Genomic DNA, 72,089 nt, shown 5'->3' on the forward strand with positions numbered 1-72,089 from the left:
TTTTCTGAAAATAAAAATTTTAAATAAAACTTTAGAATTAACATAAAATAAAAATTCTTCCTGCATCAAAAGTCTCTCACATCAAAAAAAGGTTCAAATAGCATTTTCAGAATTATAACTGTCTAAACATTTTTGTTTCTTCAAATCGATTTAAAAACATAAAATGAAGGGCCTTTTTTATGGAAAGAGATTTTAGTCACTTATAAAAGAAATTTGCTATGAATGATTAAAATATTATAGTTCAGAATTGAGTGTTAAAATGAACATTATTCTCTATAGATTTGTGAGACTGAAAATATTATTAAAATTAATAAATATTTAATTTTTAATATCAGAGGCTCTTTTTAACAAAAGCTTCATGCATCTAGATGGAACACCACAACTATGATGCGATCTCAGAGTAATGCATTAAAGCTGCCAAAAAAGGGGAAGAAATAAGTATGTTGCTTTAGTTCTGGATCGCATATAAGTGGCGACATTGCCGGAATACATACTTACCAATCAAAAATGGTATTCTAAAGGAGCCAATATTAAAACAATTTTTTTGTGAGTGGCCATCATTGTTTGATGAAATGCAGCCTAGTAATATTCAGATACGAATAGTAATATAACAGATCCCCGAATTCCATCGAAACACTACGAAATAATAAAGAAGATACCAAATGTGTTTTATTATTTTATGGAACAGTTACATTGCAGGTGTGTCAGCCTTGTGAAGTCCCATAGTTAAAGAGGATAAACATCCTCTTTAACTTTCAGCAATTGGAGCAATTAGCAATTGGAGCAAACAGTGATTCATCATTTACCATTTGATTTCATAGAATCACTCATTAATTGATTTTCTTAATCACTGCATTACATTAATCGGAGTCATAAACCATTGCAATAATGATGATATGATACACACGTGTTACTGTAGATGGACACTGTACACGATGCCATATCGTCTTTAACCGTAGAAAGTGGTTTGATTGACGCTTTTCGTGCAGGTCTTACAAGGTCTACTATCCCGATGTTCTTCATCCCCTAAGTTCTTCAGTAAAAATGTACCACTAGATCATGCCTTCCAAGACGTGCTACAATTGCCAACATCTTTGGATTTTTGAGCCACTTCAGCCCAGTGTGATACACAAAGGCTTCTTTCATTCCAATTATTTTGAACCATTCATTTCATTCACTAAACCATTCATTTTGGATATTACCTCAACCATTTTGAATAACTGCTAACTCTTGTACCACTGATCCTCATTTCAAAGCCTGAATGCTATTTATTATTACTTTTAGCCATTCGATTACTTATTCATTAAGTATTCCATCCAGTCAATTATTTTCTCTCAAGGGGAGCTCAGTGAAAACAGAATGGAACAACAAAGAATGACAACAATGGAATATTAAGACAGTGAAAAAAAAATTTACTATTGCCACATCAAGAGTTTTTTTTTTTTCATCATTTTGGAGATTTTCAATGAGGATGTTTCATTCTGGCTTAATATGTTGGCAGTTTATCTTCCTCGGATACTTTTTCTCTTTCCTGTTTTATGTTTCAAGGGTAGTTGAATTACATTATCAATGATTGATTGTAACTTCCATGTTAGAAAGTAGGCCTAGATCAGCTTATTTTTAGCACTAAAGTCACCACACTCTGTAGATGGTATTTTTTCATTTTAAAAGTTTTAACACTAATAACATTTTGTGCAAGCGACCCATTCTGCTGTAAACATTTATCTGGTTGTAACGAAAGTTTTCCGCCAAAAAAAAACGTTCTGAATAAAGTTAGGGAAAAAACATGAAAACAGTAGCTTTACTGTAGGCGGTAATCACCCCCCAAATCTATGACTTTCTGCCAAAGTTTTGGTAGTTTTTCAAAACCTTCGGCACAGAAACTTGGTGGCCACGAGTCCAAAAGCAGATCAACCTCATTTCGGACGTTTGTTCAGAATGGAAGACAGCATCATCAAGATGTTGCTGCAAGTGTGAAAAAGGGTAGAAGTCCGAAGGAGCGATTTCGGGGCTATATGGTGCAAAAGATCCAATTCGAGTCCGGGCAAAGTCCAGCCGGTGAATGCAGACACATGTGGCCTTGCATTAACTTAAAGGAATATTATCTTTTCGCGCCGGAATTCAATTCGACGGTTTTCCTTGATTGCAGCGTCAACACGGACTAGCATTTCGCTGTATACCTAAGTGGCAAGTGCTTTACCTTTTTTCAGATACTCGTTTTGGATAATACCACGGCAATCTCACCAGATACAAAGCATGATCATTTTGTTAGTCAAATTGCGCTTTGCGATGCTGCCGATGGGCTTACCGGGCGCAGACCAACCCCCTTTTTGGCCTGTCTTGTTGAAGTAAATCTACTTCAAATCACAAGTGACGATCCGGTCCAGAATTTTGTCCTTGCGTTGATATTTGAGATGATTAGTGCAGGCCTGAACATGTTTTTTCCTTATACTAGTACTTGAGTCAGCTTATGCGGCACTCAGCGATTAAACTTGTACGTCCAGTTTATGCGATGCATAACGCGAATAACGGACATGGCACTAACGTCTAACTCCTTAGCAAGCTCTTGAGTGGTTGCATACTGAACTTTTACAAGTTCTGTCGGGCGGGCCTCATCAATATCAGTAAGCCGGTCAGAGCGCTCTGCTTCTTGAATGTCATAGTCCAAATTTTTGAACTTTCGGTACCAAACCTTCACAGTGTCATATGATACAACATTAGTACCTATAGTTGTACACGTGATTGAATGACATTCTGTAGCTGATCTTTTGCAACAGAACTGGAAGGAAATGATAGTCCTAATCTGGAAGCGCGATAGCTCCATTTCAGACACTTTGTACTTAATTAATGATAACGATATTTTTTACGAATTTTACTACAGTGTTTTAAATCAAGTCTCTTTCTTTCAAATGCCAAAAATTGTTTGACAAAATATAATTAAACACGCCAACGCGAACTGTTTGTGCAGACGATATTTGGAAGTGGCGGGAAACTTTCGTTAGCACCCGATATTAACTTCTTTCTAAGTATAAAAATATCAGACATTACCTATTGACTTCTAGCAGCTAACCTCTAGAAGAGGACATTGTAATCAATATCAGCAAATTGTATTCGAACTTCTCTTCCATAAACTAATTTTTTGAACATGAAACTATCTTTGAACACTAACTGGATTAATGAGATAGTTATAGTGCGTTGGCCTTTAATAACACTGCTCATCTAATTTCTGCATTTAGAAAACAATAAGCCAATGGGAATTAACTTTCATTGATAAATGTATTATATTTATGATAAATATTAATTTTAAACACATAATTTGGTAGATATGTTAATTTAAATAAGCAAAACTGAATAAATTATTTTTGCAATGTTAATATATGTTTATATTTATTAAAATGTATGCAATTAATTAAAATAATTTCTTAAAGTTTTAAAAAATTATTTAATAAATTAGTAGGTTTTACAAATTAATACTATGTATTTTAAACACTTTTATTTTTTTCAGTTTGTTGCCATTTTCTGTTGGTTTTAATTTATTGTAACCATATTCTACCACCAAGCTTGCTTTGCACACAAACAGGTAATGAAATTTCCTCTATTGAGTAAAATAAAAAAGGAAGGTGTTAACGGTAAGTTCATTAATTATTCAATAGCTTACCATGAATTTTTATAGACTTTTATTTACCTGAAAACACTTGACTTAGACACAAATAAATATATTGTCTCACAAAAGTGTGCGCACACTTTAAAAATTTGCAGAAAAAGTGGTGTAACCCGGAAATGAATTTGAAGCCCAATATCTTTTCATACCATCTCCATGCGGCTTTGAATAAAACCAAACTTTTTTATTTTTAACACTATTTTATTTTCTTTTTCTAAATTTGAAAATGTAAGTAGGCATATAGAAAACATGCCATAAAAGTGATCCTACACCAAAACATTTTCATATGAAATTATCTTCTACCTTTTTTTAATTATTTTTTGCATTTTGGTGACGTTTAAAAATTGTTTGGCTTTATTTTGGTTTGTTTGCTTCGTTATATTTTATTTAATATTTAAAAGCGGCTCGTAGGCATGAGGAAACAACGAACAGCATTCGAAAATTGATCATTTTTTAACATAAGAGTGGAAATTCGATTCGTGATATCGTTAAATTAAAACATTTACGGTATGTGATAAAACGCTTTAAAAAGGAAATTCGGATCTAAAAATAGAGTAAGAAGAGGTTGTCCGGCAACAAAGACTCAACTTAATCAGAGATTTATAGTTAGAAAATCTGTTTAAAATCCATGTTTGAGTATTTTAAATATTTCTACAGAATTTACTGAAAAATAGTGTACCCTCGATTTCACTTAAAACTGTTCGACGAGTGCTCAGATCAGCTGGATTGCATGGGCGCTCTGCTCGAAGAAATTTTTTGAAAGTTGCAAAAAGTAGAAACTTTCCATCTCAAAATAAATGGTAAATAAACCCGAAGCGTATTAGAATCATGTCTTATTTGCAGATGAAAGCAAATTTAACATTTATGATTCCGATGGTAGCATAATTGTATGGAGAAAACAAATGAAGAAGTTAATCCCGAGACCCCCGAGACCTTGGTTGGTACAGTAAAGCATGGCGGTGGAGGTGTTTTTGTGTGAGGGGTGTATATCAGCATCAGGATAAAAAAATTTAGTATTTATTGATGGCATAATGAACCATGCTGTTTATTTAAATATTTTAAAACTATCTGCCCAAAATTTGGATACTGGAAACAACTTAATTTTTTTAAATCAGGATAACGATCCGAAGCACACGGCCTTCAACGTTCGCCTTTCGGGTGTCAATAATTGTCCACAAGTTCTGAAAACACCACCTCAGTCACCAGATATAATCCCAACAGAACACATCTGGAGAGAATTAGAGATTAATGTACGAAGACACAACATTAAAACAAAAACCAAACTAAAAACAGTAATGATGGAAAAATGGAGGAACATTGATGCAAATATTACAAAAAACTGGTGATCTGTGTGCCCAGACTCTTGAAAGCTGTCATAAACACTGCAGTATATACTACAAAATACTAACTAACGAAAATATGACAATGTTTACTAATATGTGTAGATTTGTTTAAAGCATACCGACTTTTGGGAGGTAACTTTTATGTTATTTTTTTATTGTTGATTTTTCCCAAAAAAATCGTTTTAATATGTTTATAAAATAATTAATGTAGTTTCGATAAGAAAACTTTATAGCTATCTGAAAAAAACTTTAGTACTAAAATAGTAATTTTTATTAATGAATAAAGCAATATTTCACTGAAACTCGTAAGTGTCCGAATACTTTTGTGAGCCATTGTATAGACACAAAATAAAAAAAAAAAAAAAAAATAAAAAAAATTATTATTAGATTATGATTGACCTGTGATTTTTTATTAATCAAATTTATATATGTTATATTTTTATTAATGATTTATCTGCCAAATCCTGAGACACAGCTAAATTTTTAAATTCAGATATTTTATAAAAAATCTTCAAAAATAGAACATCAATAATAATATTCTTCACGTCTTTCATGACATCTTTGTAGATTTGTTTTTAATGTAACAATTTTCTCTAAATTTTCTGATGTTAAAACAATATACATAATTCCAGCAAACCTTCCTACTCGCTCGATTTCAGTTCGATACATTAACGGAATTGATAATTTTTTTTCCGACATCTTGATTTTACTCTAAAGAGTACATTTTGATTGACATCTTGATTTTAGAGGAAAAATTAGTTACGTACAGATGTCGTGCGAACTTCAAATATATACTTAAAAGTGTATACTAAAACCAGAACTTGAATGAATTTTACTTGAAAACAATTTGAATACAACTTAACTTCCTTAAACAGTTTTTCATTTATAACATTTATAACATAAGTACATATTTCGATATCTTCGTAAACCAGCTAACAGTAATGAAACATTAGTCTTAGACTTTCGATTTTCAATAAACCTCACTAGTTCAATACCTAATAATTATTAAACAGCTTACCTTGAATATTTATAGACTTTTAACCTGGAAACACTTGACTTTGAGACAAATAAATAATGTCAAAAAATAAATACAATTTCGACTTTCCTATGTATATAATATGGACTAGTAGAAGCTTTTGCATGTTTGCATTTTCATGAAATATTGAATTCTTGTGTCGTTTGTTTTTTACGTCTATCGCCAGAAACAAAATCAAAATTAAAAATACATACGCAGAAAAATATCTAGTGCGAGAATAGCGCCACCTATAGAGAATGATAAAACAAGACATAAAAACATTTTGAAACTTAACAGAAGGGTTGAGCCAAAAATTGAGAGATAAGTCTAAAATATTATTGAAATTTAAGGAGTAAAATCATTGGACTAAATTTGATTTGTCCACTTAAATCAAGGAGAAACTTTAAAAACTTGCTCAAAAATGAGTTTCTTGAAAAATAAGAACCACTGTCAAACAATCTTTCAAAACGCATGCAGCATTTAACTGAAATCAAATGCAGCGCTGTACATAAGGATTTTTGAAGTAGGAATCACGAAAAATCAGCAATGCTCTCGCGCCGAGATTCGAACCTGGACCTCTCGAATACGTGCCGAGTGTGCTAACTGTTACACCACGAAGGCATGCTGAAAGAAGGGAGGAAATTACTCCCGTGGCTTGTTATGACCATAATACAATAGAGCGACTGGTTTCCCCCAATTCTGGCACCTTATATATTTCCCCCTTTAAAAGGCGACTGGGAATTAGGGGACCCAGTCGCCAAATAATGGTGGTAATAATCATCATCCACCACCTTTTAGTTCGGGTGCTACTGTAGAATCTAGGATTTTTTTTTTTTTTTTTTTTTTTTTTTTTTTTTTTTTTTTTATGTGAAGCAGGAGAAGAGAAAAATGTGTAATGCTCTTGCCGGGACTCGAACCTGGACCTCTCAAATACGAGTCGAGTATGCTATCGTTACACCATAAAGTCATGCAGAAAGGTAGGAGGAAATGTCTCATATACTCCCCCTTTTAAAGGGCGACTGGAGATTAGGGGACCAAATCGCCAAATCCTGGTAGTGAAGAATCATCATCAACCACCTTTTTAATTCGGGCGCCACTGTGCAGACATTTGTATTTTTGAAGAAGGAATCACAAAAAATGAGCAACGCTTTCGCCGGGATTCGAACCTGGACCTCTCGAATACGCACTGAGTGTGCTAACCATTACACTGTGAAGGCATGCTGAAGGGAGGAAATCCCTTTTAAAGAGTGACTGGGGATTAGGGGATCAAATCGCCAAATAATGGCGGGGAAGAATCATTTTTTAGTTCGAGCGTCACTATAGAGTCTAGGATTGTTTTTTAATCAGGAGAAGAGGAAATTGTGCAATGCCCTCGCAAGGACTCGAAACTGGACTTCTCGAATACACGCCTAGTATGCTACCGTTACACCATGAATGCATGCAGAGAGGAGGAATAAAATGCCTTTTAGCGTAAGATTAAATTTTTTCTCTTACACATATATATACTCTTCATCAAGAGTATTTATATATTTTTAGAATGATTTTGATAAAAAATTGAAAAAAGGCAAATGTTTGGGCAGCAGCTTGTTTGAAATGAGAAATAGCGTCTCCTACTTTTAAATTTAATCTTCTTTCATAATTGTAACTAGTCGTAATTAGTTTTAACTATTTGTAGCATATAAACTAGTTGTGAAATGAAGGATATGTTTTTCCGCTTTCCGGCTAGAATTATTCTATAATTCAAAAACATTGTTAAATGCATAGTATCTCTAAATGAAAAATAGGCAACAGTATTAAACGGAAAGGGTCAAACCATTAAACATTCCTTTTACGTGGCAAAGAAAACTCCAAAAGCGTACCGAAAAACGTTATGTACTCTTTCTGATGTTTCTAATATTTAATCGTTGGTGACAAAAGAAAATCCGGCGTCACAGAAGTCATTTGCAGAGTCTTTAAATACATCTCTAGCAACTGTAAATTAAATGAGAAACCAAGATTTACAACTTAAATAGTCAAAACAACGTAATGTTCACCAGCTTTTGCATTGCCGAAGCATGAGGCTCAACGCAGAACAATTTGTGAAACCCTTTTGAAAATTATTTAACAGGAGAAAAATCGCGATACGTTGTCACTCTTGATGATGATTTACCTAAATGACTGCCATAAAAGAAAAGGTCTTTTTATTTATGAAAAAGAAGAAAGCAAATTATATGAACCTGGTTCCGTCAATGCAAAGGAAATTTCAGTAAGACATTTGCGATTATCACAGGATTCGATATTTTCAGATGAAATTCCATTTCTATATTTCATTAACTTTCGAAGAGTACGTAACAGCTGATAATTCCTAATGTATCTCCGCATTTCTTGAGAAACTGAAGATTGATACCGATATTGCATATTACCTTTTCAAGGTATTCCTGTTAAGTCCCTGCTGTTTCAGCTATGGCTTGTTGTTTATTTTGTCTCTTGAAAAGAGATCTTTCTAAAGGCAAACCCAGCACGATTGATGGACCCTGGGAAGTAGTGGAACTGGAATGGAAAGCAACACTCCTTGAAATTGTACGGAAAGACCGTCTATAATGGAAATAACGATGCAGATGTGTCGTCCGAAACAAAATCTATCAGAGAGAACATTTATTAAAATACTCTTTATACCTTAGGCATTAATTAAAGGGGCCCCGAAATTGTTCAAAATCGTGTAAACACTCTCTCCATTTTCTGTTAATTTTAAGTTCTATGCAATGTCATCGAGAACAGTAGATTTTAGCTGCCATTTTATTTATCTATAATTTTAATAAAGGCATATTAATAAATTATTATTACCATCATTATTGTTTGAAAATTATTGTGATTGCCTATGGCAGAGCTCTAAATCTCTTATGCTTAAATATACAGAAAATGCTCAGGCCTGATTTCTGCCATGTTGAAGGAGACCTTTGAATTCTCAGATATTATTTAATATATGTAAAAATATATAGTAATTTTAAATTCTAAGATATCTACTACTTTCTAAACAAAAAAGCGGAGTATCCGTTGCAGGTGTACTCCGCAGCTTCCAACTTTGTATATCGGACCTTGGAGGCAACTCCAACTGGAAGCATACACATAGTACAGACTTAGTACAGATTTAAGGTAAATGGAATTTTAAAAGGTCAAATGCTGCTGTAAAGAACAAAGAAACATTTAATGTCTAATTAAATGAGGAATGAACTTCAAATGCTTTCTATCATTCTTTTACTGCATAATCAAGAGAACGTTATCAAGAATTCCTTACTTTACAACATACTTAATGAGGCATTCTAAATTATGCGCAAACTGTACACAATGTCTTGGATAATTTTCTTGAAACTAATTTCAAAAAAGGGTCATTGGGTACATTACGTGCAATACATGTACTGCGTAGGAAATTGTACAACTGGTTTATTGACTTCAGATAATTTTCATCTACTTTATGATTCATTCCACCATTTGTGAATCTTTCGTCCTTGAAAGGTTTTGAATCTCATTCTAATTGCTTTCAAGGTTATCTGAGATACAAAACAAAGAAGGGGCTAAATCAGGGTTTGTTAAACTGCGTGTCGTGACCCCAAGGTGGTCGCCGGACCTGCAACAGAGGGTCGCCAAAAATTTTTGTAGCTTTGATGTTTTTTTAACTTATTATAATAATTTTACAATTACCAAATATTTTTACCCAATGTACCTGAAAATAGATAAAGATAAGATAATACAGACAAAGAAACAAAACGAAAACGTTTCGACGCATTCTTTTTATAATATAAACATTCATTTTCCTTATTTTTCACGTGACGCTGTCATTTCGTCTGTTACTTATTTAAAATTTTCACACTGTTCCATGTCTTAAAGTCTTAAAATTAGAAATTAATTAATGACCTAAAACTGCAGAAGTATATTATAGTACAAATGAAAAAATTGACAGTTTCACTTACGCATGTGTCGGATTTGCGCAATGCTTATGGTGTCAAACAAATTTTTGTAAATATTATGGGGTCCTGAGGGTCGAGAAAAAATCTCGGTGATAAAAAGGAGTCGCGACTGAAAAAGTTTAAGAAACCCTAGGCTAAATAATATACATCTCACGTATGCCGCAAATCTGTTTCGTCTGGAATTCGCTAGATTTGCTCTGTAAAATATTTGAAAGAAAAGACTACAGTAAAAATCTTTTATTATATCAAAACGCTCTACAGAGTTTTTTTTTTTTTTTTTAATTTTTGAAGCTAAAAACTAGAAAAATCAGCTATGTGCTCGTCGGGACTGGATCCACGAATCTTCCGACTACTAACTGAAGGAGCTATCGACCCTCCCATGTAAAAATACCTTTCATCTGACAACCCTTATGAGATGTCATGTTAGAAGGAATTTTTACATTGACTATCACTTCATTAAATTACTGCACTTTAAAGCAAAGGTACAAAGTTGCGTATAATTAGTGCTATGAATTGTATTTTTATTTTTCCTTTTATGACTACATAGATGGATTTTGGATGATTGGAGATTTTAAGATCTAAAGTTCACTACCAAGCAACGTATGAAGATTGTTCAATTTTATTTTGAATCAGCTTTCTGTTATTTGACGCGACGAATATACAAGGTTTTATGTAAGGAACGAACCTATTACTCCAACAATTCACCAGTCGGTTAACATTTCCAGCGAGAGTATTTCTTTTGAAGAAGGTTTTAATCAATCATAAAATTTTCTGATTTTCGAATTTTAACTTCTTATCGCGATCATCAGATTTAACGGCTTTAGATTTTTTTTCCTCTGAAAATCTATCAGGGTCTATAATGAAAAATTATTTACGAAATGGTTATTGCTTGGAAAGAATGAACAAATTTCATTTATACTGAAATGTTTTTATGCATTTTCTTTTCAGGTGTAGGCAAAACTTATTAATTTTTGCTTCGGCCACAACCCGCTAGTCATAATATAAATATTGTATATTACTAACAATTTATTTAAACGACTTTTACGTTTTATTCTTTTTAATATACTGCAGTCGGGTTCCCACGAAACACGGATCCCAGACATTTGTCTGTTGATTAATCAACATTGTAGCCCAACACATATTCTTGGAATCCTCTCTTTTTTTTTCTTTCAGTATGCCCTTTAATTTCATTTCATTGATAAGTATACTTACTAATGTTTTAAATCTCAAAGGCTTTAGTTCTTTTTCTTTATTATTATTATTCTGTACTCCTTTTAGTCCAACAGGACTCAAAAATGTTTTCAGTGTAATCTTATATTAAATATCATTTTCCTTTGCTGGAACTACCGTTTATCTATTAGCACTAGATTTAAGGGATTCGTCAATTCAAGTTTTGGCGGACTTAGGACTTCATGAGCAAAATTACAAAAACCATATTTTTATAGTTTTCTAATTTATGCTGACAATTATCGATGAAAAGATGCGAATACATACCCAAATTTATTTCTCCATCAGCCCTTTAATTTCAGAGTTCTATATAATGTAAACTCATCTGTATGGGTACTCGTAAAAATGACGGGTAAGATAGTTTTCATGATTAAATGTAATAATCCGGTTCTTTTATGAAATTACTGTTACGAATTTCGTATGCACTGCCGGAAAAATAAGAATACAAGGGCAAGTCTCTTTAATGCCGAGTAAATGGCTATCTCGCCGAATTGGAGAGACATCGCCAAGCCGACAACGGTTTCGGCAACTAATTTTTGTCGCCAAATTTGGAAATTGTTTGGTGACATTTTGGTCTGGTCCCTATATTATTTGCAGCCGTATCTGACCCTCATAGTGATTTCGAGAAGCAGAATGTACTAAAAATATCTCGGTGGCAGGGTGAAAACTATGTAAGGCCGGAGAGTGCATAGCCCCTGAGTCGTTGTTATTTGCTAGTTCAGCGTGAGTTCGGAGTACTGAGACATCTCCGGGTTAGCTTCGCCTTTAGATGCGCTTTGCATTCCGTTGTGTTTAACATTCTTAGTAGCTTGAAGTGAAAGTACTGCTCGTACTCCATGTTACTGAATTACACCTGTACTAGTATTTCTGTGGAAAGTTCCAGAACTCTGGCGTGTTTCTTTTGTATAAGTAAATTTTATCAGCATCTCATCGGACCTGTGAGCATTCAAGCTATTACGAATCCGTACACACGCAACAGTTTTTGGTGTCAGGAGTAGATTTGAATACTAGTGACAAGAGTGATAGATGAGCAATTAAGACAGCTGGTGGGAGCCTTTGCAGCATTCAAAGAAGAGATAAAAACGGATCAAGAATCCGTTAAAGAGGAGATAAAAGCTCTTCAAGGGAAAAACCGAAGCAGGTGGAAAAAAAAAAAAAATTATCAACTTATCATCGTACCTGAGAACTCGAACCCGTAAGCACCCAACATTACTTTTCTGATGACAAATATAAAAGTAATTAGAGCGTAGATACTAAACAAAAATCATAATTAAACAGAAATATCTTTCGCTAACCTCGAACCCAATGTCAACACGCCGCCGTTCGCCAGATGAAGGGATATGTCACATGTGATTTTATGTCAATCGTACGTGTCTAAAGCTTAAACGTAAAACATTAGGCTTAAGACTAAGGAATGATCTGAAGTCGTTACTCTGCTAGAGAGAATAGTTAGTATAACACTAAAACTACGTAACATTTTTTGCATCGATAAAAACAACTTCAAATTCGTCAGAGTGTTAAGATTGTAAGAGTTTTGAATTAAATTAATGTTTTTCTAAAAATGTATTAGGGTATTTTTAGCCCAAAGGGGCGGTACCCTAGAAGGGCTATTAGTCTCAAAACGGTATTTTGTGGCATCTCACTATAAATGACAAATAACTTTTCAAATTGTTGCCACCAAATATTATCGCCGTCTATTATAATTAAAGAAACTAATAATGAAGAATCATATGTATGTTTCTGACATTATGAAAAACCGAGGGAACCTAAGGCATCAAATTTTGAATAACGTAATCCTCCACCGGAACATGGACACGAATTTTGATTTTGAATTTTGTAAAACTTTAACGAATTTTTGATTAACAAACTCAACGATTTCAGAGCAATGGCAACACAATACGAAAACAAAAATTTATCCCCAGCGCGCGAAACTGTCTATCGGAAATTTTAAATATATGCTCTTTTAAAATATTTTGTGACATTGGTAGAATTGAATTTTATATGGTTAAAGAACAAAGATCATGCTACTTAATAAATAAAGGTAACAGAAAAAACGTTAAAAAAACGCCCACTTGTATGTAATGTAAAATCCAAAAGCTTTCAGTTTTTTTTTTTTTTTTTTTTTTTTTTTTTTTTTAAATTCCTGTGGATGTATGAGAATTGAAAAATATTAAATGCTCTCGCCGAGATTCTATCTCCGGACTTCTCGAACTACGCATGGAGTGTGCTACACGAAGGCATACGGAAAGGAGGGAGAAAACTTATAAAAATACGTGTTTTCCTATACCTGTCAACTTGGCGGGTTTCTATAAATATAGGTGGTATACAAATATGTCTGTAAACCGAATGTTAAATGCTTTGGAACTTGAACTAAATTGCCTAACTTTTAATGTCTGATTTAATAGAAGGAAACATGAAATTTTGCGTGACTAAAGCATTATAAATATACGCATACAATTAATATTTATAACATTTAAGTACCATTTCCTAATCACCTTTAGGAAGTTTATTTCGCAGAAACTTGCCACTAATAAAGAATTTCTCATGCTAGCTCAAGGCAGAGCGGTTAATTACACTATCCGCGGTTCTAATTTATCTTTAAGTGGAGGAAATACTTCATTATCTGTTAGGGAGTTATCTTTCAAGCGAAACATTAAAAATGGAATGCCGTATTCGCTACGGACCATTTTCTGTCGCAAAGATCACACGTCAAGATTATTCGCGGTCGTAGACCCTGAAAGACAAATTATCAGCTATTTGCTGTTCGGGAGGAGACTGTAAACGGAATTTTTTTTGCGTTAAGCACTTCTTGGTACGAAAATATGTGTTTCAGGGTCACTCTGGGTCAAGGTGAGGGATGTCATTCTGTTGAAAGGTGAGCGGAAATCCATGGTATAAAAGTAGGTGAAGCGTTGGTTGCTCTCAAAGTGAAGTTAAGATCTTTGGAATCATTAGATGTCATGAAAAAAGGGTGTTAAACGAAAGACGGTTTCTTTTTCTTCCTACACAGACGACGGGCGTTGGTGACATTAGAAATGTCTGTAATATATATAGTCTGCCTATTTTTGTACTTTACGTTATGATATTTTAGCAAATCAATCATTCACGCTGCCTCACGTATTGACAGTTCTGAGAACTATTGTCATTCCTTGGGAAAAACTACTTTTATATTTCAGTGTGATTCTGAATATTGAGTTTCAGCTTATAGCAAAGATTTTAGTGTTACAAACTAATATATTTGTCACAGTAATCGTAACCTTTTTTAGGTTAATTTTATTTTTTACATTACATTAATACACCACTTAATAATGTAGAAAACGAGCTAGGTAAAAGCAATATGTTTTTCAATAATTTAAGCAGCTATTTATGATAAAGTATTTGTAAATACTGATTATAATATATCTAATCGATAATTTTTTACATTAATACATGTACACTTAATAATGTAGAAAACAAAGCAATATGTTTTTCAATAATTTAAGCAGCTATTTATGATAAAGTATTTGTAAATACTGATTATAATATATCTAATCGATAATTTTTTACATTAATACATGTACACTTAATAATGTAGAAAACAAAGCAATATGTTTTTCAATAATTTAAGCAGCTATTTATGATAAAGTATTTGTAAATACTGATTATAATATATCTAATCGATAATTTTTTACATTAATACATGTACACTTAATAATGTAGAAAACAAAGCAATATGTTTTTCAATAATTTAAGCAGCTATTTATGATAAAGTATTTGTAAATACTGATTATAATATATCTAATCGATAATTTTTTACATTAATACATGTACACTTAATAATGTAGAAAACAAAGCAATATGTTTTTCAATAATTTAAGCAGCTATTTATGATAAAGTATTTGTAAATACTGATTATAATATATCTAATCGATAATTTTTTACATTAATACATGTACACTTAATAATGTAGAAAACAAAGCAATATGTTTTTCAATAATTTAAGCAGCTATTTATGATAAAGTATTTGTAAATACTGATTATAATATATCTAATCGATAATTTTTTACATTAATACATGTACACTTAATAATGTAGAAAACAAAGCAATATGTTTTTCAATAATTTAAGCAGCTATTTATGATAAAGTATTTGTAAATACTGATTATAATATATCTAATCGATAATTTTTTACATTAATACATGTACACTTAATAATGTAGAAAACAAAGCAATATGTTTTTCAATAATTTAAGCAGCTATTTATGATAAAGTATTTGTAAATACTGATTATAATATATCTAATCGATAATTTTTTACATTAATACATGTACACTTAATAATGTAGAAAACAAAGCAATATGTTTTTCAATAATTTAAGCAGCTATTTATGATAAAGTATTTGTAAATACTGATTATAATATATCTAATCGATAATTTTTTACATTAATACATGTACACTTAATAATGTAGAAAACAAAGCAATATGTTTTTCAATAATTTAAGCAGCTATTTATGATAAAGTATTTGTAAATACTGATTATAATATATCTAATCGATAATTTTTTACATTAATACATGTACACTTAATAATGTAGAAAACAAAGCAATATGTTTTTCAATAATTTAAGCAGCTATTTATGATAAAGTATTTGTAAATACTGATTATAATATATCTAATCGATAATTTTTGTAAATGCAGTGACAATGATTACAGACGATATTAAGGTTCTGTATAAGTAATCACCTTTGAGTGGTGATGTCAAATACCAGATATTTACTTTCATTCTTAGACCCAGTAATCAGTTTCCAGAGTACCGCATATGGAAATTTACTTATGAATGGTTTTACTCTGTAACTGATCGCTAATGATATTAAAAGGAATCGTTAATGATAGTAATAAAAGACGTCACCATTATGATTCCGTACCTTTGTTTAAGAAATAATAATTTGTTGTAATAAATTGCGCATGTGTTATATTTCCTTAAATAAATTATGCATGCTTATATTTGGAGTTTCCGATAGATATAAATCAGAATCTGATACAATGAATCATATCATGGTGATCGCCTTCCTAAGCTTATCATCTCTGAAGGCGGTCAGTATTTTCTGAGAGTATAAATAAACGGTATTGAACGTCACTTCTCTAATACCACCATTTCCACAAACGAGCAATATCCTCTCTAGCAATGGATAATAATTTTATGAAAAATTCACTGTGTATGATAAAGGGAAACAGGTAACAGGTACTTGCGTATTATTTGCCTTAAACTAGTTTTAAAATATGAGCTTGTGGAATTTGCCAGCAATGGAAAAAAGTGTGGTAAAAGTTCTCCAGAAATACAGAAGAAAATTTTCTAAACGGAAAAACTAGGAAATGCGTTTCATCGAAAGCCACTGTTGACAGGGATCGCACGAAATGGATTTCCTAAAGTATGCTTTCTTTTCAGACGTTGATAATGATTACATCTTACTATAAAATATCGATAGTTTGGGAATGTTTCTAAAAAAAGGCGGAATTTTTTTTCAGTTGCTCTCTTAGAGGCATGTTGTTTCTTTTATCCATTCTCATTTTGCTAGCTCAAAAGAAGTGTTCTTGAAAATGTTTGAAAACTATAGTGTTGCGAATTTAATCACGTTACACAATTCCTGTAGCTAATTGCTATTTTTTTAACATATATGATATTTATGTTAAATGGAAATCAAGAAGGTTGCATATTTATGTTTTCAAAAAGGAAATCTCAGTCATATTCAAACCAAAATATTTATATCGTAAAGTGCTTAAAATATTAACCAAAATTGACAATATGAGTATACGCGTTAAGAACACATGCTTTTTTAAAAGCCTTTTGATAGTTTTAGTAAACACTATTCTGGCTAGTGAAATTGGAACTTTAATTTCCGCTGTCTAAACTAATGCGTTACAATAGACTTTCACCTTACAATGACAATGGGGTTTAGTTGTGCATGGTCTTGGGTTTGCTGGGTCTTGATTTTGGGCCTTGGAATACCGGAGACTTGCAGTGCTTAATGAAGGGGGTTAATGCTGTAAATATTTGGCTCAATTTATTTCTTTTTCCCATACAGTTCGTTATTTCCGTGAAAGGGCGATATCTGTAGGAAACCAATAACTAAGTTTTCTGCCTTTAATAATTTCAGCCCTTTCGTATGATTTCACACCTTAGTTCTTTATGAACTGTATCCCGCCCTGGTAAATGTCCTTTGCTGCCGCAATTCCAATACTTTAATATACTATTAGCGCTCCTTTACATTTTGAGTATTGTCCACTGTCTCCAGTCTTTTGAACAGCTTCGTCATCGCGACTTATTGTTGACGTCCCCAATAGCATTATTTTATTATTGCTACTTAGTGAGCTAAATGAATTTAGTAACAACTCAAATTCTACATCTATGTTTTTCGAAATTCGAGTAAAGTTATTTCCATATCTCGCATGTAGCTTAAAAAGAAATAGATTTTATTGCAGTTACGGCAGCATTAAGCAGCTCTCCTAAAATAGATTACCTCTCCAGCATCGCGTTTTGTCGTAACTTAAGTAATTTATTTATACTCTTAAATCTAGTTACTTAATGCCAAAAAAACTGAAAATATTCCTTTTTATTATGTAAGCATTTATCCTGGCTGAAACTTGCCATGCATGCATATTAGCATTCTTTTTATATTTGCGACATCTAATGTTTTCCTAATGTTTAAAAAAAGCAGTAAGTAAAAATTCTCATGTTTTTAAAACCAGAACATAAAGAATAGGTTTTTATTCCTCAGTAATACAAAAATGAAATATTAGACACCATAATGTGAGTTTTATTATTCATATTTATTCACAAGTTGAGTATTATTTCATTTTGGATGTCAGCTTGGAAATTTTTGGCATCGTGCAATTTTAAATATATATATATATGAGAATATTTAAATGAAATATTTAAGGTGGTTGAATTAAGCAAAATGTTACTTACTAAAATAATTTTTAAAAATGCAACGTTTCCTAAACCATTTCAAAAAACTTATTTCCTTGAAAACAGTTAATTTTCTTTTTCAGTTGATCTTGGTTCATAGATAGATAGACCTTTATTTTTGTTCAATTTTTTTTAAATTCAGGCTATATTTTCAGGATTGCAAAGTTTCAGTTTGCAATTGCTTTTGAAATATTTCGACTTCATTGTAAATCATTTTCACTCTAAATAAAAAGTGCGTAAATGAGCTAATGATTGGATTATAATTGCAGTCGCACAATATAAAAATTAAATAATAGGAGATAAGTCAAACTAACTAAAAGACTGATGAGATAAAAATTGAGTTATGTTAAAATCTTTATTAAATATTCATCATGACGCACAAAAACATAAATAATGTATATGATTTACCAACAGAAACTTTTTCTAAATCACCAACTAAATAAATATAGGATAAAAGAGATACATAAGGTTTCTTTGTAAAATAAATCCCTTTATTTCTTATGAGAGAAGGAAAACAAAATATATATTTACATTTAAATGAAGTGAATCAAATTTTTACCTTGAACTGTCATCTTATAATGCTAATTAATTTCTTGATAATTATAATTGTTTCCAAATACATTTGGCATATCATAATGACACAGTTATTCATTAAGCATTATATTATATAGTAATAAACTCTATTAATGGAAAGAAATAGTGCATTAATCTGAAAAAAGTATGTTTAAAATATAAGAATGAACATTTGATAAGTCCAACTCAGAAATAAAGACATAAACTTATAACATGAAGAGTAAGACGAACAGTTTGCTTGATCGGTAGATTCTTGTTTCCATTCCTTTAAGTACCAGATCAAAATGACCTGAAAAAGGAGTCATTCAAACACTTACATTAGAATATACTATTTAAAACCGAGAATAAGATATAATAATATTCATCTATATCGCAAACAATTACAAAGCAAGCGCACGATTCTCAGAGCGATTAATAGTTAGTCCTGGTTTCCTTTTAAACAATAAATTAAAAAGGTGTATTTGCAGACTGTAACAATTTTAATCACGTGACATCTTTTAGCAGCCATTAATATGTTCTAATTAGAGGGTTTCTCCAAATCTTATGAAGTGCTTTTTAGAGGACTCTGCTTTATAGTAAATTATCAACTCTGAAGGATTGCCAGACTTTTAGGTCATTTCTCAAGAAAGGAAACGATGAAAATGCCAATTTCAAATGTCATAAAAACTTAATTGCATTACATTAAGAAATTTCAAAATTATTCATTTCTAGCAATGTTCGCTTACTAGGAAAGCTAACTATGCAGCCAGTCCAATGTCTTGAATTCAAATCCGGTTCGAACTTCCAATATTCAGAATATACAGTGGCCTTAACAACTCGGCTATTACTAAGGCCAGTGACCCTAGATAGGGAATATCTTTAAAACAAGCTGTATATGCATAGAATTTTAAATAATTTTAATGTAATTCATGAAATATTTCTTTAATATAATTTCTGTGCTGATACATTATCCATCATTTATATTCATACTACCTTATTCAATGAAGTTCAGACTTATAATGCTTATTTATAATTTTATATATTTGAAGTGCAGACTTTGTAATACATTATACGCAGAATATTACTTAATAAAATATAACAAATATATAATCTGCCCAAGTCAAACGAAAATGCAAACAATTAGTAATTACCTTTAAAATAAGAAATGAGTACCAAAAACTAATCTATCTTATTCCCGAAATTAGAACCAAAAATCAGTCATTCTGGACAAGTACCGATGCAATATGTTACATACGAAATCTCAATCAGAATGAGAAATCAGATATTGTGAATAAGCACTGGTGCTATAACGATTATTCGTTTTCTTAAAGCTCGAATAAAGCAGGAACCATACATCTTATTCTTTTAATTTATACTTTTTAGGCAGTTATTGCTGCTATTTACAAAAATTTCTTTATGCAAGTTGAAAATAGTTATTTTCATGAGGGGAAAAAATTCCATTTATTGTCAAGAAATGTTAATCAAATTTTATGCATCAGGATCCGAAACATCCTTTTGCATTCGTGAAATAAAACATTTACATAACGTATAAACTACAAATTTTGAATTCAATTATTAAATTTTACTGAATATAAGCATCAATTAATTTACTGAAATTACTAATATTTTAAAATTTATATGCCTGCTTCCTTAATCAGCTATTACTTTAACTTATCTCTTATTTATTATTCATTATTATTATTATATTATGTATCTATAATTGCAATTTATGTGTGACAGCAGCGCAAAGACTTTATTACATGGTACTTAATTAAATTCATACTGAAGTAAAAGTAAAATTTTTTTATTCAAAATTGTGCCTAAATGTGCTAAAAGTAATAAAAGTTATATTAAATTAAATATTATTTAATACAATAAATTTTTGGAGTAAAGAAATTCTAATCACGGTGAAATTATTTGCTTGGTATTAACTGTAAGCCTTCAGTTTCAGCTTATACAAATCTAATTTTAAGTTTATAGGTTTTATAAACACAGTTTTCCTTATGCTATCTCAAAATGTACGGAAGATCATGGACTTTATCCTGATCATATCTTTCAATAAATGTTTTTATTTAGCATCAGCATGTTCGAAATCATAATAAGATAATAAGATTTTCCACTTTAATCAGAATAAAAGAACAGAAAGGGAGAAGGGAAAAAAACGAAGAAGAACTTAATCAATCTAAAAATATTTTGTTTCATAAAAAAGTACTTATACAAATCTAATTTTAAGTTTATACAAATCTAATTTTAAGTTTATAGGTTTTATAAACACAGTTTTTCTTATGCTATCTCAAAATGTACGGAAGATCATGGACTTTATCCTGATCATATCTTTCAATAAATGTTTTTATTTAACATCAGCATGTTCGAAATCATAATAAGATAATAAGATTTTCCACTTTAATCAGAATAAAAGAACAGAAAGGGAGAAGGGAAAAAAACGAAGAAGAACTTAATCAATCTAAAAATATTTTGTTTCATAAAAAAGTACTTATACAAATCTAATTTTAAGTTTATACAAATCTAATTTTAAGTTTATAGGTTTTATAAACACAGTTTTTCTTATGCTATCTAAAAATGTACGGAAGATCCTGGACTTTATCCTGATCATATCTTTCAATAAATGTTTTTATTTAGCATCAGCATGTTCGAAATCATATATAAGATTTTCCACTTTAATCAGAATAAAAGAACAGAACGGGAGAAGGGAAAAAAACGAAGAAGAACTTAATCAATCTAAAAATATTTTGTTGCATAAAAAAAAGTACTTATACAAATCTAATTTTAAGTTTATAGGTTTTATAAACACAGTTTTCCTTATACTATCTCAAAATGTACGGAAGATCATGGACTTTATCCTGATCATATCGTTCAATAAATGTTTTTATTTAGCATCAGCATGTTCGAAATCATAATAAGATAATAAGATTTTCCACTTTAATCAGAATAAAAGAACAGAAAGGGAGAAGGGAAAAAAACGAAGAAGAACTTAATCAATCTAAAAATGTTTTGTTGCATATAAAAGTACTTTGTTTCAAAACAATAACCCTAGAAATTTTTATTCCATTTTATTTCAAAACATAAACTTAAGAAAATCAAGTATTCTAACGCAAATTACAATCTAAATTATTTTATCGAATATTTAATTCTAGCATGTCTTATTCTTTTAAAGAATTCTCTTCCTTCACTAACTGATTGATTATAATTCACCTGTAAGTTTATATTGACTGGCGTTTAATATAAATTTTAATATCTTTATTTAGTTAGATATTTTTCTTTTTATAGAAACTGTTATTGTTACCGGCAAATACAAGCGTAATTCGGTTATTAATTTTACTGGTTTGAAAGATAATTATTTCTGTGTAAATGGGACAAAATTCCTATCATATAGCGCGAATTTCGCTTTCGTTCTTAGAACATTATTGAAATTTGTGAACTGTTCCATGTAAACAGAATATTTCGTAGAAATGTTTATTATTAGATAATTTTTTATAAGAAACTAGAAACTTTTTTTCGCCATCATCAATCTTAGTTTGACGTTCATTCAATCTACTAAGTTTTTAAGCAAAATCCGCTCAAAATTATGCAGCTTATTAAACTGCGTTGCTCATTTTTCGAAGTAGGAAACACAATAGAAATGGAAACTTTTCTATTCTTCTTATGGAAATTCTTTTTATGGAAATTCCATTCTTCTTATTCTACTTCTTATTCATTCTCTCTTAAATTAACCCATTCTTCTTATGAGCTACTCGAGTTTGGTAACGTATAAGCAGCTCAGTATTGAAACTGTACCAAGAAAGAAACATACGGCAGTGCAGATTGAATGGATTGCACGTTTAGCTAAGATAAACAAATGTTCAAATTTTGAAACCCCTACCTTCAATCAATGACACGCAAGAGCACCTGAAATTGTATGAAAGCCTTATCGAATGTACGTTTTTTCCTCCCAAGTGAAACTTAAGAAACCAGATAAAGTTTTATGGTTTAATAGAACTCGTCGATGCGCCACAGAATATCTCTGTTTCAAAAGTAAGGGACAGAATCTTTGAACTAACAAATGTTCCCTTACCGGCATATTTCTATATATTTAGGCTATTTTATTAGCATTGTTTAACATTGCATATCTAAGTAATTGAGGCAGAACTAACTAAATCGAATGACAACAAACAGTGGCCAGAACCGAACTTTTGTACGGACAAATCGTCGGATTAGAAGAATGAATTGCATGATTATCTCTCTACTGTGAGTAAATTTGGATGCTACATACTGAATTTAGGTAATCAGCGCAATATCCACGAAAACTATCAGGTGGCGCTTACACGATACAAGGCCGGATAACCAGGAAAAACCTATAGGCCAGATAACCAGGAAAAAGTGTTCCATTCATCCACCGCTTTCAAAGCCTGTCATAATGTCCATCCAGTTGGTGATGTAGGCTAGAATTGAGGACTTCTTCGGCTATGGAACTTGTTACTGCCACGGAAGTAATGACGGTCAGAGATTAATCGGGTGATCACTTGGACACCGTGATCAGGTGATCAGTAAGACGGATCCTGGAACACCTTGCTAGATCTTTAAAAAGAGAAAGTCATATGGGCCATGTGTCTGGAATGATGATCTGGAGCGGCGTAATGTAATGCAAGATAACCCCTCTACTCTTACTTTCTAGTATATTCACAGCTGTACATTACGTGGCTTGATAGCGACGTCTTCTACAAAATACCCTGTGATCTATTCTTTAACTATCTCTTTGCGTCTTCTACGAGATATCCCTGAGATCTATTTTTTAACTATACTTTTAGCGTATTATCCGTTTTTTTTACTATATGTATATATATAAACACAATGAATTTGTGCATAACAGAGATGTATTTTTTCACTTGCCTGGAAATTAATTAATGCCATTTAAACTTCTTGTACACTTATAAGGATCTTAAGTTTTATAACGTTTATTTTATTTTAAAACTATACTGTCCTCTCTCATTTTCTACTTCCAGCCAGAATAAACGCATTTAGTCTGTTCATGCAAATTGTGCTTGCAAACTCATAAGTATTTAAATTGCGGCTTTTCGCCAAGAGAGTTTAGAGAGAAGAGAGAGAGGAAGAAAGTGAAATATCTCGCCACTTTACTTCACGTGCGTTTCCAAGTCAGTTGATATCCGCCTTTAAGGCCAGAGGTTTAGTCCTCTTGACATTGAAGACGTATTGTAGTTTCCCGCAGTTTGCGTACTACATACGTAAAAATCTAAAAGGCCAATCTTGGTGTTATTAGTCCATGTAAAGTATTCGAGTTTAGCTCTTATTTAAATTTAGTTAGTAGTTTTTATTTTCTTACTTTCAGACGATAAGTGGAGGTCTTTGTATCCCGAAGTGCGGGAGCATCTGTAAATTGTGGAGAATAAAGGGTAGTTAAGCCTCCCTTTTCTTGTCATCTCTTCTACTAGTTTAACATAACATAGTTTAGAAGTAAACTCACTCTTCTACTCAGGAAACTTGCATGTTTCCAAAACAAATAAGAAGAAATAGTAGTCCTAATATACTTTAAGTATTTTTTCTTTCTGTTTTGGAATTCATTAATAATAGAAAATTTCTTTTATTCTCAATTGTACGTATTATTTTTTTATTGTTGCCTATTTGCGCATATCAGACTTTTCCCATTTTTTCGTATTTTTATGTAACAGAAATATGTTAGACTTTTTGAAAATTTTTAGATAGCACTGAAATTTTTTATAGGGGTACTATAATTTTTTTTTCATTTTTATTCAGAAATTTTATACATGTAATATTTTTATTAGTCCAAAGGGGCAATTTGCCCGGAAGGACTATTAATTTCATTTCGGAATTTTGCACTGATTCTCTATAAACGTTAATTCACTTTTCAAATTGTTCTCACCAAATATTACAACCCTGTATTACATTTAAAGAAATAAAATAATAAAAAATCTCCATAAATGTATGTATGCTTCTAGCATGTGATAAAACAACGGAACCTAGAGCCATCAAATTTTGAATAACGTAATTCTCCACCCAATATGGGCATCTGGAAGCCCTAATTTGGAATTTGGAATTTGTTTTATTATCTATTTCATATTTTGTAAAACTTTAACGAATTTTTGATTAACAAACTCAACGATTTCAAAGGCGCAATGGCAGACACTGTACAGGAAAACATTTTTATCTCCAGCGCGCTAGAGTGTGTATCGGAAATTCTGAAGATACGCTCATTTTAAAATTATTTAGTGGTATTGCCGTTGAATTGAATTTTAAGGCTTAAATGCAAGAAGATGGTATTTAATAAATAAAAGTAACGCACAAAACGTTAAAAAAACGCCCCTCTGGGCGTAATGTAAAATCTGAAAGCTTTCAGATTTATAATATTTTTAATCCAAAGAGGCTTTGTCCCTGAGGGACTATTGTTTTCGTTTTGCGGTTTTGCGTCGAATTACTCTGAATGTCCGTTTTACTTTTCAAACTGTTCCCACAAAATATTATCGCCTTGTATTATATTTGAAGAAATTAAATAATGAAGAATCTGCATAAATGTATGTTTCTCGCATCTCGCAAAATTGGCTAGCTCCCTAGAGCCATTCAATTTTGAATAACGTTATCCTACTGCGAATATGGGCATCTGGAAGCTCAAATTTGAAATTTGGAATTTGTTTTACTATCAGTTTCATATTTTGTAAAACTTTAACGAATTTTTGATTATCAAACTCAAACATTTCAAAGCGAGCAATGGCAACGTTGTACAGAAAAAACATTTTTATCTCCAGGGCGTGAGACTGTGTATCAGAAATTCTAAGATTCTAAAATTAAAATTAAATTCAGAAATTCTAAAATTAAAGATTTAAAATTAAAATCTTTAATTTAAAATTATTTTGCGATATTGCTCTTGAACTGAATTTTATGGTTTAAAAGTTTAAGTTTAAAAGAATATGATATTTTATAAATAAAGGTAACACACAAAATGTTAAAAGAAAACGCCCCTTTGGACGTAATTTAAAATCTGAAACCTTTCATATTTTCTTTTTACTATTAATATTCTAATTTATTTTATCTTATTTTATATTTTTATTTTATTTATCTATCCCCACTACACACACATTTGTGTTTTCTGTTATGCAGTTCGTTCCTACGTATATTATATCTGAAATTTTCTTGCTTTTGCAAGCCCTGTGCATAGTAAATTAGTTTTTTAAATTAAATAAATAAAACTGCCGATCGAAGAGGAACATACATGTAAATTTACATAAACTACATGCAGAACCAGATGAATTTTCATTATCAGAAATTTTATTAATTAGAAGAAAATTATTATTTAAGAAGGATCATATCAGGCAGTTCAACATTAAAACAATTTTTTAAACAAATTTTTCTTGATTAAAGTACTGTTCAATTATTCTTACATCTTCAGCTACAAAAAAACTACTTGTGTAATAACCCTTCATTAATTCACTTCCTATAATTTAAAGTGCTCAGTTTCTTTTAATTTTCTTTACATGTATCTGAAGGCATGAAACTTAAAGTTTCTATATAAGTATTTGGAATTTGACTTCATTTTTCACTGGTGTAAAAAGTTCAAAAACACAGTGAGTAGAACAACAAATGTCGTTTTTATAACACGTGTAATAAATGATAACTACTTACTGCATTTACATTACAAAATCTAATTTAGAACACCGCACAGCCAGCATCTTTATATACGAAATGTTAAGCTTCTTCGCTTATAAAATGCCTAATTAAATATTAAAAAATTAGCTACTGAATCTCATAACCTTGAGACACAGTTACTAATGCCAGAAACACAAAGAACGCTGGACATGAATGCGTCTATGCTCTAACAAACTTCATACGACAACGTGTCTTTGTGCAAGAGAATAGTCATGGTAAATAGCACTAATTATTGAGTTTTACTAATAACTTTGTCTCCCAGTGGGGCATATTGTGCTGCCATTGATTTTGAAACGCTCGCCAACTGAGCAACATAATGGTAGATGACGAAGTTTCTCGAAATTGCTGCTAGACCGTGAGATTTTTTTCTTTGCACTACTTGATCTGGCAACGATACTATCTGCAGGGGTTCTTGCTGCTATAATAACAAAAATGTTTCCAGGAAACATAAATTTTCTGCTTTCTTTTACAGATCTTACGGTCACTACGCAAGAAGCACTTGTAAAACATTAGTTTGCTCCAGCTTTGAATTTTATGCTTTTTTCTTATGTGGAAAATGTTTACGTCTGAGTAACCAAAATTTGAATTGCAATAACTATTGTATTTGACATACTTATTCCAACTGATAAGCTTCGTTTAATACTCGAAGTTTCTTACAGCCGGTTAAAAATGTCAATTATCCTTAGAATGTGAATCAAATGTTCTTCTCCAAAATGCGCAGATTTAAAAACCAAAATTTCCAGACGTAAACCAAAAATCAACAAAAATTTAAAAGCATAGCATTTTTATACATGCAAAATTTTCTAATAATCATTCTGTACTAAAACGTTTGCACCTCGAAAAGATCAGTGAAAGCACAGAAAAGGAACAATTTGAAATGCTGAAAAAGAAAAAAGAATACAATCAAGCAACTTTTACGCCTCAATTTCCTCATTTTAAACTATCGAGATCCTGTTTTATGTTTCCCAACTAACCTTGATCCGATACAATGTGGGTGCCCTCCCTCTGAGTATATTATCATTTTTAGTAAACGATTATATAAACCACAAAAATACGTTAAATTTATGCTGATGCATAACTAGTGAACTGATTCATTGTAATGGTACCAGAGAATTATTTCAACTACAGACAATAGCCGAAAGGCTTCAAGACTAGAATACAGTAAAACGTCTTTAAGATAGCCACTCGCGATTCTAAGATGATTCTAGTCTTCTGCGGAGATGGTGAACTTAAAGAAAGGGTGTTCTGTACATAATACACATTAATGGTTTCAGAAATATTAGTAATCTTCAAGGATGAATCTCGAAGAAATGATCGTAACAAAAGGGTTCACTGTATTCTTCCCAGCGAGACAATTAAGCAGTTTTTAATTATAGTAAGAAATGACAGACATTATTAGATTGTTTTCCGTAGCTTTATAGCTACATATGTTGCCAAAGAATATATTCAATAAAACAAATTCAGCAAAAAAAGCTTTAGTTGCGATAAAACGTTTAAAAAACTGCTGAAAGCATTAAAATTTCTGTTTTTTGATATTCATAAAACTCCTTATTAAACATATGTCGGTTTTAAAATAGTTAATCGCATTTTAATGAGATTATTTTATCTCAAGTGCCGATTTAATGGTCACTGCTTTATTAAAACAAACTTCATCTTTAAAAAAATCCCTTTCGAAGTATGTATTTTTTACGTAAATGGAATTCGCCTTTTAAATTCGCCTGCAAAAGCGAAGTTAATACGTACAGCTTAAGTTAATACGTATTGCAAGCGACGCAATGAAATAAACGTAGTAAATAAGTCTTTTTTAACAATAACATAATTTTCCGTAACATTATATTTTGATAAAATAAGATTACTACCAATTTCTTTACCTCACTATTTGATATTCATTTTAACTGTACCATTTTATGTTCGATATTTTGAGTTCTTTGGGGATTTGTTTTCAAAGTAATAGACTAATCACAAATGTTAAACTTAGAATTGCTCCAAGAGTTAGTCTGGAATCAACTTCAAAAGATTTGATAGCTATTTTCTGTAACAATTACATTTAATTTTTTTTTTAATTTTAGCAACTTTTAATCATAAACTTTTCGATGTGTGAGTCTGTACTATTACAGTATTCATATGTATACTAATTCGAATCTTAGGCTTCAAAACTTTTAATGAAAACGAAATCGTTTAGAAAATAAAATGTATGATTGAAAATGAATGTATGATTGTTTAAATTACGAGTATGAAAAATAAAGCAAACTTTTGCCTTGATCACGTGCTCTTCCCTTCATACTGTCCCTCAGGGGCTCAATATTTATGAATACGGGTGGGGCTATACCTTTGTTTATAGTTTCTGATGGAGAGAAAAATGCCTGCATATTTGCCGTGCGTTGTGATGCATAGGGCTAGAAAGAAAAGTCCTGGCACTTGAAGAACTGTCCGCAACACCTTGCTGGCCTCTGCTTTAGATTGATTATTCAGGTACTTTGTTGTCCCGTCTACCGTAAACTGGCTGCTCTCTCCTTAGTGTTGTGGCTTTCGGATAAGCTTTAGGAAAAGCTGAGTGTGAGGCTTCAGATTGCGTACAGCCTTGGTGCAGGAATCAGCGTCTCCTTCTTGGACTTTGTGGTGGATGAGGTCGCTGGGTCCGAATCTTTATGCTTCTTCACATTGAACAAATATGAAATAATCCCTGTAAAACGGGCTAGAACATGCGTAAATGCCAAGGTTATCCAAATTTCCTGTTTTCCTGAAAATGATTAACTACAGAAAATTTCTCGCTTTATAGTTTTACCAGTTCTTCTGGTAAAACTATAAAGCGAATATATTCACACTAAAATAGCCTGTCGTGGTAGTCGCACATGCGTCCAATACTCTGGAGAAGTCTTTGACAGTAATAGTTCTGCCCTTGAGCCATTATGCATTAAAAATGGACATGCGAAATTCTCACACAGATGCCCTAAGTGAAAAGCGGAGAAAGAATTTGTAACTATGAAAGTGACAAGGAACATTTCATATGCAGAAGCCAGAAAGATAGTAGAGAGCTTTCAGCCACGACCAACTACGTCTTGTGCCAGTGTTACTAAATCAACAAGAACAGCAGCCTGCCAAACAACATCCAGTCTCCCTAAAGATCTTCAGTCAAACAAAACAGCAAGAACCTAGGCATGAAAAAAACCTCCCGCTGTCACAGAATAAAGAAATGGTATCCAAAACTAAACAAATAAATTTTCAAAATAAAATATGAAAATCTAAGAGTCCTTGCAATAGCTCTGTGTGAAGACTTTGCTTCAACTCACAAGACTCAGGTGGCACGGAAGTAGGAAAAGGATTATTCGTTCCAAAGCTCCAATGCATCTGCTTCTCCACAAGTCTAAGAAGGAGCAGCGAAAAATAAATATTTCTGATGCTCCCCCTCATTTTTCGAATTGTCGTGGCTTCCACCATGGTCCTGATAACCGCAAAGAGATGAACATCGATATGCTTGGCAGTGCAGGAAACGCCTCTAAGACCTGAACGGTTTTTGAAATTGCGAAGGTACTCAATAGTAAAGAAGGAATATATCGTTAATGATAAAGCCTCTGAAACCATAGCTATTTTATCTTCACTTGATCATCTAGCAAATGTAATCATGCTGACAACACCACTCCGAGCTACAGCAATTTAAATAAATAAAAAAACATTAATGACAATACGTTCTGTGTACTTGCCATCTAATGAACACATATCTCAGCGACAGTTATGTGACCTCATACAGCAGCTTCCTGCTTTTGGGAGATTTTAACGGTCATAATATATATGAAGAAGTGGTGGCACTTACTCTCATGGACAACAAAGAGAATGAATGACAGGTTCCCATTAATTCTGCATCCTCAATAATGATGAGAAAACCTACTTCCACCAACCCACGAGAACATTCCATATAACTTAAACTTGCCATTTATTAATTCCTTTCTTAACTTTAGTATTGAAAATGATCCCTTTAACTGCGATCATTTCCCCATTTTTTTATCTCTTGCAGGAGAAGCTATTTACTCCATTGCAAGACAAAACAGATTTTATTCAATCGTGCCAAATGGGATTTCCTTACAGCTAATATTGCAGTAATAGAAGAATTGATAAATAATGTGTTACTAGATGAAGCAATGTAGTCTGTTTTCCTTCAGCAGCTGAAAGCTCTATTCCAAAGACATCAACAAAGTTACTAAAATATTCAACACCATGGAGGAACCGTGAAGGCCGAGATACTCCAAGTAACAGAAAACTACCTAGGGTATTTATTGTAGAAAACCCATTTTGTCAATCTTATAGCGTTCAAAAAAAGCCAAAGGAAATTCAAGAAAAGTACGAGGGCAGAGCCAGGGGGATTCATGAATAGTCTGTATGTCTGAAATAGCATTCTCTATGCCAAATGAACGAGTATAGGAAAGGAGTTAGGAAAACATATGGAAAGGAATTAGGAAAATAATGAATAAAGACCACTCGCTTTCCACCCTGGAAAATGATGGCCAAGTAATTAGCAGCACAAAAGACACTGCGCATACAACAGCAGAAGTCTCACACCATAGCCTCTCTGTACTCACTTAGAAATTAACTGCTATGTAGTTTGCCCTTTCATTCATTTCTATATTATGCCAGAAAAGTTTTAATTTATATTGATTCGTACAGTGTGTCAGAAATTTTAGAAAAAATTACTGATGCAACGAACCTTTTAGTAGTGGAAGTCTAAAGACTAGATCTGAATTTAAGGAATCGTGGATATAAAGTTCTTTTTGCTGAGCTCTCTGACATGTAGAAACAAAAGAAGACTAATTGGAAAATATCGCAGAAACTGTTGAGTAGATGTGTTTTTCTTTAGAGAAATCAGCACCCGTCTTGAATAAATGGCAACTACTCTTGGATGATGAACTAGTTGTTATAACTCGTCCTTAAAATTGGTCACTCACGCGTTATTCGTAATTATTTACTGAAATCTGAGAGTGAACCAATTTGTCCAAGTTTTAATGCTGTTCTTCCAGTGCAGTGTATTTTAATGGAAAGTCCTGAAGCTTTGTGAAGTGTTCTAATCGCTCTCGAGTATCAAGACGCAAGAGAAACACGCCGTCGTGGAAAGTAAAACAGGCAAGTCAACCTTGTATTTGGCGTAGATTTTGTAAAACCCCAATCGATTTCGAGGGCAAAACGGGTCCCCCTTCAACAGACCCCTTATACTTTGGCAGAAGTGTTTGCTCCTGATGAAGGAGGACCCCCGTTTTGTCCTCGAAATCGGGATTTTACAAAATCTACGTTGAATACAAGGTTGTCGATTTGCCTGTTTTATGCTCTCAAGTATGACTTAACAGTTTAATTGGTCAAGGTAATGATTTTAACATATTTTAGTGTTTAAAAGGAACTGAGCATCAGAATTTGATTTGAAACTCTTTTTAAGAAGTTGAATGCATTTTAAATCAATTTATGTACTTACAATACATTTTAAATGTTTTCATTATATTGGTATTTTACTTAGTTCTACGTATGTGTTCATCTTATAAATTTCGTTCTTCCCCATCTCTTTATTAATTAGAGCTCATAGTGTATTTCCTTAGCTCGTTTTGTAATTTTGTTGTGGTTCACCTGTATTATAAAGTAATTGTCTTTAATATATTATATATTAATCACTAGTCAAAACTTTATCCAATTTTAAACTAAGTGTTGTAGTTTAACCACGTGTTTCCGCATGATAACCTTTCATATTTTAAGCTAGAAAATCCACGAATCAAACAACCCATGCTACTTACTATCAGTTAAAATGTATAACATTATTATGTATGGTAGTTATTTTCTTACAATGATGTTATTTAAGCGTTAATTAATTATGAGTAGAAGCTATATAATTCAAGCAATTAATTGGTATTTTTAATTAGTAATCTTTACCTTATCATTGTCAGTTGAGCATCTAATTGCTAGAAGTGACACACAATAAATTTTGGAGGATTGTGAAGTTAATTTTAATCCTACAAACAGTTATTCCACTTGATTTTTAAGTTTTTGCTTGGTTAGTGGTTCCAGTTAGTGGAGGGCATATTTTGACATTTAGTGAATTACAAATAAACAAAATATATCAACCTTGGACAAATTACCTACAGAAATTGCAAGAATAACTAGCTGCTTTCTGAGCTATATGCAAAGAAGCTATGCATGTTATCTATGCTATGTATGTAGCTATGTGTGTTATGAGCTGTATGCGATGTACCGTGAGCTGTATGCTTTGAAGTTCCAAGTGCCGTTAACTTTTCAATAGGACGCCAGTTTCTACTGCTCTTAAATCATCTATAAACTATTTGCTATCAGACAGAATGTTTGTAATCAGTAATATCAGTTTAAATGTTTCTCAGAGTTACATACTGAAAAGTTACTGTATATATATTGTTACGGATTTTGTATTTAAATAGCTAATGTTAGTTGAATTATAAATTAAATTGTTTTATTCCCCGTGCAGTGTAGCGCATGACGAATATTAAAGGAAAGCTAAGCCGGAAAATTGAAAATACAAGAGCGCGTGCATTTAACATTTAATAAATATCTCTTTCGAGAAAGTTCTCGCGTGCAATTTAAAATCTTATAAAAGGAGGAAAACCTCTCAATTCGTTAGTTAGTTTGTTGTTGTTTTAAGAGTTTGTTTAGAAAACTGCTCTTGTTGACTGTAGCGAATTCGCGGATTAGCTTTCTCTAGCTGTTTTGAATTACGTTCTCTTGAACGTTGAGTAGTTAATGTTGTAATACTGAACGAATATCTGAGAAAACTTAAGCATATTTGTTGTGATAATAATAAATTTCGTTCATTTTTCATCGGACTTGTGCATTCATTTCTTAACGAACCCCTACGCACGCAACAATATATATATATATATATATATATATATGCTTTTACTGTATATATATATGCTGCCGTTTTACTGATTGACCACAAAGCATTCTCTCCTTAAGAACTGTCCATTTTAATGTGAAGACACATTCTAGTTACATAATTCAGAATACTCTCCTTTATCTGCATAGCAAAAAAGTATTATTCAAGAAGAAAAGCCCTTGACGGAGACAGAATTCAGCCAAATTGTTTTTCTTAATATTGGTTAAAATTCAGGAAATAAAATAATGTCCTTTTCATATTCTATAAAGGAGCCTCAATCGTATTTCTTTCTAATCTATAAGATATTCTTTATTTTTAAAGGAACTATATTTTGCTACTTTATTAGAGAGTGAACTACTATTATACTCTTACGTGCCATGACCCGCATCTGCAACAAAAAAAAAAAAAAAAAAAAAAAAAAACACCCAAACATTATTTTAAACACTCCCACGCATATGTTCTGCAGCAATAACTTCTACCCATACTTGTGACAACACAAGTATTTTCTGCGAAAATTCAAACTTCTTTTACTGTGTTTCCGGAAGAAGATGAAATATGATAAAATCATAAAAAGATGAAGATTCCCTTGTTGTTGAAATTTATTTTGCACTGTTGATATGTGTTGTATTCAAAGGCTTGAAGTAATTGAAAACTGAGTCAAAAATATTTTTATTTTATCTTCATTTCAAACTTTCAGCACGTTGTATCATCCGACCTATCCATGAGGATATCAGATTTAAAATTGAAGGAGGTATGGCATTTCTTTCTTGAAAGGCTGTTTGTTCTTAATGCCTAAATTTGGATATTGCGTTTCTGTATTTTTTTCGAAAACCATATGTAAATAACTCGATCTGGATTTATGCACCTGAGAACACGGTCAGTTATCATCACAGAAATTTTAGTAAAATGGAGAGCGAGTAAGGATTTTATTAACGGAAAGATCTGGAAAATGTTGAGAAAATTATGGTAGTGTTCAACTGACAATTGTTAAAAGCTAAAATATATTGTAATGTCATGAAGCTCAAAGTTTTTCTTCCATTAAAAAGGCGGAAATATTCACTATTAAAAAAATAAAATTTTTCAAAATTTTATGGAAGTCAGGTAACAGCTGAAGTTTTCAGAAAGGTTTTAGCGCGATTTTACTCTGCACTTACATACGTACCGTCCCATGTATTTACTTTTATGTATTATTATTATTATTATTATTATTATTATTATTTATGCTTTTTTGTTACGTAATGTAATTTGATGAATGGCTAGCAATAAATTTGTCCTTTGAATTTTACTTCTACATACCTAAATATATAGCAAATTTTCTAGTCGTTTTTCTCATAAGGAAAATACGAGACGGTTTCCTTTAGAAAGTCCTTCGCGAAGACCTTCCGGCTGCTTGTTGCTGATTTGAATTAGCACCATTTGGTAAGACCCAAATACTTTAAATATAGCCCCGACATAGCTCTAGTTGATACCTGGACATCCTGAAACTGAAGTTACTTAGAAGGACATGCTTTTCAGATGAGGAAGTGAAAAAGCGTCACAGCCGTTATACTGACAAAAATGTAAAAATATATCCATGTTATTTTTTTAAAAGAAAGTGACTATTCATTGCCACCGTTTCACAGTTTCGTTTCGCTGTCGCCGCTTCGCAATCATGTCATTTCCCCTTTGGCCAAATCGCCATCGGACCAGTTCGTTGTCAAGACTTATTTTTCTTTACATTTCTATATTATATCTTTACAGGCCTATACAATATCTCTTTCCTTTACATAAACACATTTTCTAGAATTGCTAAGATAGCAAATTCGTTAATGATATGTGGTATTCATTTAAATTCAAATCAATAATTAAAAGCGTTCATAATTAAGATGAAACATAATAGAATTAAAAAACAGTAATATATAATAATAAAATAAAGGAAAATATTAAAATTAAATATAATAAACTGTAACATTCATATTAAAAAAGAAATTGTTTTGAGATTACAAAATAAATTGACCATTTTTAAGATAATATTTAGAGTCATAGAATAAAAAATATTGAATTTTGTTTTCGATTTTTATTTTACATTAAAACTCGATTTCTTGCATTGCAAAAATTTGCTCTACAACTAAAGTTGTGCTAAAACATGTTTCTAAACTTTTGCCTTGTAAAGAGCCAGATGGTTTGTTAACATTTACATTTCAGTAAATTCTTTGTATAAAATCTTTTGAGTAATATACATATAATGCTTTTGTATGCAGTTTTATACAAATACATAGTTACGCATGTTATAAAGTTACTATATTAGTTATCCGTCTATATATTTATTAATGTTAAGAGAGTAATATCCTGAAAAGACTCCAAAGTAATCCAATTAGGGCTATCTTTAAAAAAAATTCATTTATGAATTCACGTGTCAAATCTTCCTAAGGTTTTAACCTCATTTCGCGATACCTAAACGTATTTGTATCATCTCTTTCCTAAAATAAAATTATATTTTGGAAAGATTTTTATCGAAATAAATTACTAAAAATTCCTTTTTCTTTTTTATATTTTAGCATCTAAAATAGAGTAGTTATAGCTAGCTAGTTCTTACTTACCATATAACAGTTTCAGATTTTATCATATTTTTTTAAAGCTTCGTCAAGAATCTTGATTCCACTCAAAATTTTGTCTGACAACATTTGCCTCAGATCAATTCCTCTAGATCCTCCAGCAGTTGTCGAAACCGTGTTGCCGCCATTGATTCCACCATAAGGTAATCCATTTAGCGAAGAATAAAATAATGCAAATAGGGGACCTATTACTATTGCCAAACCTAATGCCGAGGCTACACCAAGACCTACGAAAGTAAATAACAAGAACATTATTTTAAATTCTGCGGTTTGAAATTCTTTGCAATTTTTTGAAGAATGAAACAATTAATGAATAATTTATTTATTCCCTTCATCAACGCTTCATTATTCAATGAAAACCACTAAAGATTTAAATATGGATAACCCTATATAAACTCTCATAAATCAAAAAATATAGAGAGAACGAGTACCAGTTTCTGTCAAGACGACTACTATATTGGTAGTGTAATTATTTTAATCGCGATATATTTCCTTTCATTATGCATGTAAGTAGAAATCATTAATAAAGTGATAAAATAACGACAGACTGATTTACTGAAACCTCTTCAAAACTTTACCTGAATAACCCGCTTATATGCTTTTCGTGCCATGCGTCAACTTTTCCAGATTATCAAAGTAGAATCAATCATTTGCATTCTAAAGTTATTATTTAAATTAATCAGTTATTTATGATTTCAGCCTTAACTATAACTTCTCCTTTGTGTTTTCTCACCAGAATGTAAATGAGGTTAGAGAGCATTAAAGTTGAGAACTTTGGATAATAAGACAGAGCGTGTTTCTTGTTTGCACGACCACGCTGCGTTTAGTTTTTGTCAGCTCTGATAAATTGTAATTATTCGCCTTTGAGTTAGAGTTGCTGACATTTAAATTTATTGCTCCGGTTAGAATTTTTGAGTTAGCAGCTTAGATTAAAATTAAACTGTGTAGTCTTTGCGTACTATACTACGTTTTAAACTGAAATTTGTTGCTCCTTTAGTTGCATCATCATGAGTTGTGGGTGAATTGCTTGAAATAAGGACGTGCAATGATGTTCTAAGATTCGTTTAGATAAAAAAAAAAAAGTTTGCTTTAACCTTCATTTGATTATGTAGTTACTGACGTAGTGATAGCTCGATTCACATCTGTTAGGGGTTTTAGACTAATTAACTTTTATCAGATCAAGGAAAACTGCACAACATATGTATTGAATCTAGTAAATTTTTACAGCCCCTGTTTAAATGAAAAAGCTTTATATTCCCCGACATTTTCAGCTTTCTAAAACTATTTAGTTTTCAAAACATAAACCATCGGCAGATTTTGACAATATCGTAACCTAAATTCCCTTGTCCTCTCCGTCCTTTCACATAATCGAGTCAGCTTCTAAGCAACGTTAGGGCAATATTTTGGAAATTAAAATTTAAGAGCTTTTTCTAGAAGTGTTTCCTTGTTCTTAGAATTTCCGAATGTTAGGCGGTTTATCTGTTTTAACTAAAATATTTCTAATAAAAAGAGTCTGGAAATAGAATTGGTTATGAGAATTAGAAGTGTCAAATGATTACTGATATTTCTCCTTACGATAATATGATTTGAATGTGGAACTACCTGCATTATCCATCTTCTTCTATGCAAACATATCGTACTGCCAACGTTATTGAGTGATTATTAGATAATTAGCTAGCGGTTTTCAAATGCATGTCTACTGTGCTTGTGAACGAACTTGTATACTAAATCCTTTTGATACTGTTAGCTATGCGAAAAGTTGTATCCAGTTTTTAGTCGAAAACGAAAAACAAAGAAGACAAAAAGTCAAAATATTTATGATTTCACGTAACTTCTAACATTATGTATCACCTCATGCCATATATCTGGTAGGAGGTTTATCTCGCACTGATAAATCTTCTTTGCTTTAGAGATAAAAACATCTGGTGATGGTTTTTTACTTCATTGTGTAGAGGCATTAGGTATTTTTGGAAGCAGGAAAGATGAAAAATGAGCAACGCCTTCGCAGGGGATCGAACCGCGGACCTCTGGAATACGCGCCCAGCGTGCAGACCACTAAACCACGAAGGCACGCTAAGAAGACGGGAGAAATACCTTATAATTGTACGAAGTAAAGGACGTACTGTAATCAAGGAAAATTTCAGGTATAATATTTCAACGAAAATACCCATTTTTACTGCTATCAAATACAATTAATGAGGTTTTTGCGTGACATCTGTACGTCTTAAAGGACTCTTAATAAAGGAATCTTTTTCCCAAAATGGATTATAAAATGGATTTAAAATGGATTCAGAAGAGTTTTTTTTTTTTTTTTTTTTTTTTTTTTTCGTAACGCCTGTGCGTACGTACGTATATACGAGTATGTATCCCACATTACTCAAAAACGAGTAGCCTCGGAACGTTGAAATTTTGTATATAGGTTTGCTATAACATGTAGCTGTGCATCTCTCTTTTTGATTCAGATCGGCTGCACCAGAAGTATACATATATATATATATAAGCTGTTACTCGGCTCGGTGTTCTCAATTTTATTATTATTATTATATGTTGGTAAATTATGCATTTTTTGCTCTAAAAGATGATTGAATTATGTGGTTCTTATGTGCCGATTAAGGTTTTTATACCTTTAGTTAATCTGCATGTAAAAATTGTAGAATTATCGACAATTTAAAAAGTGTTTAAGAGCCTTTTAAAGCCTCAAAGAGCAGGCATATTTGTTTACATTTGAACCTTAGCAGAATAGTGAATTAAATCAGTGTCATCTTCGGTGACTTTCTGCCGAGTCAGGCCAAAGGTAAACTTTCAGGTTTGTATACCGAAAAATCTATCTCCTTGCCTGCTGGCCGAATTGCTTGTTTTTACGAAGAAACTCTAATTTTAATTGTAAAGAAAATTTTTTAACTGTTTTAATTGTATTTGTTGCTTTATGTTTTTCAATTTTTAATGAAGATACTTTGAGGTTTTATGTATTTTTGCCTTGCCGCGAAGTGGGAACTGAATTAATTGAATGAGAAATATAATCCGTGTGAATAAATTTAAATGAAATGCAACAAAAAATGTACATAATTTAATAGGCCGTACAATCAAGTCATGTGGTGTCCACATCGGGTTTTTTGAATTCGTCATAGAAGACCTGCAGAACGGTAGGCTGAAACTTTTCAAAGTTCAGGCAACTGTTAATGCGATGTAAAAGACATGTAAGGTTTGGTATCATCATAATGAAGGATAACTCCAACCCCTTTGCGACTGATTAGTGATAGTTGCTAAAATGTCAGTTCTCTCCATCTGTCCAAATGTAGTCAGTAGAAATCAAGATGTTTTGTCTGGTTATATCCCAGTGATTATTCTCTCGATATCATGCCATGCACGTAAAATAATCATTTTGATGTCCAGTTTGAGATTAACGGCATAGTTCTGCTTCTGAAACTTAGCAAATAGTCTTCAGTGCTTAACAGTGCAATGGAATAACCATTACTCGTCTTTGTCACAACTGTTTTCAACTTTCCCTCATTGTTTCGCAGAAAGCTGGTTGAAACTGGCTGATCGAATTTCATGATGAACCTAGGTATCTGCATCTATCTTTTGATTGTTTTTCTGTCCATCGACAACATTTTCCCTAGTTTATGAAAGGTTTGACTTGATTCATTTTCTATAGTTTGGTCCAAGAACTTTATCAGAAACTAACGATGAACATCCAGGAAGTGACTTCCACCATCTGTCTTTGTTTCAAAATTTCTTAATCCAACAATGAATGGCATAATGTCAGCTCTGTCTTCTCCATATGTTTCACAAATTTTATTTACGAGCTGCAACTGTTACTGTATTTGTCTTATTAAACTTGTATAGCATACAACATCTGAGATTCTCCTTGTGAGTTTCCATTTTAACACGTTAATGGAAAACCCAATGTCTTTTTATACTTTACTGCCCAAGTTTTGTTGCTTAAAGATTCAAGTCACTACGTGTCGTCTTCAACGAATGTCATTCGATCACACTTTGTATCTACAAAACGGCTAAAACCTCTGCAAACACCTAATATATATTTATATGCTAACACGCACCCATTATATACTTATATGCTAATCCCTTTTTATATAATTCAAAATATGCCTAAAAAATAGCTGTGGCTAGTATGATGATGTGAGAAATCTTCATAGCTCAAGTGAGCGATCTTCATAGCTCTTCCTATGAGCCACCTTCATAGCTCTTCCTATGAGCCACCTTCATAGCTCTTCCTATGAGCCACCTTCATAGCTCTTCATGTGAGCAATCTTCATAGCCCTTCATATGATCAATCTTTGGGACAAGTAGCTTTGATATTTTCCAAGCACTCTGCATTGGTAACCTGGAACTTGGGTTTTGGAATGAGCGTAAAAGCAGTATCAAAAAATAGTTATAATTTTATTCTAGTTTAATAAAGATGTTTTTCTAAAATGCGTTGAAAGGTCCATCGCTAACAAACAGTCACAGCGTTATGGGATCTGAAAACATTTACATACTTTAAAGTTCTTTCTATATTTTATTATTATTCATCAGTGTCTTAGAGTGTACAAATATTTTTCGATAAGCTGCTGACAGTTCTTCCAAATCATCTTCAAAATAAAAACAGAAAAAAACACGTCCGTTTATAGTACCATCACTGGGATTTTAATGGGTTCTAATTGTCTTTTACGTGTTGTGCAATCATATTCTTTAAGTATAGCTCTTCGTTAAATACACTTACATGCAAGACATAAAAGGAAAGCGCTTCAATTTCTTATATTATTAAACATTCATCAGTATTTTAACTATTTATGCATCTCCAGCCTTTCAGACTTCCTTCAGGGACATGTTATAATTTTAAATGCTTGATGATCTATGTCCTAATCCAAATAATACATATAGAGAGTTGAGTATCAAACATGTAGACCATGTGTCACTTTTGCATATTAAAAGGGATAAGTGGGAATTCATCTGCATCCAGAAACTGACCCTTACTAAAATTAGTATATTTCTATTTATAAGGCAATTTGTAACATTTTGTTCCCTCGACTTTGAAGTTAGCATAACCGTACAATGCTTTGAATGGGTCATTAGAAATGCGATAATACGCTCGTGTTCACATAAACAATAATAGCATTTCATTTTCTTTTTATGATGTTCATGTCTTCAGCTGTCACGCTATTTTATAATTCAAACAACTCTTCGTAAACACATATCGTTGTAATGCTGTCTCGCTCTAACAAGAATACAGAATTGAGGAAACTCTCGAGAAAGAAGACATTTCTGCAGCATGGTTTCTTGCAGCACAATTAGAAACTAAACAACTTTAATTTAAATCTAAAGTGTATTAGCAAACGAGATCAAAATGAATTTTATAATGTCAAACAGTTTTAAAGCGTTTACTTTAAAATATGTAGAAAGACATAAACTTAGTTGAGTGAATAAAGTTCTGCTTCTTAATTGCAAATTGTTCCACTTAAAGAGCCTTAAAATTCAAATCAGAACTTCTGAAGTATTTAGATGCATACCATAAAATTTAAAGATTTTTTTAAGAAAATGCATACAATAAAAATAAGTTTTTAAAAAAGATAATTATTACGCATATTAAATTATTTCGTAAAAGAAAGCAAAAGATGAGATTTTGCTCGAAAGTTTCTATTTTACCAGGATCATTTCATATACCAGGATTTAAAACCATTTATTTTATATCAATGTGTCTTAATTGTCATCAGTTCTTGGTAAAAGATAATTATCATCTTTTGTTCTTTCCTTTAAATATCTGCTCTCTACACGAAATTCTGTAGTAACATTCTGAGCTAAATAAGGCAAACAGCGATGGCTGAGGGCTAGATGAACATTCGGTGATATAATGGCATCTCTTTATCCTGAACATTCTTCTGATTTTTATATCTTCTCTTATGTTTCTTTCATAAAATCTTGTCTTTTCTCACATACCGAAGATAGGTCATCAACAGTTGTTTGATTGATTTCATGTGTCTATTCTATGTTACGTCATTTCATGCGACTTACTCCTAAAATTTCTCGACTAATTTTCACTTTCTCAACATTTGGCTTCTCGCTGGCAATCAAATCTTTTACATCCAGAATCATCAGATCTCTTTACAAATCAATTTTGATAATTTTACAGCAAAACAACTTTTACAGTGTTAGCACAAACAGTCACTTAAAAAGTTAGTAAAAAATCCTAACAAAGCAAGCTAAAAATAATAAACATAATCAAAAATTATGTTATGAATACTTTAGTAATTTTAAATTCTAACAAATTCATGATTTTAATTACATTATGTTCTAAACTCTCTTAGGATATCCCCAGTTAAAAACGTTAGGGAACAAAGGATGATATAAAACGTGCAAATCGTTAAAGTGTTAAAGGAAATAACAGTATAATTCGTTTTCCTCTCATACGAATATGCAGAGAATCGCTTCCTATTTAGACAAAGGTAGATTTCAATAAATTAGTATTTAAGATAAACTATGTTGGAAAATGTAGCTCTTCTTTCTCGTTGAGATGAGATTAAATTCAAGAAACATCTGTGATGTAAAAAGCATAGGATAATAAGTACTAAAATTCTGCTTCATGTTATTCATGCTATCATTCTACGAATGACTTATTCAGGTCATTATCCTAACCTAGATCAAGATATCTATCCTCTCCTGACGTTCTTAGTTTTAAGGCCTAAATTGAAAAGGGTACTCCAGAGAGCAAGAGAAAATAATTTGAAGTTCAATAAGGCTAAATGTTAAAAGTTCATCGTGTGAATTATATAGGGCATGAGTTAAGTGAAAATGGACTAAAACCTTATAAGATATTTCTCCCACTTTCTTAGCGTACCTTCGTGGTGTTGTGGTTCTGCACGCTGGACCGGTATTCCAGAGATCCGTGGTTCGATTCCCGGCAAAGGCGTTTACTAATTTTGCATCTTTCCGACTTCCAAAAATCCTAATGTCTCTACAGTGGCGCCCGAACTAAAAGGGTTGTGGACGATGACTTTCCACACCCAGGATTTGGCGATTGGGTCTCCTAAAAACCCCAGTCGCCCTTTAAAAAAGGGGAGTATATAAAGTATTTCTTCCGCTTTCCCTAGCGTGCCTTCGTGGTGTAGTGGTTCTGCACGCTGCGCCGGTATTCCAGACGTCCGTGGTTCCATTCCCGGCGAAGGGAGTTTGCTAATTTTTCATCTGTCCGGTCTCAAAAATATAGCTAATGTTCTCTACAACCTGATTTTTCTAAATTAGACAAAGGTAGTGGAAGCAATTGTTAAAATGCCATAACCTACAGATGTGTCTTCGTTACAAAGGCTTTTGGGAATGATTAATTATTTAGCCAAATTTATTCCTAACTTGACTACTATTACCTCTCTAAACTTACAGAATTCATGTTTATTATTATTTAAAAAAAGAAATCCTCGTGCACCACAAAGTATTACACGAAACAGAATTCATGTTAAGTGCACTAAATTTACTCAAAAATTCGAATACATATAATGCTTCTATACTTTCACCCAGGACTGACTGATTATTTTATCCGTCAGTCAGCCCTCATCATTAAATAACTATTCGTTATATTTGTAGCCTTTTCTAATTTTAAATGGAGCAAAACTGAAAAGTATTTGAAACGCACTGGTCATCAATTATATAAAATTAAAAAGAAAATTCTTTTCTTGCCATTTTTTCATGTGCTTCAGTACCATAAACAAAACAGGTCGATTAATCGTAAATTCTTTTTCCTGTGACTCATATTTTCATTGTTTGCTTAACGCATTTACATTTTCCTTCACACTCACAGAGAACACTGTATATCTTTGCAGATGATCTTCAGTTTTTTTAACTTTTTTCTTAAGGAGTTTGCGCTGAATAAATGACCAGTATGACAATTGTTTGCTGCAACAAACGAACAGTCTTATTTCAAGTGTACAATAACAGATATAAAGAATAAAACTTCTCATCTACGTGAAACAAAATGCAATAGATAGAAGGATTTTCGACTTGACTGTCTCCGGAGGGATGTCATAGCAAGGATGCAGGTTTTAACACTGATACTGTCATAAAGTCGCAGTTTATGTTGCCTTATATTGTGAAATGATTCAGAGTTAATTTTTATTGAAGGAATTACGATTACAGCTCGGTATGAGATTCTTTTCGAAACATAATTCCCAACCAAATTTCATATGGTTGGACAATATTGCTTACAAAAGATGAAGTCATCCTTTGCAGACTCGTAACTTATTTTTGACACATCAGCATTCAGTACAAAAGTCATAATTTTCTACTATCCAAATCGCTGTTCCAACAATATGGACTACCCTCCACAAACCTGAGGCGGATGAAACAGCTTGATTTCTTTCTTTGGGTCAGTTTTAAGGTATGGTCTATTAGAAGGGCCCCATTTAACTGAAAACTTCAAAACAGCCACTGTTAATGCTTCTTATAGTTTTCATAAATATATTTTACCAAAAATCCTCTATGATTATATCCCATATCTTCATCATATCATCACCTCTGCACGTAGTTGCTTTGAATCTCTTGTCAAATGACACTCTTTAATTTCGGAGAGACACGTGAAGTTGCATCATTTTATATCTTACCGTCCTCTTTAAACAAATTTTTGTTTCTGGAAAACATACTTTGGTTTCCAAAAACTAAGCACTAAAGGGAAAATTGATGGTAACTCAAAAAGTACACAAGCAACGTGGACAAAACTTTATGAAAATATTTATTATATTTCTGGCAACTTAAAAACACGGAAAATATTATACAGAATATTTACATTTTACAATATCAGCGGAAGCATAAAATCTCAAATTCGGACAAACAAATTAAACACAAAAAACTTCTCAATAATAAGTATGACCATACTGATCAGCAATACACACCTGATAGAGATGTCCCATGCTCTTTATGACATTGTGAATGATCTGCATGGGCAGCAATGCTCATTGATCAAATAAAGCGGTTATAATCCCATTTGGGGTTTAGGGAAGGAGTTAGTGGTCAGCAACACGCTTCCCGACAGTGTACACCGCATTTTCAGTAGTGTTAGGATCGGGAAAGCGTGTTGGCCTTTCTATTTAGACTACAATTTCTTCTTCTTCAAAAAATTGGAGCACGAAGAGAGCAGTGTGAGAGTGGGTATTATCTCCTCGCAAAATAAATGTATCGCCACAGCATACGAGTGTAAACACAAGAATCCAGTATGTCGACCCTGCGCCTCTGGGCATTCAGCGTTTCATGTAGCAACACATACAAGTCTGTCCTGCATAGGTATCCCTTTCCCGTATATTAGACGGAAGATATAAAGTGTTTGCATCTCCCCATGTAAACATGTGGGCAATCACGCTGTAAAGCAAAATAAGACTCATCAGTGAACAGAACAGATTTTCACTGATTTTCATCCCAGTTTACATGAACTACATGCCCAATTCAAACGTTCTCTGATGGCAGGAGATAAGCAAGACTCACAGTGCTGGCCGTCTAGAAAACAGACTTCTTTGATAAACCACTCTGTGTAGTGTCACGGCAGTTATTGTCCTTTCAGTAGCAGAAATAAGCCTGAATCTAAGCTAAGATGGAGTTGCAGTCCTGTTGCTACATGCACTATCGCAAATATGGTCATTTGCAGAAGTCAGTGGTAGGTTTTCGAGAGGCTAAAACAGTAGTTCAAAATTGTTTCTACAACCGGCTTACCACGGAACAATCAACATTTAGCCATTTTGCAACATCAGACTGTTGTTTACCTGTTTCTATTCTTCTGCTGGCAAATGTCGCCTCGAACTCATTTTTACATTTTGGCTATCGAAAATATGTTTAATACATCGCCTTTCACTGAACAACGATTCCCTTGTAAACAGCTGTCTTAAAGCTGTATCGTATTTACCTAAAGCGATGAAAGCCGCACTCTTTCGCATAGTTCTATTTAATGCAACTTGCTTTTATTCATAACATATCTAAATTTAACGAATTTCGAACTACATTTAGTCGATTTATGGCGATTCTTCAATTCTTTGCTTAATTTTTGGAAACCAGTGTAATTGTCACTTTATGTTTACATGAAATGTTATTAAAAGACTCAAATATATTTTAGTAAAAGATCTTCTTTAAATATGATCTCAATAGTTTTCTTACCAATAAGGAAAAGAACAACTTCTTCGAGTCCTATTCCTCTGTGTGACTGAACATCATCATTTTTGCTTTGCAATTCGAACGCAAGGCTGGCACCAAATATGGATATTAGAAGACAACATTCGAAAGAAGAAAGCATGGCAATGATCTATAAAGTAAAACAAAGAAACAACTTAGTCCTGTTGTTAAAGGAATAACTTCTTAATGTATTCTAATATTGATCAGAACACTTTTCCTTCTGTTAATGATTACACTGGTGTGCAAAAATTAAGGACGAAGTCGAAAAATTAGCATATCAGCTGAACGAAGAGGCAGAGCGGACAGAAAGACCAATCAGGAGATTAAGTAACGCATGTACGGTAGCACATGCGCAGATATGCAGGTAGACGTAATGGGGGAGTGTCTGAGTAGTATAAAGCATGTTGTCGGTGTAAGATCACTATTTCTGGCAAAGAGATTGCACGCCGTATAGCAGTTAAAATCACACCGAGTTGCTGCCTCAGCGAGAAATGGCGAATAATCAATTTGTTAGACGACATCTGGGTGCTTTTACCCGAGGTCGAATCATTGGGAAGTTGGAGGAAGGCCGCAGTGTGACAAGTGTGGCTGCAGAGTTCGGAATTGCTCACAGCATCGTTTCATGACTTTGGAGACAATTTCAAACTACAGGAACAGCTATCTGGGGGTTTAGTAGTGGTTGTCCACGAGGAACCACACCCTCAGATGACCGGTATATTGCCTTACAGGCTAGAAGAAACAGGCGGCAGACAGCGGGAGAAATCGCTAGACACACGACACAGGCGACTGGACGACCGATATCGCGTTTTACCGTGGCCAGAAGACTGCACGGTGGTGGTCTGTTTGCACGACGCCCTGTACGGTGTGTACCTCTAACGCCTGCCCATCGGAGAAGGCGTTCTCTGTGGTGCCGGGAACACCGGAATTGGAGAGACAATGAATGGGGACGAGTACTCTTTGCAGATGAGAGCAGATTCAGTCTGAGTAGCGATTCTCATCGCATACTCATCTGGAGAGAGCGGGGAAGCCGCAATCATCCCTCGAACATCATTGAAAGGGACAGGTATGGAGGTGGCGGTGTTCTCGTTTGGGAAGGCATCATGCTTGGTAGTCGTACAGACCTTCACATCTTCCACGCAGGTTCAGTCAACGGAACCCGTTATTGTAACGAGATTCTTCTTCCATATGTGCGTCTTTTTAGAGGCGCTATGGGTCCGCAGTTCCTTTTCATGGACGACAATGCACCATGTCATCGCACAGTAGCTGCCGAACAGCTCTTAGAGAGTGAGGATATTGAACGTATGGATTGGCCGGCACGATCTCTGGATCTCAATCCCATCGAGCATGTATGAGATTTTCTAAGCAGACGCTTGGCAGCTCGTACCTTACCACCAGTAACGATTCCGGAGCTTCAATTGGCGCTGCAAGACGAATGGGCAGCAATGCCTCAACAATTCATTGGCACCCTCATTCTCAGCATGGGCAGACGCTGTCAAACCTGCCTAGCAGTCAGGGGAGATCATATCTCCTATTAAAGACCGGATGTTTCTTGCTGGACACCCATCACAGGGATGTTTCGGACTTCAGTCGCATTGCGCTCCATGCTACTTTTTCAATAAAGTTTCTTTTTATCCCTGTGATTTCTCTTTTAGTAAGTGTTGCTTACATTTCTCATGTCCTTACGTATTGGGGTTCTTACGGTATTAAATGTGTTGATTTGGAAAGCTTTTGTACAAAGTTATATTGAAAAATCCGTCTCGTCCTTAATTTTTGCACACCAGTGTATTAAATATAAATATTTGGAATTTCCATGCTTTAAAATATATATATGTATATATTAATTTTTATAACATATATGGCAAAATTTCGTTCTAACTGGTATGGAGATAATCGCAAATGGCAGAGCAATCGAAATAGAAATCATACTTTTCCTTTATTTTTCAAGTATGAACTTTGATAGGAAACACAATCCATTATTTTGCCTAATGCTTATGCTTGTTTAATTCACTTTGCTGTAATCCCTTCCAATTCTAGTTTGAACGTTTAATAGCCTAAAATAGAAGTAAATGACTAAATAAATAAAACTAAAAAAGAAACGGGATGTGTGCTATTCATGACACAAAAGTACTACATTGCAGTTTGATCACTTCTGAAATACTAAGTGTTCATATAGATCCATCCAGCAAATATTTCGATTTGGTATTGTATTAAAGAAAATTTCTTAAAGCATTCCAAATGACTAATCGCTTTAACTTTTAACTTAAAACTATTATGTTACTGTCAGTCCAAATTAAGCATTTCTTATTCTTAACAATCTCCAACTTTCAAAGCATTATAGTTGCGTTCTGGGGCGTTTCAAAGCCTTATAGTGGTAGTTAGATTTAATTTACAAATAAATGAAAAAATTGGTATACCAGATGCCAATTAACATTAGGTGTAAATAAACATGCATTTAGACATCAACCAGCTATTCTGTGGTGTACAGGTTATCAGAACCAAAGTTCGAAGCATCATTTCGTAGAACAATTAAGAAAAATCTGTGAGAGAAGCAACAGCGGGAGATCAATGTCTCCCGGTAGAATAAAAATATCTCACCGCAGCTAATCTCTGACCTCTACGCTTTATCAGCTGTTAAGTACACAGAAGGTTTGAGAGAAAACGGCAACTGATCATCAATGCATACATCCTTTTCGCTTCTGACAGATAAGTTTCAGATTAAATTACACAGTTTCTGTTAGACTTAAGTTCAAATGAAATTTACATCTTTTATAAAAGAATCCAAACTCGAAATCTGACTCTAAAGGAAACAGGAAACAACTATTGACGCTTTATTATCAGTGAAAAGAATATTACAGCTTCATAGCATATGGAGACTACCGGTTAAGTATTAGATGTATAGATCTGCACATGCTTCCTAAGGTAAAGATTACTGATGGAAAACGAGGGACCTAGATTATTTTATATCCACTTTGATGCGGGCGGATAGTCAGCGGACTAAATTTGCCATTCAAATCTCCTGACTAAATTTATCAAGTAGACTTGGATATATCCATGGACATGTGCTTTTACCTTCAGTTCCTTAGAAGATTACGACACACCTCAGTCACTATTTCTAGGAAACAGCGGCTAACGTATCCAAACGTTTTTTCAATTCAGCCCTGGGCAAGATGGAAATATGTTTACAACTTATATGTAATTGTTTTATCCTCAGCTGTGTATGAACACGAACTCACAGTTTGCAATCTAACCCAGCGTTTCTCAACCAGGGTTCCGCCTTAAATGGAGAAATAACACGTACGTCATGCAAGAGATAACAATTGTTTCCTTAGTTCGGCACTATACTTCGGTGGTGGAAGCAGGTGACAAGAGTCCAGCTAATGATAATTGAAAAGCTTCATTTTACTGTTTGTATAGGCTCAGTTAGACTTCTCAGACTTCATCAACAGATGTATGAATGTTTTTGTTACTTGCATTTACAGTTAAATTTTTAAAAAAGGATATTTTTTTAAATAGACTTACTTACTCTTTAGAAATCTTTAAACTGTATATTGGCAAGGCAAGACTATGAGTGTAACACGAGTCTAACCGAGCATAACCAAACAGCCAAAGACACGTTCTCAGTTGTTACGGATTAGAATCTAATGTGATTGTGTATGCATTAATGATAGAAGACATCTATGTTCATGTAGGTGGTTAAACAGATTGCTAGCTTATGTTCTTATTTTACTACTTTGATAGCATTTTATTCGGTTTTGTTTCTCATTTTTAATTCTTCTGTAGATTTTGTAGGTTAATAGGTTAACATGGGGCAATACTTGAAGACAAACAATCCAGATAATTCTGAAGAGACTAGTGATGAAGATTTGGAATCTCATACAAAATTTCAAAAGGATAATAAGGAAAGAAGTGCGAAAAAATTTCATTATTACAGTGAAAATTACTGTTTATCAATGGGCTTTACATGGATAAGATCCAGAATGTTTTCTTCGTCTTATTTACGGTAAAAACCATTTGAATGCAACAACAGCTCCGGCAAAATTGAACAGACATTTCGCAATTAATCTAACTAATATGAAACATAAAACTGTTGATTACTTTAAAACATTGTTAAAATCTCAAAATAAACAGTACATCTTTTGGAAACAGTTAGTCAACACGCTCAGGAAGCAAGTTATTTGATAGCAGAATTTAGGAAAGGAAAAGACACACATCACACATTGGGAAAGAGTCTGATAATGCCCGCATGTAAAATTATAATGAGTAAAATGTTGAATAATATGCAGTGAGGAAATGAAAATATTCCACTTTAGAATACACAGTGAATCAATGAATTAGTGACCACACACTGAATAAATGAATTATGAAGAGTAAATCGATGAATCAGTGATGTGTCAGATGATGTTGAAGAGGTTTATATGATAAAATGAAAAATTGCAATTTTTCAATTCATATGGACAAATCAACAAATGTTTATGCTCTAGCACAGCGTTTCTCAACCTTTTGACTAACGCGTACCATCTAAACAAAAAATGAAAACCTTTAGTACCACTACTACAAAGTACTACCATCACCATTCTTGAACAAAGCTCAGATCGCATAAATTTAGAAGTGTTAGAGAAAAAACTCAATGTTGGGGGTTTAATTTTTGAATTTAATAGTGCAAAATACTTTGCTTCTTTGCGTACCACCTATTTTCTCTTGCGTACCACCGGTTGAGAACCCCTGCTCTAGCATTTGTAAGATTTTCTAGTGAGGAAGAAATTCAAGAAAACTTCCTCTGCTGTATAGAATTGCTAGAGACAAGTAGAAGAGTAGATGTACTATATACTATTTTGTCTGCATATCTGAAAAAAAAATCTGAAAGTTTTCATATTTTAACTAACGAAAAGATCATGTTGTAAAAGGGAATCTTGATTTTTAATTACTGACGGACTGAAAAGTGAAGATGGATACTAACAAATTTCCAAGCTTTATTGTATCACACCTAGAGCAGCTATCGAATCAAACTGATTATAATTTTCCGTCCTTGTCAACAGAACTATATGACTGGGTAGTGAGTCTATTCTCTCTCAATTTCGTTCATCCTCAGAACTTAACGTTAAAAGAAAAAGAACTTTGTCACTTACAGTCGGATAATTCGTTGAAAATGAGATTTAATGACACGGTTCTGGACAAATTCTAGATATCCTTTGAAAGTAAACATGTAACATTTCATATGAAAGCAATTACTATCATATTCATTTTCAACATCATACATGTGTGAACAAGCTTTTTCCTGTTAGAAGTACTAAGAGTAAGGATAGAGATCTTCTTTCTGTGGAAGATGAAATCCGCGAATGTATATCGAAAATCAGACACCGAATTCTATATTTATGTTCCAAAAAACAGGCGCAGATTTCACATTAATATTTGTTATAAATTGTTATACTTAAGAAATTTTTTATTTACTTATACCTGATTATATTTCGAATTGTACTAATTTCGTGTAATTGCATTTTTTTAAAATAAATGACTAAAATAATAGTCATTTTTTGTTTTCATTAATTATCTCATTCCATTTATTGTTTCCATTAATTGTCTCGTTCCATTTCTTGTTTCCATTCCACTTGCTATTCATAATAAAAATATTGTGAAAACCTATTATTACATGGATGTTGTGATTTCTTAGAATTTGAACATTTTCACAAGGTTTCATAAGAATGAATAGGGTGGAAACGCTTATTTAGCATATGTTCCCGTATCTCTTTAGATAAATGAGACATTGTGCAATTAAATGTTTTGAATAGCATCGAAGTTTCTAAATGAGGTTATCTTATTAGGATATTACATGAAAAATATTATATAACTGATTATATTTAGTTTTATTTTGCGGTACTTTTTAAAGAAATTCTAGTTAAGTTTTTCTACTTTTTCATAGGGTCGTAAAGAGATATCTTAACATCGTTTCTGGAAATTTCTAACTATAATTCGTCACATTTAATCTCAGAGCTTAAGTATTAGTTTGATATAATGACCAGTCTAATTATTAGTTTGATATAATGACCAGTCCAAGTATTAGTTTGATGCAATTTTTCAATAATTTTTCAATTTTTCAATAAAATAATCTTGTTAAATTTCACCTTTCATATTGCACTAAAATGGACTGTTTATTCAATAACATTTTATGACGGAGCTCGTTCTTTTAAGGTTTTTCCAATAGAATAGCTAGATATAATATTAAATGTATTGCTTTATTCTTTTATCGAAAACTCACTTTTGAAGGAGAAAAAATATTTTCTTCTCTATTTCAGGTGAGTTTGTAACGATGCCTATAAAGGTAGAATAAATTCAAATTTACTGCTGGTTTTGCATTACATTTTCATTATTTTATTACACTAGCTTTCAAAATATTAAGTGTTCTTCCACGTTCTTCACAGCAACTACGTAATCCATATCAGCAAGGAATGCCATTTTATAGATCTTACAGCCAATGATGCATAAAATTATTGAAATTTTTTATATCTTCTTTCATAACAGATTTTTTATTGCTGTCTATAAACATCCATCATCGACTTTTTCCATCATAATGAGAGTCAATAAAAAACATATATGAATATGAACTTCAATTTCTGCAACACAGCATTGGCTGACGAATTCTTCTAAGTTTTGCATTTTTCTCCCCAGATTCTTTACTTATTCTTTATTTAATAAAGTGGGAAACTTTTGAGCATCAATGTCAGATTATTCAAAATTGATTCTAATTAATTTGGTGACCTTGATAATATTTTCATATCCATTTAAAACTTCTTTTATGCGTTTCTTGCTTCTAATCCATCGCAATAAATGGCCAAGTTGTGATGAACATTTGTTGAATGTTATCTCATTTGAAAGTCATCATTCTCATTTTTAAGTTGCTTATTGCACATTTGATACCAGATTGCAAATTAATGCTTATCATCAAATAATATTATAATGTATTAATAAGTAGGAATCCGAAATGTAGCTCTAGAATGATGATATTTTCTATGTAGCTTGGTAGTAAACGCCAGCAGCTTTGCTTGAAAATTTCTATATACTTAAACCTTTTCTAATACGAAAATCTAAAGCTTTACTCAGTGTAGAGCAAAATTTTTTTTTAACTTATTGTCGTCTTCTTCAGTTTTTGCACCACCATTTATACATGCGAGAGTTTTCTGACAAATTATATCATTAGCATATTTTATTACAAAGTTTATATTGCAATTATGAATTTCGCAAATTTAGTGCTTATTTCGACTTCTACAGATGATTAAATTTTAATCTAAAGCAGTGTTTTTTAAACGTTTTACCCTCTCAACCACAATCATAGAGTTGTTATGAAAAAAGCGAAACAAAAAAAGAAATTCTTAAAGGAAAATAATATGATGATGAATTAATAATAAATGCACCTACATTATTATTAATAATTATTTTGTAATTAGAGTAGATATAGACAATCATAAACTAAGAAACTTAGTAGCTAAAATATTTCGCGAACCAACAGAAACTGTTTTTCGGCTCACAGTTTGGGAACCACTAATCTAAAACGACTATACCTGCTAATTTAAATTTTTAGTCCTTTTAAGTTTAATTATCTTCTTAATTCTTGAGATTTCTCGCATAACTTGTGTAATATATTTCTCCGCTTTTTATATTCATATAATAAGAAAGAAATGGGAAATTTTATAGGAATGCTAGTATAAGGCTCTGTAAGGAATAAAATTGTCAGATTGAATCGGGGCATCTTCTAAAGCAGCCCTTAAATATTTAAGTAACATAAAACTTATCTGCAAAAGATATACAGAGCATGAATACCATCTAAACCAAAAGGCCTAGAACTATAGTTTTAAAAGTAGACATTAGGTTATCTCATGATTCCTCATATTTTGTTTTGTCTAAACCAAGGATAAGGAAGATGAAAAACTAAAGGCCTAAAGAACGAAAATTGTGTCGAGGCCTCTAAACTGTCTTAATCGAACTCTGAGGATGCTGATATTCCATAAAGATGCACTTTGTTTACTGTGTTTTGCTATTTTGCACTTATGTCATACATTATTCTGTATGTACAGTATAATCCTTTTTAACAGACCGCAACGGGACTTCGTCCATTCCGGATAAGAAATTTTTTCGGATAACTGAATGTATATTTCTAGAAAATACTTGTTAATGATCTACGATGACATGTACAGAAATTGCAGCATACGAAGTCCGTTGGTCATGTTTTTAATATATGGACCACAATTAAATAAATAATGTCTAAAATCATGCAGATTATTTAAAATTAAAACATATAGATATTATTTTATATTTCCAAAAACAAAATTAAGCAATAATTTAAAATTATTCTATTTATTATCGTGCGAAAGTTATGAATTTCTTAGCATGACAGAAACAGAATTTCGAATCTCTGCCTGCTTAGACTGTTGTTACTGTAGTTTTAAAATACCAATGCGTATACAATAAGCTTTATAGCAACATTATATATATATAATGTTGTATCATCTTAAATTCACTTTCGAAATTTTCGAAATTGAACTTACTAACTATGGATTCACTCTTTTAAGATAATTCTACTAAAATTAATCTTAGGAGATAATATAATCAATATTTCTTTTGTAAATATATATATGTGATAAAAACAAACTTAGAAGTAAATGACTAGCAGAAATTTTGATGGCGTAGAAGTGTTGATCCATAAAGAATTAGGAAATTGTAGGTGAAGGCAGATTAAATCTTCATTTTTTATTTCAGCAAACATGTTGCGGCCACAAACAAATTGGCACATTAAATGGGCCTATTCCAAAAAGCTTATATTTTATATAAATTGCAGTAAGATAGAAGGAGCAGACAGACAGCAGTAGAGCTAGACCGAAGCGTTGAAGGCAAGTGAGTAATGTTCAGGAGAAATCTTAACTCAGACTGAGTTAGTTTTGGTTCTCAGTGCATTTTGATTGGATAGTTAATATTGCTGTAAAATTTCTATTGGCTGCTTGAGTTTTAGTTCCATTTACAACACCAGAATTATGTAAGAGTCATGTGTCATGGATAAATCTAGAAATGACGCAGTGTAGAGAGAGGTTACTATTTTTAGAATTCAGAAAGGAAATTTACGTTGCTAATTTAATCTTTTACATATTCTTTATTCTTCTTACATATATATTACACACACACATATATATATATATATATATATATATATGTGTGTGTGTGTAATATATGTAAGAATATATATATATATAAATTATATTTGAGGACCTAAATTTTGGATTTAAATTTAAATCTAAAAAAGTGAGGTTATTTTGATATTGCCGGTTCATTGGCTGTTAAGAGAGGTTTTATAGCGGATGAATATTTGATATTAAGCTTCGAATTCCTGCATAACAAATACTTTAAGATCTGAGAATTTCTCTGACGTGTCTGAAGACTTCAAAATTCCTTTCCAATGAATTTATGAATTAATTATTTCCAATGAATAAGTTATTGTATTATTTGTTCAATTCTTGAAACCAGTGTTTAATCCCATGAGCAAATAATTTTGTTTAATAGTTTAGTCTTTTCAAAACTAAAATATTTTTATATGAGTAATATAGTAATATGGAATTATGCATGCAATTTAAAATAGTAAACTTGAGTCTATCTTTGAGTTAGCTTTAAGTGAAATTCCATTTGCAATCAACTCAACAATAGACTATATCATTTATCAATCTCAAAGACATCCTGCATCTTTTTAATACATCTCAAAAATATTTTAATAAAATTTAAGGAATAAACCTTCTGCAGCAATTTGTCACATGAATAAAAAAGTACTCTTATAAGTGCATTCTTTGATAAATATTTATGGAAGTATTTTTGCCGTTATTTTATGTCTCTTTTACAATATTTGATAAATTAAAAGCGAAATGTCTAAGATCCCAACCGGGGGGGGGGAGAATTCCCTTTGCTATGCCTTTAAAAAAGAATCTAAGTAAATGTATAAGTATATTTAAAGTTTTGGAAGTAGGGAATGATTTTCTAGCAGTACTAAAAGGGATGCATTGGGCAAACATCAGGATAAGAATCACTAGACCTAGAATATTGTTCACTTACAGATTCGTAGGTACAACGCAATAAGTATCTTTTGAACAACTAATTGTAGATATATGTCTCTAAGAAATGAGTCATATAAAGTAGCTTTCAGAGAATAATAATCTTTTTATGTGATAAATATTAGTGAAAATACATAAGATTATAATTTCTATATGTGTCTTCTATAGAGAAAGATCCAGTTGAAAATTTGCTTCTTATCTATTTTTGCTTCCATAATCAGGATTCTGTAATATGCAAATTTGGCTTAGAAATATCTATTAAAGTTATACAGACTTAAGTAGCTTTTCTGGTAAAAAAATACTTATTTAAAAGCAACAACTTTAGGGACCATATAAAAAACTGATTCATTTTAGAGAATTTTACTACCTCTTAGTGAGGGAAACTGAAACTCATACATCTGAGTCAATGATTGTTTAGCATGAAAAATATCTTTTTTTGCATTTGCAAATATTTTACATTTGTACTTGAGTAGTTGTTAACATTATATGCGTATGATCTTCAATAATTATATTGCATGACATTTAAGTGAATTTTGATCCTATGATTTATTCTTATGTTTGTTGTTTTTGTTATTGTTGTTAATATGTTGTTTACGGAAACTATTAGCTAAATGAACGTTTTGCCTTACAAGACAAAGATAAACATTCTATTTTACATAATTTTAACTAATACGAAAATAATTATCGTAGTCTGAAAGGGTATCTTCTTGAAGCATTTTCTTAAATGGTAACATTTTTACACATATCGCTTTTTTACACATATTTTTCACTACGGACATTACATCATATTCTGAATTAATGGATACAATAATTAATCTGCGAATCATTGTTGATTACGTGAAGAAAATTCGGCCAACAGTTTGGAAAATTATAGTCATTAATAAAAGCAAAGTAAAAAACATCTCTGTTTACTTCTGTTAGCAGTGCATAGAAAGAAGCAACAAAATGTTTTCTGTTGACCATTTAAACGAGATAGAATCAAAAATAATGTAGTTATCTAATTCATAAAATTTAATGTAATCTCTCTCTATATATATATTTATTCGTATATATATTCTGACCTCAGCGATAGCTATTGTCTATTGTAAAGTAAAATTCTAAGGATGCAATTGAAATTGTAAAAGTCTAACAAATAGTATATTATTCTCTATATACATATCAAAAATTAATCTTCATATAGTGAGAGAAAACTATCCTTCCAATACTTATCATTTCTGTTCTTTTCTTGAGCCTTTTAAAGGCTCGAAAGAACAGAAATTCATCTGTCTATGTCTGTCTAGTCAACATATTCATCTGTCTTCAACGATATTCCTTTAAATTAACTTCGTATTGGAATTTATTTTTACCTCTTTTTCTAAAATCTTAATATCAGCAATCTCCTCTTTAGCCAAAAATGTCTAAATAACCTCTTTAAAAAAAGGCTTTTGCTCCCTTTTTTCCGATAAAATTCAGTTTAATTGAATGCCAAGCAGATTCTTTAAACTACTAAAATTTAAACATGCAAATCTTTAAAAATCGAGAAGATGGGTTGAGCATTTCGCTATAGAAACTATAACTTCATAAACTCTTATGATATCAATAATATCTTATACAATATATTATCGTCAAACTATCAACACAAAAGGATTTCTAAGAAGTTGGAGAACTTTAAGAAATGTCTGCCATGCACAGACATAAAATGATATACCAAAACTTCCAAGAGTTTGAAATTAAATCTAATCAGAAACGAACATGATAAATATGCGAACTTACCTCCAGTCGGTTTCAAAGTTGAAATCTAATCAGGCGCGATTAGATCGCGTGCCGCTGTTATTGACCCCTAGTTTATATACTTCGAATATGACCACTCTGTGAAGTTTCTGATACCACTTCCACCTTAGCGTGGGTGCTACCCATTATACTATACTCACTGGTCTGCATCGGAAGTCAAGGACCACAGAATACTTGCAGGAACCCCGCTCGGAATTAACATGACCAGCGATATGTGACTAAGAAATGGGTGGGGAAGATGTCAGACACGGTTACGCGAGAACTGCAAACCAACCGGCAAGTATTACTGCTTTCATATTTTCATATGAAATGTAAAAAATTGCAGATTTTATTTTATCCGCAAATAATGCATATCAAGGAAATTTATATACATATTGCTAGCATTCTGAAGATTCTGAATGCAAGTAAATAAACTATCTGGTACAAGTACAGAAGTTGTGAAATGCACCAACTGAAAAGCAAAATCTAAGCTCTGCTAATGTATTGAGATAATTATGGAATCTGTGGCAAATGAAAACGGCAGAGAAAGTATAATACTTTTGCAGTCAGATCTGCTGTTTGAATAATAATCGCGAAATTTACAATTCACTGTATCTTAACTAAAAGAGATAAAATAGAAAATTAAAGAATTCCATAACTGTAGATAATATGAAACCGAACAATAAAAATCTTACATCTGTCTTAATAGTCTTAATATAAGTCAACTATATTTGTAGACTGATTAAACATCTAGGAAAGGAATAAACATCTAGGAAAGGAATAAACATCTAGGAAAGGAATAAACGTGAAAAATGATAGTGATCTCGCCAAGACTGAACTCCAGACTTTTCGACTGCTAGACGGATGTACTTCCAACTATACAACAAAGGCACTCGATAAAAATGAAAAAATATCCATTACATCCCCACTTAAAAGCATTACATTCTCCCTCGCTCAAAAAAAGAGAAACTAGTCGCCATATCCAGGAGATGACGAATGGATACTTTTGTCCAGGCGCCGTTTCAATAGTCTTTTACAATTTTTTAAAGCTAGGAACACGAAGAAATCCGCAGTGCCCTTCCCGAGGTAAGAACTCTGACCCCCCAACTGCCAGCCGGATGCGCTTCCTGTTACTTCCTAAACGCATGAGGTAAGGAGGAAAAAATATCTTGGATTTCGCTCCGCTTTCCAACCGGGGAAGGCAATCGGAGAGATGAGAACTCAGTCCCCAATCCTTGTGGTGACGAATTATCCTTGACCACATTTTAGTTCGGATGCCATTCTATAATCATTAGATTTGTCGGAGCAGGAAATAGGAAAAGTTTTCAATGCCCTCGTCGGGATTCGAACTCCGAACCTCCCGACTGCTGGCCAGACGTGCTTCCAATTTCACTACGAAGGCACGCGATAAAAAAGAAAAAAAAATCCTTTACAAATTTTTCTTTAGCAATAATTTAATATTTTAACTAAACAGGGAAGGAAAAAGATTTGTTAAAATATTAAATAGGAACTTGCACTAAATAATGTGAAGCTACTACAAATATCGTGCATTTATTTTCGATGTATCGATTTGATATTTTAGTAAATTCTAGGTTAAATCTAATGTCAGTATATCATGTTTGAAAACTGAATTTTCCATTTTATACGTACAGTGGTACCTCAGTATACGATTTCCTTCCTAGAGAGCTCGTAAGCCAATTTATTGTTATCCTGAAACAATTCTTCCATTGAAGTATGTTTAAATACCATTAATCCGTTCCCTTCACCAAATAAACTTCTAAATTTGTGTTTTATGGTTTTAAATGATAAAAAATGTGCTGCATTATATTGAAAATAAATAAAAAAAACTTTAAAAACATACTTCAAACGTATATAAAAGAATATAAATCAATAAATTGGTTTTATAAAATTTAATTCCCGTACTCTGCTTGTGTAACATTTTACCTTCATTACCCCTTCTTTTGTTTTGGCCGATTTCTCCATCACTTGCTCATTGTCGTTCAAAGTGCGTTTCAACAGAAAACTTGTCCATTTCATCTTCACAAAAGGGTTCTGAAATGTGTTAAACAAGTATAGCGTAGTTGCAGAACATGTTGCAGTTTCTTGTCAAATCTTGCGCCTACAGCTACAAGCCGGATTCAAGGCTTCTAGGTGTAAGTGTATATTGCTTTTTCAATGTGCTCGGGAACTTCCTCTCAGTTTCCCAGAATATTCTTAATTTCAACTAACGAGATACGCTTCTCTCTACTACCTTCTCCTTGTTATTTTTCTCCAAAACCTTTTTGTACTCCTCGATTTGTAGTTCATTCAACCACTTGGTCGTAAGTTCCTCCTAGTGCTTCTCAGCAAGTCCGTTTACTTCTCCCTTATTCATCTCCAGCCTCGGGTTTAAAACCTTTAAAATATTCTCGGACCATATATTTTTGAAGATTTCAAAGCATTTCTGGACTTTAGGTCATAGCTTCTTCGAAAGTTCAAGATCATCCTCGAAACACCCTGCCATGCCCTTGTCGACATTTCTTAAGTTTATTGCAAAATTATAATGGTCCTTCCAAAACAGCGAATGGTAAGTTTGGTGCTCTCCGTCACATTAAAGTAGCGGCGAAACAGGTGTTTGATGAAAAGACATTTAAAATTTGAAATCTACTAATGGCCAATGGGCTGCAGGATAGGAGTGGTAGTGAGTGAAAGGTAGAACTTGAACGTTTCGAGGATATCGTCTTCGCCGGTGGGTACATAGGAGCTTTGTCGATTACGAGAATTGCTTGTAGATGTAGGTTACTTTCTTCGAAATTTTTTTAACACCAGGACCAATGATTAGGTTTGTTAATTCTACAAGAAATCCCTGGTAACCCATGCTTTCAAATTTTCCTTACACATAACCTCGAGTTTTTTTTTTTTTTTTTTCATTTATAATTTTATGAGCATTAAATCTTCTGGTGTTTTTTGAATGCTCACATTCTTCTTTGGCAGGATCATTCATCCTTTGGCAGTTTTCATATTACACCTTTTGGCAGGATGGATGATGGTATTCAACCCAAAGAAGATCTTTTAGCCTAGAATTCTAAAAGAAAATGTGCATATGAACCTTCTCATCTCCAACTGCACAATGGTAAAAATTACAGCTGCTAAATCGTTGTTGACAGGAAGTTAAAATGTATGTAAACGGATGATATTTGGCGAAGCAACGCTAGTTTGTGACCTCTTTTATGCTTTCCTAGCTCCAAATAATCAGTTTACAGAATGAAAGTATAATAAATTAATAGATAGATACAGAATTTTAGTTTTTACATATATCTTCATGTGTTGGCTCATTCATTACATTTATTATTTATGGACATCAAGATGGTTACTTTCAGCCATTGTTTGCTCCGGCTTTTACAAAAGTTAATGAAATAGGTACGTGTTGTCAAAGGTTTTAATGGAAAATTTTTCGTTTTTAATGTTGTGAAACGAACAAACGTGAACGTGTTGTGAAATAGGCATATATGAAAGCTAAATAAAAAGGAAACAAAGGTCTTTAAAAGTTGCAGTAGGAGCATAAGAATTCTATTAAGAGTCATATTATAAAATACTACCTCATATAGTACTGATGTACGTTTAAATCCAACAACGAAATTTCATATAATAATCAATGCATTTAGCACTAATTAATTATATAGTATAGATGAGATGTAGCATAAAAAAATATCAAAATATTTTTAACTTAAAACGCTTTCAGGTATTAAACTAAAATCTAAATAAAAAAGATCAGACTGCGGTTTTTTCCACACAATTTATAATTTCTTTATTTTTTCTATAATTTGAATAGTAAAGTCTTCTTTGAGTGCTAAATTACAATATGCATTTCTCAAATTTTAATTTTTCCTTTATTTCACATTTTTTTAAGTTTCAGACGGAAAAATTACTACTTTGAAATGCATGTGGATTTAGTAAGAGATGTGGGTAATATGCAATATTTAATAATGGCTGCAAACTTTTCTTTGCCAGCACAAATTAACAAAATCCACTTAAATGAATTTTCTTCAAGTGATTTATCTGATTACAAATTTATACTTCCAGCTATAAATTCACTGGAAAGTTTAAATTCAATTAGAAGGGATACTGACTGCATTTGAGTGCAACTGGTACTTCTTGAAATTCAGAATTTTATTTAGAAAAACTTTTGATGAAATAGTATTCAAAGCACATTTGTTTCCTTCTTTATATGATTTTATCCAGATAGAAATTCTAAAGAGAATTAAGTTGTTGTTCTCAATCTTAGATTTCCGAAATTTCAGTTTAATTTCGAATGATGTATTCTTAGAAGCATCCTATATTAATTATTATTGATCTTAAAGGAAGCATGGTAAATCATCCAAGCAATTCTCATTTACAAGTTCAGAGTCGCAGGCACTCACCTTTTTTTCATTTTTGGTTGAATAAAGCAAGGCGCCAGTTAGACATCCCTGCATTCGATCAAAATTTGTAAAATACGGAAGTGGCAATATTTTCGTGACGTGTTTCAATGCTAAATGAAGAGAGGATTTTCACAAAAGTGTTGGGAAGAGAGATCAGGAAATACATCATTAAATCTTTATTCATCATCATACACCAAATGGCTTTCATCTTATTGGTCGAAGATTTTATCAAGACAATGACTGCAAACATTCCTCAGATTTCTATTGCAATTAGCTGGCAAAAAGAGGAGTAAAAGACATATTTTACGAACACTTACTCTGCCAACCACAGGTTCTTTCAATTTAATTCCAATAAAACTTGGAAATTTTACAGAGGTATCTCAAAATCACATTGTCTCAAAAGATATACTTTAGAAATAAAAATTTACAAATGTGGAAAAAACTTCCCAAAACATTTTAAGCAAAATTAGTTTCTTTCATGCCAAAGGGATTAACAGCTCAGATTGCAAAAAAAAAGATAATAATAATAATAATTTCGTGCGACATATTCATTTTTCTACTATTTTGTGTTGATAGTTGAACATTGTATTTGTTCATTAGGTGAAACGAATAACGGCACATATCCCTAACTGTAATTTATGAATTACAAGAAATGCAAAAGGTGAGATTGTTCTAATATTTTTGCACTCTTCCTAAATATAAACTAAATATCTGCATAATTCTAAACCAGGGTTTCTTAAACTTTTTCCAGTCGCGACCTCTTTTTATCACTGAGAGTTTTTCGCCACCCCCAAGACTCCATAATATCATCTACGAAAATTTTGTGGGACCCCCATAAGCATTGCGCAAATCCGACACACGAGTGTGTGAAACTGTCAATTGTTTCACTTTTACTGTAATACACTATTGCAGTTTTAGGTCAGTAACTTTAATTTATAATTTAACGACATAGAACAATGTGAAAATTTTAAGTAAGTAACAGACAAAATGACAGCGTCATGTGCAAATCAAGAAAACTGAACGTTTCTATTATAAAAAGAATGCGTTGAAAACGTTTTCCTTTTTTTCTTTGTCTGTATTGTCTTATCTTTATCTATTTCCAGATACATTGTGTAAAAATATTTGGTAATTGTAAAATTATTATGATAAGTTAAAGAAATATCAAAACTGCAAAATTTTTGGGGACCTCCTGCTGAAGGTCCCGCATCCCCCCTGGGGGTAGAGACCCGCAGTTTAAGAAACGCTTTTCTAAACGATACCCCTGGGCTGCAAGGGGATGCAAATGAACTCTTAAATGACAGTGACGTTTAATGACAGTGACGCTTAAATGACGTTTTCCAATATGCTTTTTTTTTTTTTTTTTTTTTTTTTTTTTTTTTTTCTTATTACCATGTTAAGATAATTTTCCTGCGCACAATCAGAATAATCCAGGCCGAAAGGTAATTGCAAAAGGCACTATGGTGTAAAGTTGAAACTTGAAGAAACTAAAACGAGTAACTGAGAAAAAGCTGTTCATTTAAAAACTAAAAAAAACTGAAATTAGAATGAACTGGATTAGGAAGGGAAAACTTGTTTATTGGCTTGAATAAAAATTAGTTGAAAACACTTATAAAAGGTGTACGAATAATTTAAGACTGATTCATTGACTAATCGATTATAGTTTATAAGGTTGTAAGAACCACTTGTCTATCTTCTAAGGTGACAGCTGCAGTATGTGTAGGAACTACCATAGGAGAAGGGTTAAAAGTACCCTTTATTAAACTCTTTAAAATTCACAATTCGTCGACTTAACGCTAAGACACTACGCTTCACTCTGGCGGTAACTCAAATAGCAAGAACTAAAGTAAAAATTCAAAGATATTAACAAGTAGTAGAAATTACTCTACAAGGCTCAGATAAATCCTGTAACCTAAAACCGCCTCGAAATTTAGTGGCAGCAAAGTAATAGCTGTTACGCCACGTAAACCAGCAATAAATGCAGAAATAGAAGCTGACGCTGCAGAGGTAACAGCGCTTGTCCAACTCTCTGAACTTCCCCCATCTAGGAACTCAGTATTTAAACCTTTTTCTCCTCAAGGTAGAAATTGCAATACATCACGCGCGCTACCAAATTTAAATATTCCGGCACTGCCAATTAGGGAAATGAAGGCTTACAGGAAAGAACGTAAAGTTAAACTAAATTGGTTATTTAAAATAAAGTCATACAAAGTAATCCTTGACTCCAGTTTATTATGGCGAGAAAGAGTTATTTATCAGAGGAAAGATATACTCGCATAGTAAATGACCCAATTAATGACATGGATGAGAGTGATGATTCTTTTCTAAAGTGATATTTCCAGTGATTCTGATAGAAGCATTTGTCTAAAAATTAAGCTGTCTGAATGCCTGCCATCCACTTCCCGAGAAAGATTTTGTTACTTCTTGTAAATAGTCTTTCTTTTACATTTTTAATTAATTTTGAAGCTTATTAATGTTTCAGTTAAAACTTCGGAATAATTTGAATATCTCATTCGAATATTATTTTTTAAGTAAGCAGTTTTTTAATATATTTTGAGGTAAGGTAAAGAAAAAAGAATATTAAATGCTAATTTTAACGTATGAAAGCTTAAGTAATAATTTAAAATGGTACCAAACATTAGGACGTTACGATTTCAGTTTTTTAATGATTTTTTTTCTAATATTAGGCTTAGCGACGCAAAGCCCCTCCCCGTCCTTTGGAAGCATTCCTTTCGACTCTCCTCCGCCCCAAGGAAACGTCTTAAGCAAAGGCGCGTCGTCTCGAAAGGGTTAAATTGAATTAGTTATTCTAATCTCTCAGAATGGTGTTCTTGTTTACAAGACTATGCAATGGACATCAAAGTCAGATGCCGTTCATGAATTACTGTACCTGCAGGCAGCTAAATTCCAAGAATTTTCCTACCACTAAATACTGACATCTGTTGAAACTCACTTGTCGTCAAAAAAAAAAAGCTCTCTTTTCTGCTGGACAAATCATTACTACACTGATAATTAAAGGATGATAACAATTTAACATCTCCTGAAAAGGCAGAAGGTTTCTCTTCTTGTGTGCTTTCTTATATGTCTTCAAATTGTTCTACTATCCAAATAAATTGTTACATACATAATATGACAGATTTCTCTCTTCTGAAGATATGCATATTTTACTCATCCTTTACTAAAAAGGAATTTTTACATACTTCATACATAAGTTTTCTCTGCTCTGTGAATATGCACATGCCTGTTCGACTGAACCTAATGACTCTACAGTGGTTCCCGAACTAAAAGGTAGTGAATGATGATTCTTCACTACCAGGATTTGGCGGTTGGGTCTTCTAATCCCCAGTAGCTAGTTAAAAAAGGGGGGAGTATATAAGGTATTTCTCCCGCCTTCTTAGCATGCCTTCGTGGTGTAGTGGTCAGCATGCTCGACTCGTGTTCGAGTCCCGGCAAGGGCATTGCTCATTTTTCATCTCTCCTACTTCGAAATAACCTAATGTATCTGCAAGCTTAGTATTTAAACATCAAAATGATATAAATGTTGCAGAAATTCAGTCAGAAACATCTAGTTTTAAAAATCTTGCTGTTAGATAATTAGATAGATAATTTTAAAATATTTCGCGAATTTAATTTAGTTCAATCCTATTCGAGATTGGAAGCAGTATTAAGAATGTTTTATGCTGCCAGTTACTGTTGCTAGTGGAAAGAACCTTCAGAAAATTTAAAATAACAAAAAATTGTATAAAATCTTGACTTAATCAAAAAAAACTTTAAAACAGCCCCCTTCTATGGCAACATGGTTATTCCTTCGAACATAGCTATTCGACAGACGATGTTTGCATATTTTTAGAAAGATTTCGGAGTTCTTAATTAACTTATAAAATGCAAAGGGTTATTTTTTAAATAGTCTAGATGATAGCCCTTTTTCTTAACTATAAGTCTGCATAGTGATTTCCATAATAGAAGGGTGCTCGTAAAATTTCCAAAGATTTTTATTTCTATTCCTCTTCTACTACTTTCCAGAGCCCAACAATCATGGCGGGTTTACGCTTAGAAAGAGCTCTTTTCAAGAGGCCAAAGGCATAACAGTCCGTAGCTGAAATATCAGAGGACTTCGATATAATACGCTGAAAAGTTAGACATGCAATAATTATATCAATATAATTTTTTCAAGGAATGCAGTTGTAATTTTAGAAGTATGACTTGTTTTCTGGCAGTGAAGTCTCACTCTTCAAAATTCATTGAGATAAAAAGATGGAGTTTCTTCTGTAAACATCAGATGTGTCTTCCTCTTGATAGTATATTGAGATGATTTTTGCACGAAGATTTTGTTCTCTTCGTTTCCGATGACAGACCTTTTCCTTGCAATCATTTAGATAAATCTTTGCTTTATCAAGGGTGACAATGTATTTCTTCTTATCTTCCGTTTACTAAATTGTTTTCATATAGGGTTTTATAAATTCTTCTGTGTTAAGCCATATGCCTTGGCAAAAACTGCTGAACATTATGTTTTTTAACATTTTACGTTGCAGATCTTGGTTTGTAATTTAATTTACTGTTGCTAAAGATGTATTTGAAGACTGCGATTGAATTTTGTGTCCCCGTATGTTCTGTTGTTGCCAGCAATTTCACATAGAAACATTAGAAAGAGTATCTATTTTTGGGGTGATTCGTTTAGTCTTCTTTCCATGTACAAGTAATGACCGATCGTTTGCACTTTTCCGGTTATACCTATTTTGCACTAAGAAATTTTAACACTATGCATTTTACGATGCTTTTGAAGTATGGAATAGTACTATTTTTCTTCAGGACGCTCAGAAAGGTATCCTTCAATCTACAAGTTGTTTACGTGCGACATTTTGGAAGAAGAATAAATTTAAAAGCAACAGACGCTAATTTTCATTTGGAATAATAAAATGCTTTCGTAAATTTTTATTCCAAAATATTTTCTTTTTTTCAGTTATTTATCAAAATCATTCTACAAATGTGTAAACATTCTCTATATTTCAAACATGGCCTTTTTAAGGAGTTATGGAATTAAGCGAACTTAATACCCCCAAATCGATAAAATTACCGAATTTAAAATACCCTTACTATACGGAAGAGAGATTTTGAAATGATCGGACGATAATAAATGGTATAAAAAGGCTTTTAAAAATTTTGACAGCGCTTTAAATGCCCCACTCCATCAATGTTTATTTTTTAACTTCTTAATTGTTTTCATAACTTATTAAAAATCAATATGGAAGGAAGAGGAATGTAATTAAATATGACTGCAACTATCAGCAAACTCCATTTATCTGTATAAACTGAATTTTATAAACACAAAGTGAAGATGGGAAAAATTTTCACCTTTAAACTGGCAGGTTCACATATATAGTATATTCAGCTCAAGAAATATTTCTATGTGTATTATCAGTCAGCTTTGCTATGCTTCTTCACAAACTGAAATATTTTGTGATAAGACACGAATAAAAAGAGGTGGCGTAATGAAAATGACCAAATTCCTGACTGTAGCATAATTGAAAGTGTGCTGGAACAAACATTAAACTCTTTAATTAATTAAAACACACCTAAATTAATTTCATATACAATTTATATACGAGAACAAATTACTAAACGAAGAGAATGAATCATATATACTGCTGAGAGGTTTTAAATAAAATGTTTTATGACTGTTAAAATTTCATTGCTTTCTGAAAAAATTGCTTTGCTTTTTTCAGTGTTCTTGTGCTTTCTGAAAAATTGTGCTTTCTGAAAAAATGAATAAAAAAACAAATTAATATTATTAATATTGATTACAAGTGTTTTAGGAAATGTATTATAATTAATTCATGTATTAAAATTGTTTTGAACGTATTTCAATAAAGAAAAACAGGTAAATAAAAACTCTACTTGCATTTTATGATTTTTTTGCAATATTTCTGGCCAAATATTGTTTTAAACAAAAGCCTGAAATTTATGTTGTCCAATTGAACAGTACTAGGTTTTATTTTAAATATATATATATATATATATATATTGAAATTCAGTAATACATTTTTTAACAAATTTGAAATAAATTAATGAGCATTCAGACATTTTAAAAACTGCGTTTTCTCAGTTTGCATTTTTTTTTTCAATAAATCCTTTTACGTAAAGTCCTAAAACTTATACAGATATGGACTAAATTATTTAATACTTTTACTGCTTGCAGAAACAAGAATGGAATTTGCAAAATAGTGAAAACTAAAATTATTGAAGGTGAAAATGGTATTGAAATCATATTTTTCTCAAAGATGTTACTTAAAAATATGCTTTTTATTTTGTTTTCAGAAACTAATTCATTAATTGCAAAATCGATCCTTAAAGTTATTAATAACACATTAATAAATACAATAAAAATTTTGAGGCGGAAACATTGAAAATTGTAGGAGAAGAAAGAGTTTATAATTGTTACATTTTTCTAAAAAAAATAATGATATTTATAAACTATTATAATTTTTTATATTATAAAAATAATATTTATAAAAAGTTCTTAAATAAAAAAAAAAATATTCAAAGGGTACCAAGTCCCTACGTGATCAGGTATGTTTTGAGCAAATTACTGGGGATTTTGCTTTGTTGAGGGTAAAAATATCTTAATTATTAAAAATGCTTGAAAAATCAGAGGGATATTTTAAAAGTAGTTACATTACTATTTATGCTAGTTCAGTGTTACTTGTGGTTTATAAGAAAGAAATTCTTTAAAATTGTAAAAAATTTCTTTTCAAAATTGTAAATCGGTATAAATGTTTATGTCTTTGAAGGTATATAGTAATGAAATAATATAAAATTCTGGTGTTATGATTTGAAATATACATATAAAAATATAAAATTACAGTTAACTTGTATTGTATGTATATGTTACGCCAATGCGATTACTCGATTATTGTTAATAACTGATTGATCGCATTAACTATAACGATTTTTTTAACGGCCGGACGCATTGTATTGTATATAGAGGCATACTTTTATCACTTTGCCTGAGCTAAAAAAATATATATATATAAGCAATGCTCTGTTACCGGTTGATGATTTTATTCTGGTAACATAACTTTGGTCATTATTCTAGAACCTTATATTTTTTGTACTTCCAATCTTATGGTCTTAAGGGGTATTACTTATTTTAAAATGTCTTGTTTTGAAACGTTAAAAGGAAAACCCATATTATATTCATTGCTTTGAAGTTTCAACAGTCTTGGAGGATCATAATCATAGCCTGATGCGCCTTGCCTAGGTTGTGCGCGATATCGAGTCTGTGAAATTCTCTGTTTTTTAACGAAAAAAGATCGCTGTATTCATGGATAAAACAAACATAATGTATTATATATTATGTGTAATTTTTAATGTATCCCTCTTTGTATTTTTTATTTATAGTGTTGTATTAACTGTAAATTTTAAATTGTTTTTTATTTGTTGATGATGCTTTCCTGCTTAGGTTTAATATCGATGGTTTGGCGACCTTTAAGAGTCTTGAAAATCGCATCATTGGGCCCGAAAAAAAAATTGTGCATTATTGTTTTAATATTGTTACGAATTTGGTATTTAAATAGCTAATTTTAATTGAATTGTAAATTAAATGGTTTTATTTCCAGCGCAGTGCAGCGCGTGACGAATATAAAAAGAAAGCTAAACCAGAAAATTGAAAATACAAGAGCGCGTGCATTAACATTTAATAAATATCTCTTTTTGATTTCGAGAAAGTTCCAGAAAGTTCTCGCGCGCGATTTAAAAATCTTATAAAAAGGAGGAAAACCTCTCAATTCAGTTACCTGTTCTGCAAATTTAGGGCGCTTGCCAATGATGAATGCAGACCACTAAAAGATGACAAACCAGAGGATGGTTCTAATGATTCTCCTGCTACTGCTGCGGTTCCCCCATCAGCAAACAGCAAGAAAAATGATTTTCCTCCCCGTCCTAATATTAAAGCTAATGTCAAAAAAGCAGAGAGCCCAGGAAAGTCTGAAGAAGATTTTACGAAATATAAAGCATTAGATGCTAGTTCGGACTCTGACGACTGCGCTCGCAGAGGAGATACCACCCGGAGACCCCGAAAGCAACCAATCAGAAAGCCGGCACCACTCCAAGCAGCCGCAACGAACCCTAATTCGCCCATAGATGATCCCAGCACCACTGAACCAGAATCCATGGAAACAGCAGCCATTGATGATGGAAAAATAGATGAAATTCCAACGGAATCAGTAAATCCTAACAAGAATGGCTGACGGCTTCCGCCCTTCGTTGTAAGAGATACCAACTTCAACTGGAATAAAACTAGAGCGCTCTTAAAGGAGCTTGGACTATACTCTGAAAGTGACTACTTCGGTCAGCAAATCCAGGACGAATTCAAGATATTAGTAAAAATACCAACTATTTTTAAACAAGTCCAGAAATTTCTGAAAGATGAAAAGGTGAGTTTCCACTGTTTTGAGCTACCTGCATCTAAAAATTTAAAAGTAGTAATCCGGCATTTACCGGCTTAAATGGACATTAATGAAATTGCTGAAGAATTAGTCGCCAAAAACTAGGACGTCATCCGTGTCAACCAATTGAAAAGACGAAGAAATGGTGATGTAATCAACCTCCCCCTCTTTCTCATTACTCTTAAGAGAAATGACAAAAATAAGAGAATCCATCAAGAATCTTTCCTTATGGGAATGAAAATCAAAATTGAGGATTACAAGGGCAGAGCGGGACCCTTTTAGTGTTATCGCTGCCAAGGGTTCCACCACTCGCAAGCGAACTGCAATCACGAGCCGCGTTGTGTTCGTTGCGCTGAGGCGCACGAAACTTTCAATTGTTCAAAGGATAAATCTGAACCTCCAAAATGTGACAATTGTTTGGAAGTTGGACACACAGCCAGCTATAGAGGATGTGAGAAATTTCCACAGCAGAAAGTGGCTCCCAAAGCTAAAACGTTCAATGAACGTATAGTGACGAATAAATCATATGCTCAGGCATTAACTACGGGACTCGCTCCGGAAGCTATGAAAATGATGAAAGAGGCCAAACAAATGTTCCAACAACTAAGTATGTTGGTCACCTTCACTAAGGAATCTGGAATTCCTTTTCTGCGCAAGAAATTAATTGATGAAAACTCAACTATACATCAGGAACGAAATCCGGACTCCCAAATTCATGGATTACACCAGACGGCTGACAACTATCCGTTTCGTTTTCTGAAACGCCAATGGCCTCCAAAATCGCATTGGTGAATTCCAACAATTTTGTATTGATCACGATATTGACATTGGCATGATAACTGAGACTCATGCGAAACCATGCCATCGTCTCGAAGTTCCGAACTATCTTTCATACAAATGTGACCGTACCACCCACAGAGGAGGGGGTGTTATGATTTATGTGAAAAGACAATACCCGCCGTGTCTTATAAATTCGTGCACGGATTTTAATTGTGGAACTGTAACTGTTCAAATTACTTTATCGGTGTATGGTGACATAAATTTCTGTGCAGTGTATAGCCCACCGCAAAATTAGACTAATACGTAAAATGACGAGCTTGGACTAATACGCATATGTAAATAATTTAAAAGACTGATTTTTGAAATTAATTTCACTATTTCTACTTTCATATATGTTTTGTACTGTATTTAATTGCAATTTTAGCGAGGTAATTTCTCAGAAGACACGTAACCAATGATAAGTCAGCTTGCAGCCCACGTGACAACTGGTCACGCCCCTTCGCCATTAGCTCCTGCCCTTCTGAACTTAGTTATTTTAGTTAGCTTGTTGTTGTTTTAAGAGTTTGTTTAGAAAACTGCTCTTGTTGATTGTAGCGAATTCGCGGATTAGCTTTCTTTTAGCTGTTTTGAATTAACTTTTGTTGAACTTTTGAGTAGTTGAAA

At 32.4% G+C, this 72,089-nt stretch overlaps 1 protein-coding gene across 1 annotated transcript; it reads right to left on the reverse strand.

Annotated features, from left to right (window-relative positions):
• Positions 1-18,623: 18,623 nt before the first annotated feature.
• Positions 18,624-57,968, reverse strand: LOC118181122 (uncharacterized). Its single transcript, XM_085817920.1, has 4 exons — positions 57,809-57,968; positions 45,960-46,104; positions 35,820-36,061; positions 18,624-18,999 (listed from the first exon to the last, which is right to left on the reverse strand). The coding sequence occupies exons 2-3, from the start codon at positions 46,093-46,095 to the stop codon at positions 35,832-35,834; spliced, it is 366 nt and encodes a 121-aa protein (XP_085674046.1). The 5' UTR covers positions 46,096-46,104; positions 57,809-57,968; the 3' UTR covers positions 18,624-18,999; positions 35,820-35,831.
• Positions 57,969-72,089: the final 14,121 nt, after the last annotated feature.

The sequence above is a fragment of the Stegodyphus dumicola genome, chromosome 6, assembly GCF_044657685.1.
Source record: "Stegodyphus dumicola isolate Sdum_Otavi_A_Nest chromosome 6, ASM4465768v1".
Classification (NCBI taxonomy): Eukaryota; Metazoa; Arthropoda; class Arachnida; order Araneae; family Eresidae; genus Stegodyphus; species Stegodyphus dumicola.

Excerpts from the sequence above, each read along its gene's own strand:
- LOC118181122 (XM_085817920.1), bottom strand. The coding sequence starts at position 46,095 with ATGCTTTCTTCTTTCGAATGTTGTCTTCTAATATCCATATTTGGTGCC. Across the intron at positions 36,062-45,959 it reads AGTTGTTCTTTTCCTTATTG|GTCTTGGTGTAGCCTCGGCA; the intron begins GTAAGAAAACTA and ends TTACTTTCGTAG.